This window comes from Abramis brama (genome assembly GCF_963993115.1).
Source record: "Abramis brama genome assembly, chromosome: 14".
NCBI lineage: Eukaryota > Metazoa > Chordata > Actinopteri > Cypriniformes > Leuciscidae > Abramis > Abramis brama.
This window is the reverse complement of record NC_139976.1, coordinates 26,002,815-26,074,903: the sequence shown is the minus strand read 5'-3', so window position 1 is coordinate 26,074,903 and position 72,089 is coordinate 26,002,815. Positions and strand designations below refer to the sequence as shown.

The 72,089-nt window shown below is 40.5% G+C and overlaps 1 protein-coding gene across 1 annotated transcript; it reads left to right on the top strand.

Moving 5' to 3' along the window:
• The first annotated feature begins 32,293 nt into the window (after positions 1-32,293).
• Positions 32,294-62,165, top strand: LOC311095955 (large ribosomal subunit protein eL19-like). The gene is made up of 6 exons (XM_084134853.1): positions 32,294-32,356; positions 35,762-35,868; positions 50,690-50,812; positions 50,927-51,047; positions 61,735-61,845; positions 61,985-62,165. Exons 1-6 carry the CDS (start codon positions 32,352-32,354, stop codon positions 62,106-62,108), a joined length of 591 nt encoding a protein of 196 aa, XP_083990979.1. The 5' UTR covers positions 32,294-32,351; the 3' UTR covers positions 62,109-62,165.
• Positions 62,166-72,089: the final 9,924 nt, after the last annotated feature.

Below are 72,089 nucleotides of genomic sequence, written 5' to 3'. Positions count from 1 at the left end.
TACTCCGTCGGTTTGTTCATACAGGACATCATTTAAACTGCACTGTGTTTACTTATATTTATGTACACTCGCAATAAAACACAACATTGTGCTTTTGTAAAAAAACATTCAAGCAATCCCACCCCCGAAATGGCGCTATTTTTTAAATGAAACTAAAATGCTCACGGCTGCATGGGCAATAACGCGTCTACAGCGAGGAACGAGCAGAACAGAGTGAATGTTTTTTAGTTCATTCCTACTGGACGACCGTATTTCACTTTCGCTTTTAAAGGGATACTCCACTTTAAAATGAAAATTCTGTCATCATATACTCACCCTCATGTTGTTTTAATCCTTTATGAATTTCTTTCTTCTGCTGAACAGAAAGGAAGATATTTAGGAGAATGTCAGTAACCAGACAGTTTCTGATCCCATTGACTTCCATAGTAGGAAAAAAATGTATACTATGGAAGTCAATGAGACCAGAAACTGTCTGGTTACTGACATTCTTCTAAATATCTTCCTCATTTAAAAGCCCCCGCCGCGGTGTCACACATCAATTAACCAGTGGGAAAAAATTCTCAGTCACATCGCTATTATATTTATATATAAATACAATATACAATGGGCCTACCTGATTTTGAACACAAGAGGGCAGTATAGCCCTATGTATGACTTTTTTTTTTTACTAAATAGCGCATTCTGGCTGATTTTAAACTTGTACATAATTCTTGAATTGAAAAAAACTGAATAAACCCAAAACTAGTTCTGTTTCGGTTTAGTTCTGATATTTGTATAATTTTATATAAAAATAAATGGTGTATAATTAAATTTTAAGAAGATATGAGATGTTTTCTGATTCCTTTTTTGACATTATTTTAATCCCTCGCCATGTCAAAACCGTTTGAAATATTTAATATCCGTTCACAATTTAGCATCTTTAATGTATTTTCATCGTGTTAAAAAAGTTTGGTGTGAATAAAAAAAAAACACTTAGCAGGAGTGGGTAAAAAGCAGAGGCTGAATTTGCAAATAAATCCACATTCAAACCAAAATATCTGACTTCCTATTGGTCGAAGCTAATAACTGTATATTAGAAAGTTGTCCGGCTCGATGAGACCAATGTACGTACTGATTTTTGTAACTGTGGGTAAAACTAACCCCCCCACTTTTGTCAAAAGCATTTTGAAAGTGACACACTTCCTGCTGCCAGTTGGTGGCGCTATAACTTTGACTCACAATAGTTACATCCATCTGATCGGCCTCTTACCACGAACACACTGGTGAAGTTTCATCAAGATCAGTTAATGTATGCAGAAGTTATACCACTTCGTGTTTCTCTTTTCTCGCCATAAATTCGTTTCCTCGCCACGGCCAAACCGTTCGAGATATCAAAAATCCGTCCGCAATTTAGAATCCTCAATGTCTTGACTTCATGCACACCGAGTTTGGTGGGGATTGGATGAATTCTCTAGGAGGAGTACTTCGCATTCCACAGCAAGCGTTTTCCAAACAACCCATAATAGCCGACTTCCTGTTGGGCTGGTGTAAAACTTAGAGCACGAAAGTTGTTCGGCCCGATGAGATCTATATGTGTACCGAGTTTCATATTATTACATGCAAGCGTGTTTGATTTATGGACACGTGTTCGGATCCCGTTCCAGGGGGCGCTGTCGAGCCCCTCTGACACGCCCGGGTACCAGCTTCAGCCCGGCCCTGATGGCCGCGGGTTCTGACCTGTGTGCAAAGTTTCAAGAGTTTTCGAGCATGTTAAGGGCCCCAAAAGTGCCCGAAAGGTTGACAAAATAATAATAATAATAATAATAATAATAATAATAATAATCCTACCGAAAACAATAGGGCCTTCGCCCTTTCAGGGCTTGGGCCCTAATAAATAATCCTACCGAAAACAATAGGGCCTTCGCCCTTTCAGGGCTTGGGCCCTAATAATAATAATAATAATAATAATAAACAGAGCAATTCCAAGAGGGTCCTCACACCATCGGTGCTCGGGCCCTAATAATAAACAGAGCAATTCCAAGAGGGTCCTCACACCATCGGTGCTCGGGCCCTAATAATCCTAACGAAAACAATAGGGCCTTCGCCCTTTCAGGGCTTGGGCCCTAATAATAATAAATATAGCTGCGAGCAGCGATTGCGGGCCCAAGCCGGTGGCACCGCCACCCTGGTGCCTTTAGTTACACTAAAGGCACCGGGGTGGCGGTGTCACTGGCTTGGGCCCTCCATCGCTGCTCGCAGCTATATTTATATATATATATATATATATATATATATATATATATATATATATATATATAAATAATGCAACAATATATATATATATATATATATATATATATATATATATATATATATATATATATATATATATATATATATATATCAGACAAGTAATATTCTCTGTCTTGTCCCTTAATTTTTTTTTTTATATATATATATATATATTTATTTTTTTTGAATGCTAAACTATTGTTTATTATAGGCTTTGTACTTCACTCACGTTCCAATATTGAATGGAAAACTTCACATGCTCTTCACATGCGCAAAAATGTGCTTGGAAACATCACAGTTGAGCAGTGATTTCTGTGAATAGTATGAATTGTACTACTGTCTATTTAAACAGAGCAGTGTAATTTTTATATGTTAGGTTGACTATTTTATTATTATATTTTATTAAGGCTATAATGAACAGGCTGCGATGTCAAGATTGCAATGCTGGAATGCACAATATGTTGTTGTTGTGTTTGTGTGTGTGTGTGTGTGTGTGTGTGTGTGTGTGTGTGTGTGTGGCGCGGGCGCGATCGAACAGTGGAAACATAAAAATATAGGCTACTCCGTAATTTTATTCATACAGGACATAATTTAAATTGCAATGTGTTTACTTATATTTATGTACTCACAATAAAACACAACATTGTGCTTTTGTAAAAAAACATTCAAGCAATCCCACCCCCGAAATGGCGCGATTTTTAAAATGAAACTAAAATGCTCACGGCTGCATGGGCAATAAGTGTCTACAGCGAGGAACGAGCAGAACAGAGTGAATGTTTTTTAGTTCATTCCTACTGGACGTCCATATTTCACTTTCGCTTTTAAGGTAGCGATTTAAAAGCCCCCACCGCGCTGTCACACATCGATTAACCAGTGGGAAAAAATTCTCAGTCACATCGCTAATATATTTATATATAAATACAATATACAATGGGCCTACCTGATTTTGAACACAAGAGGGCAGTATAGCCCTATGTATGACTTTTTTCTTTTTACTAAATAGCTCATTCTGGCTGTTTTTAAACTTGTACATAATTCTTGAATTAAAAAAAAACTGAATAAACCCAAAACTGGGTTTAGATCTGATATTTGTATAATTTTATATAAAAATAAAAAGTGTATAATTACATTTTTAGAAGATCTGAGACATTTTCTGATTCCTTTTTTGACATTACTTTAATCCCTCGCCATAGCAAAACCGTTTGAGATATTCAATATCCGTTCACAATTTAGCATCTTTAATGTATTTTCATCATGTTGAAAAAGTTTGGTGTGAATAAAATAAACCACTTAGCAGGAGTGGGTAAAAATGCAGAGGCTGAATTTGCAAATAAATCCACATTCAAACCAAAATATCTGACTTCCTCTTGGTCAGAGCTAATGATTGTAAATTAGAAAGTTGTCCGACACGATGAGACCAATATACTTACTGATTTTTATAATTGTGGGTAAACCTAACCCCCCCACTTTTGTCAAAAACATTTTGAAAGTGACACACTTCCTGCTACCAGTTGGTGGCGCTATAACTTTGACTCACAATAGTTACATCCATCTGATCGGCCTCTTACCACCAACACACTGCTGAAGTTTCATCAAGATCGGTTAATGTATGCAGAAGTTATACCACTTCGTGTTTCTCTTTTCTCGCCATAAATGCGTTTCCACGCCACGGCCAAACCGTTCGAGATATCAAAAATCCGTCCGCAATTTAGAATCCTCAATGTCTTGACTTCATGCACACAGAGTTTGGTGGCGATTTAATTAATTTTCTAGGAGGAGTGTTTCAAATTCCATAGCAAGCGTTCTCCAAACAACACATAATAGCTGACTTCCTGTTGGACGGAGCTAATAACTTAGAGTGCGGAAGTTGTTCGGCCCGATGAGATCTATATGTGTACCGAGTTTCATATTAATTCATGCAAGTGTGTTTGATATATGGACCAAGTTTTCAGACCGTGTTCAAGGGGGCGCTGTTGAGCCCCCCTGCCACGCCCGGTTACCAGCTTCAGCCCGGCACTGATGGCCGTGGGTTCTGAACTGTGTGCAAAGTTTCAAGAGTTTTTGAGCATGGTAAGGACCCCAAAAGCCCCTGAAACCTTGAAAAACTAAGATTAAATGGAATAGACAAATCCCCCACCCCCACCCCCCTACACACACACACACAGAGACGTAGGCTAGAGGCAGAGAGAGAGGGAGAAAATCCTCTTTCAAACCAAAATATCTGACTTTCTGTTGGTCGGAGCTAAGGAGTATAAATTAGAAAGTTGTCCGGCTTGATGAGTACAATATACGTACCAAGTTTTGTGATTCTAGGAAAAACTAAGCCCCCATTTTTGACTAAAGGTGGCGCTACTGAGCCATTCCACCACACCCGTTTCTGAAACTTTGCACATGTCTACTGGCTAATAAATGTGATGTGTCTGTCGAGTTTCATCCAATTTCAAGCATGCTAAGAGTCTCAAAAACATCAAAAAAGAATATTAAAGTTTGATGTGTTGCCATGGCAACAGTATCTAAGATATCAATAATCCTTTCACAGGTCTACATCTGCCGTGTGTCTACATTATACACATACATTTTGAAGCAAATCGGGTAAAAATAAGAGAGTGATTTCAAAGCATTTTGAAAGTGACACACTTCCTGCTGCCAGTTGGTGGCGCTATAACTTTGACTCACAATAGTCACATCAATGTGATCGGCCTCTTACAACGAACACACTGCTGAAGTTTAATCAAGATCAGTTAATGTATGCAGAAGTTATAACACACTTCCTGTGTCCCTTATTCGCCATAAATTCGTTTCCTCGCCACGGCCAAACCGTTTGAGATATCAAAAATCCCCTGGCAATTTTTCATCCTCAATGTCTTGACTTCATGCTGACCGAGTTTGGAGGCGATTGGACGAATTTTCTAGGAGGAGTATTTCAAATTCCAGAGGATGCGTTTTTCAAACAACCCATAATAGTTGACTTCCTGTTGGGCTTTTGTAAAACTTAGAGCACGAAAGTTGTTCGGCCCGATGAGATATATATGTCTACCGAGTTTCATATTATTATATGCAAGCGTGTTTGATTTATGGACCAAGTTTTCGGACACCATTCCAGGGGGCGCTGTCGAGCCCCCCTGCCACGCCCGGGTACCAGCTTCAGTCCGGCCCTGATGGCCGCGGGTTCTGACGTGTGTGCAAAATTTCAAGAGTTTTTGAGTATGTTAAGGGCCCCAAAAGTGGCAAAAAGGCAAAAAAAAAAAAATAATAAAAAAGAAAAAGAAAAATAATCCTACCGGAAACAATAGGGCCTTCGCCCTTTCAGGGCTTGGGCCCTAATAATCCTACCGAAAACAATAGGGCCTTCGCCCTTTCAGGGCTTGGGCCCTAAAAATAATCCTACCGAAAACAATAGGGCCTTCGCCCTTTCAGGGCTTGGGCCCTAATAATCCTACCGAAAACAATAGGGCCTTCGCCCTTTCAGGGCTTGGGCCCTAATAATCCTACCGAAAACAATAGGGCCTTCGCCCTTTCAGGGCTTGGGCCCTAATAATAATAATAATCCTACCGAAAACAATAGGGCCTTCGCCCTTTCAGGGCTTGGGCCCTAAAAATAATCCTTACGAAAACAATAGGGCCTTCGCCCTTTCAGGGCTTGGGCCCTAATAATCTTTCCGGAAACAATAGGGCTCTTCGCCCTTTCAGGGCTTGGGCCCTAATAATCCTACCGAAAACAATAGGGCCTTCGCCCTTTCAGGGCTTGGGCCCTAATAATAAATAATCCTACTGGAAACAATAGGGCCTTCGCCCTTTCAGGGCTTTGGCCCTAATAATCCTACCGAAAACAATAGGGCCTTCGCCCTTTCAGGGCTTGGGCCCTAATAATCCTACCGAAAACAATAGGGCCTTCGCCCTTTCAGGGCTTGGGCCCTAATAATAAAAATAATCCTAACGAAAACAATAGGGCCTTCGCCCTTTCAGGGCTTGGGCCCTAATAATAATAATAATAAACAGAGCAATTCCAAGAGGGTCCTCACACCATCGGTGCTCGGGCCCTAATAAAACACAAGGCCTACATCATAGAACTCAGAAGATTATGTATTTTAATATCTCTGATAGTCAGTCTGAATGACAGTTCATGCGTGAACGTTAGGCTTATATTATATACCCAATCAATGCATTATTCTTTCCTTTTTGTATTAGTGTGTGTTTAAATCATTTAATTTACTACTAATTATATTTATTTATAGGCTATCTTAATTTCTTTTCTTTTTTTAACTTACCGGGCGACTAGGCTATAACAGCCGTCATTTACCCTGCCATACCAGCTGATGCAAAGCGTAGGTTAATTTATATCTACACAGAGAGAAGATTGGTTAGTCTAGTTGTTTGATGAGAAAAATATTAAATGTAGCCTATACATTTTTACTACGTAGCCTAGGCTATTTGCAATGAGCGCGTTAAGAACCAGTGCAACTGCAGCAGCGGACTATTATTACTAGAATATTAGAAATCTAATACTCAAGCTGTTTTCTTATTTTTCTACTCTTAATAATAAATAAAAAAAACGACTGAACGAAAGATACACGGATTCTCTTGAACCACCACCGCGTTTGCGGCAGAAAACTACTGCAGTGCAGCCAAAATGCTCTGTTCGACTTTTCTGAGATCCTTTAGTCTTCCCTGTGGATGACTTGTGACCTACTTTCTGTGAGATCTGAATTTTCCACAGTTTGAATTTTAGAAAACTGAATTTGAAGTTCTGAATTTCTTCCTCATCTTGAAAGCTTGAATCTGGATTTTTTAAAAACTGAATATTTGCAGACTAAGAATTCAGAACAAAAAAATAGCTGTTTGAAAATACATGCCTAAAAAATTCAGCCATAAAAACATTTCAATTCGTTAAATTTCAAATGTTCAATATTCATTTAAAGAAATCAAATTCAGAACTATTTAAAATACCACATACAATTCAAATTTGTTAGATTACACTTGTAAATAACTCAAATTTACACAATTCAAATTCAAATCATATTGTCATATTATAATCTCCACAGTGTGTGAGGCGCGATTGAACCATATAGACTGTAAAAAAATATGGACGTAGTGTCTGTGACGTCACCCGTAGGTTTCTGAAGACCGTTTCTCTTACGAGAGTACTCTCGTGTTGCATAAGTTTAGCTTACGCTACGGGAAAACTCCTTTTCTCGAGAATACTGAAGCAAAAAATTATCCTTAATTTTTAGAATGTAAAACATTTGCTGCAGCAGGTAGACATAGGCGAGACAGCTCGCGCGCCTATTTGCTGCTCTGCGGCAACTGCTACAACCTATCAGTGCATCTTGGCATGACTCCAGCGCCAATGGGAAGCCTTCCCGCGCTGTCATCATGGCCCGCCAAAAGGGGTGTGGCTTCAGCCTATAAAAACCCCTCGCCCAGGTTGCACAAGTGATTTCGTCTCCTTTCAGCGAAGGACTTCGCTGGAGCTACGAGAGAGAAGCAACGCCGTGGAACAGCATCTCAGCGGGACGAGCTCGAGTCAAGGACACCGGCTGGATATTCACCGCCTTCGCTCGCCGTACCTGCTGCGCTATCCGGCACTCATATCCTTTCACTGCTCCGTGTGTGTTCGCCGCTGCGACACACACGTTCTCTCACTAAAAGAGCAAAGGTATTTTTCAATGCCCATCATGTCCTGCGGCTCGTGCCGAGCCGTTCTCAGCGACGGGGACTGCCACGAGTTGTGCGCTTCCTGCCTGGGAAAAGAACACGCGGACCACGCGCTCGCCGACGGCGGCTGCCGTGAATGCGAGTCATTGCCTCTCGACCCTGCGGGCTCGACAGGCTTTGTTCTCCACCGAGTCCGCCTCAAAAACGTGGCGTTGATTCAAATGCCTCGTTCCAAGTGCACCCCGCGTGCACCGTGAGCACCGTGAGCATTTATATGGCGGGGCTCGAGCATTATGAGCGTTTTAAATACATGAGCCCACGCCGGTGCCCCCCCGCGTGACTCACATGACGCTCTCTTATGCTCACGCTAACTGAAAGCTTATGTAATTTCCTCCTGTGGCTCAGTGGCGAAATCTAAGGCTTTCGCGCCAGAGACCTGTGTTCAATCCCGGCTCTGGCAGCAGACAAAAATTATGCTGTTCTTGCTGAGCTCGCGGCCAGCTTTCTTACATACAGAAAGCGAACCTGCCCCTCGCGCCCTCCCGTTCATATGGCGGGGCTCGAGTATTATGAGCGTTTTAAACATATGAGCCCACGCCGATACCCTCCGTGATTCACATGACGCTCCCTTATCTGCTCACACTAACTGAAAGTTTACGTCATTTCCCCCCGTGGCGAAATCTAGGCTTTCGCGCCAGAGACCCGTGTTCGATCCCGGCTCTGGCGGCAGATGTGAATTATACTACTTGAGCCTCCTAAGTCTTCTTAGCCCCCCTAGGAAAGTGCCGATGGCTAAGTCCCGCTGCGTCCGGACCGCCATCGAAATCGGCACAACCCGCTCTCCCAGAGGCGATTCGAAGAGTGTATTCAGCAGCCAACGAGTCAGTTCCTCAACTCGCGCGAATCGTCTGCACACAAAACCCGTTCTCACGGCGACCCACATAAATCTCAAAAGAGCATTATGTCTGGTCATATTCCGGCTCAGGCCGAAGGTGTTTTAAATGTAGGACAGGTGCCCACTGCCCAGTGCCCACCCTTGCACACAAACACTACCCTCTCTGTGTCACACTCATCCAGGGTCGAAAACAATAAACATATGTATGAGAGTATGTATGTATGTATATGTATGTAAGTGTAGGAGAAGTGGCCACTCCCCAGTGTTCACCCCTACACGCAAGCACTACCCACGCAGTGTCTCACACCACCACGGGGTCCATATCAGTCGAACCGGCTCATGCCGTTCATATTTTCAGTGTAGGAAATGTGCCCGCTGTACAGCGCCCACCCCTGCCTATGAAAATGACTGTATCTGCGCTACGCACACACACAACGCCTCAGTGTATAAACCCAGTTCGTGCTGGCAGTGTCTCGATTGCAGATCACGTGTCTGCCTCTCAGCGCACACACTTTGTGAAAAGCTCGCTGTGCTGCGAGCCCACAGAGCTGTGCCTGTAATAAAGCATCTCCCCGTTTATACGGCCAGGGTGCCAGTTACAGAGCCTCTGCACGAAGTGCCGTCTGCCCCATTTGAAATGAGCATGATGAACGAAGTATGTCATCATGACCGGGTCTCCGGGTCCCCGTATCCGAGCGACCGGAACCCAGATTTCATTCTACCCCTGGCCATTCACGCGAAAGCATGGGAAGGGATCCCAGGGGCTTCAAAATGGGTGCTAAAGATGTGAAACAGGGCTACTCGCTACAATTCACTCGCAGACCACCGCGCTTCATAGCCCGGGTCGATACTTCGGTGAAGTAGCACACCTACTTCGCACCGAAATAGCGAATTTGCTGAAGAAAGGGGCGGTGGAGACCGTCCCCTTGGCAGAGAGCGAGTCGGGGTTTTACAGCCGTTACTTCCTAGTACCAAAGAAGGATGGCGGGCTCCGCCCTATACTAGATCTCAGACATTTGAACAAAGCGCTGATGACGTGCTCGTTCAAAATGATCACAACCAGACAAATCCTCTCTCGTATTTGACCGGGGGACTGGTTTATATCAGTGGATCTGAAAGACACCTATTTTCAGATCCAAATAGCAGCCCGTCACAGGCCGTTCTTGAGATTCGCCTTCGAGGGCCAGGCTTATTAGTACACCGTCCTTCCTTTAGCACCTCGTACATTTACGAAATGCATGGACACGGCGCTCGTGCCCCTCAGACGAAGGGGCGTGAGAGTCCTGGACTATCTGGACGACTGGCTAATCATAGCACAGTCAAAAGAGGAACTGGTGCTACACAAAGCATTACTGCTGACCCATCTGGAACAGTTGGGTCTCAGAATCAACTGGGCCAAAAGTATTCTATCCCCCAGCCAGGAAATATCTTTTCTGGGGATAGAGTTGGACTTCAGATCTATGGTGGCGTGCCTGACGCGAGAACGCGCAGCAGCGACATTCACTGTAGGGAAGAATCTCCCCCTCAGAGTGTTTCAGAGGATGATGGGTCTCATGGCCTCAGCCTCGACGGTGCTGCGGCTGGGTCTGCTACACATGCGCCCTTTTCAGCTGTGGTTGAGACGGCGGGTGCCAGCGCGAGCGTGGACATCAGGTTTGCTTCGTCTCACGGTGAATCAGACACTGAAACCGTGGATGAGACCCGGCTGGTACCAGTCCGGCGTGAACCTGGGCATCGCTTCACGAATCAAAGTAGTCTCGACAGATGCTTCCAACACGGGTTGGGGCACCCTATACGAAGGGAGACCTTCAATGAGCCTGTGGTCAGACGCAGAGAAGCGTCTACACATAAACTGTCTAGAGGTGAAAGTGGTCGAAAACGCCTTTCAGTTCTTCCTCCCCACATTGAGGAACCACCACGTTCTAATCAGAACGGACAACATGTCGGTGGTGTCCTACATAAATCGCCAGGGCGGCCTCAGGTCCCGGAGCCTTCTTGCAATAGCAAAACGCCTCCTCATATGGGGCCAGCACAATCTGCGCTCGCTGAGAGCGGCGCATGTGTCGGGCGTCCTGAACGTGGGCCCAGATATGTTATCCAGGGCACAACTCTCCCCAGGGGAGTGGTCCCTGCACCCCCTGACGGTGCGAAACATCTGGGACATTTTCGGCAGAGCAGAGGTAGACCTGTTCGCGTCGCAAACCAACGCTCACTGCCCAATGTTCTTTTCAAAAGAAAGAGATGCGCTGGCCCTAAACTGGCCCAGGCACCCTCTCTATGTGTTTCCTCCGGTCGCCTTGTTACCACATGTAATCAAGCAAGTCAGGGAGAGCAAATGCTCGATACTCCTGATAGCTCCGCTATGGGAGAATCAAGTCTGGTTCCCAGAACTGATGGAACTGGGGAAAATAGCTCCATGGCTGATTCCGCTGAGGGAGGACCTGTTGTCCCAGGCCCAGGGCGCAATTTGGCACCCATACCCCGAGCTATGGGCCCTACATGTGTGGGCGATCAACTATGACCATTTCACCTCCCGGAGGGGGTGCTGAACACGATCACAGAGGCTAGAGATCCATCTACTAGACGGCTCTATGCGTCCAAATGGTCAGTGTTCGCTGAATGGTGCTCAGCTCATGACTTAAACCCGCTAGATGGTGAGGTAACGGTGGTACTTTCTTTCCTACAAGAGCTGTTGGACAGCGGGAGAACCCCATCCACGCTCAAAGTGTACGTGGCGGCCATAGCAGCATTTACGAAACCTGTAAATGGCCAGTCACTGGGAAAGAACGACCTCATAATCCGTTTTCTCAGGGGTGCTAGGAGGCTGAATCCTCCTCGGCCACCCTCGGTTCCAGTTTGGGACCTTTCCACGGTCCTAGAGGCCATGAAAGGTGGACCATTCTAACCATTACACCCGGTGGAGCTAAAGTACCTGTCATTCAAAACCGCTTTTCTGCTGGCACCAGCCTCAGTAAAACGGGTGGGCGACCTGCACGCGCTCTCGGTGAGCGCTACGTGCCTGGAATTTGGGCCTAATGACTCTAAGGTCATCCTCAAACCAAGGCATGGTTACGTCCCAGAAGTGCTTGCAACTCCTTTCAGAGCGCAAGTTATTTCCCTTTCGGCCCTCCCTGCGTCTGACAGTGAGGCTGGGGTTAACTTCTGCCCAGTAAGGGCTTTAAGGATTTAATTGGAGCACTCTGCTGCCTTTAGGCAAATGGAGCAGCTTTTTGTTTCGTTCGCTGGCCGCGTCAAAGGGCTAGCCATCTCGAAACAGACCCTGTCCAGATGGATAGTGGACGCTATTGAGTCAGCTTATCCGTCCAAGGGCCTGGATTGCCCTTTGGGGGTTAGGGCCCACTCGACCAGAGGTATGGCCTTGTCGTGGGCATGGACAAGTGGGGTCTCACTCCATGACATTTGTATGGCAGCAGGCTGGGCCTCGCTGTCTACATTTGTAAGGTTTTATAACCTGGAAGTACCTGCCTTACAGGCCAGACTGCTCTCAGTCTGATTATGCTATATTAACATTGTCTACCCAACTCAGTTTGATTAGACTGTTGATATGCTGCAACGTCCTATGGGCTTATGCAGTTTAAGGTGGTCATACTGCCTTAACTGTGTATATATATATATATATATATATATATATATATATATATGTGTATGCACCTATCTCATAACACCGGGTCGTCCCGCCCTGTTCTGCCGTTGCGATCACTTCACTTATACATGAGCCCCAGGCTACTGCCCTTGGGACATAAGTGTTGGAAACTCAGCACGCACGGCGCTTTACATAGGGTTCCCGTAGCGTAAGCTAAACTTACGCAACACGAGAGTACTCTCGTAAGAGAACGACACTCGGTTACTAATGTAACCTCGGTTCTCTCTAGAGAGGGAACGAGTGTTGCTTAGCCTGCCGTGCTTGTGCTGCACTTTGGTTTCGCTTCCAGTCGACTGAAATCACTTGTGCAACCTGGGCGAGGGTTTTTTATAGGCTGAAGCCACACCCCTTTTGGCAGGCCATGATGACAGCGCGGGAAGGCTTCCCATTGGCACTGGAGTCATGCCAAGACGCACTGATAGGTTGCAGCAGTTGCCGCAGAGCAGCCAATAGGCGCGTGAGCTGTCTCGCCTATGTCTGCCTGCTGCAGCAAATGCGTTTTACATTCTAAAAATTAAGGATCATTTTTTGCTTCAGTATTCTCGAGAAAAGGAGTTTTCCCGTAGCGTAAGCTGAACTTACGCAGCACTCGTTCCCTCTCTAGAGAGAACCGAGGTTACGTTACTAACCGAGTGTCGTTTTGAAGTCTAAAGTGGGCGTGGCCGACCGTCGCCATCTCGGTAGCGCGTCACTCCCGAATTTATTTATTTTTGCAGTCAGACAATGAACTGAGGTAATGTGACGGCTAACAAACAGCAGACAAATTGCTAATGATGACTAATGACCACTGCAGCGGGAATCCACCCCTCACTCAAAAGTGGACACCCTTAATTATGCAGAACTTTAAGGCTTAATATAATGTAAACGGATGAGTTATAAAAAAATTCACCCCCCTCACAGTTGTCATGAAGGGAAAAATAAGCTATATAGACCAAAGCCACTTTTTGCACCAGGCTAAACGTGTTTTTTTCTGCTGTAAAGTTGGGTATTTTAACATGGGGGAGATACAGATTTGACTCACTTCTGCACCCAGCCTCAAGCGGCCAGTCGATGAATTGCCGTTGAATTCACTTCCGTGTTGGTTTCAAGAGAGAGACAGGGAGGTTGCCGCTTGGATTGAACAATGGAGACATAAAAACATACTCCGTCATTTTGTTAATACAGGACATCATTCAAACTGCAAAGTGTTTACTTATATTTGTGTACACTCGCAGTAAAACACAACATTGTGCTTTCGTCAAACTATAAACTCTTGTCAAATTGTAACCTACAACTGTCACCCAACCAAAATCACACACACACACACACAGAGAGAGAGAGAGAGAGAGAGAGAGAGAGAGAGAGAGAGACTGGTGGAGTGAGGGGGAGGGGAAGGACAGACAGAGGGAGACAGAGACATAAAACATTTTAAACAAAAAAAATAAAATCCTAACTGTGACAGAAAGTAGACTTTGACCATGTTTAAATATAGATGGAAATGCAGTGTATAATAAATGGAAATGTTTGCCGTTTAAAACATTGTTTATCAGCGAAAAAAGATTTATCCAACCACATTTATACATAGTATTAAACACTAGATGGCACAATATTAGGTATATTAGGTATAATGTTCTTAATAGACACTTTCTGGAAAACGCACTACACTTTTGAATTTGATATACTCCTCCTAGAGAACTCCTCCATAACAAAACCGTTTAAGATATTAAATATCCGTTCACAATTTAGCATCTTTAATGTATTTTCACTGTGTTGAAAAAGTTTGGTGGGAATTAAATAAACCACTTAGGATGAGTAGCTAAAAATTCAGTCTGAAATATCCAAAAAGGGGCCCGATGAGATCTATATGTGTACCGAGTTTCATATTATTACAATGCAAGCGTGTACATGCAAGCACCCACACACACACAGAGAGACGCAGATACAGAGAGGGAGAAAATGGTCCAAAATATATATATATGAATATATATATATTCAATGTAAATTGTGATAATCCATCCATCCATCCATCTTCTACCGCTTATCCGGGGCCGGGTCGCGGGGGCAGCAGTCTAAGCAGGGATGCCCAGACGTCCCTCTCCCTAGACACTTCCTCCAGCTCTTCCGGGGGGACACCGAGGCGTTCCCAGGCCAGCCGGGAGACATAGTCTCTCCAGCGTGTCCTAGGTCTTCCCCGGGGTCTCCTCCCGGTGGGACATGCCCGGAACACCTTCCCGGGAAGGCGTCCAGGAGGCATCCGGAAAAGATGCCCGAGCCACCTCAACTGACCCCTCTCGATGTGGAGGAGCAGCGGCTCTACTCTGAGCTCCTCCCGAGTGACCGAGCTTCTCACCCTATCTCTAAGGGATCGCCCAGCCACCCTGCGGAGAAAGCTCATTTCGGCCGCTTGTATCCGGGATCTTGTCCTTTCGGTCATGACCCACAGCTCATGACCATAGGTGAGAGTAGGAACGTAGATTGACTGGTAAATCGAGAGCTTCGCCTTGCGGCTCAGCTCCTTCTTCACCACGACAGACCGGTACAGGGACCGCATTACTGCAGAAGCTGCACCGATCCGCCTGTCAATCTCCCGTTCCATCCTTCCCTCACTCGTGAACAAGACCCCAAGATACTTGAACTCCTCCACTTGAGGCAGGAGCTCTCCACCAACCTGAAGCGGGCAAACCACCCTTTTCCGACTGAGAACCATGGCCTCGGACTTGGAGGTGCTGATTTCCAAGTCCGAGGCCATGGTTCTCATGTGATAATCGTAATTAATAATCGCAATTTGGAATTAAAATAGCCCCACATCATCACATAGCATTCACCATACCTAGAGATTGGCATGGGGTACTTTCCATAAGATCATCTCTCAATGCAAATCAAACTAGCTTTTAGGCTAACTGAAATAAAACCATGCCAATCTCTAGGTATGGTGAATGCTATGTGATGATGTGGGGCTATTTTAATTCCAAAGGCCAAGGGAACTTTATCAGGATGCATAGTATCCTAAAAATTAATTTAAAAAAAATACTTAAAAATAAAAATCTGCCTGCCTCTATGGGAATTTAACATAGGGGTGTACACACTTATGCACCATGTATTTTAAGGAAGAACATTTATTTATTTACGATACATTATTCATTCACAAAGAAAATTGGTGTCCTAAAAGGTTGGATTTTTCCTAATTTTTTAAATTAAGGCATTAAGTTCAATTTCCAAAATATGATTTTTTATTCCTCTTTTTAGTCAACTTTAGCATGGGTGTATTAACTTATGCATTGCACTGTACATATATATATATATATATATATATATATATATATATATAAATTAAGGGACAAGACACAGAGAATATTACTTGCCTGACCTGATTAGAACAGTGAAAAAAATAAAATAAAAAAAATAATTAGGGAATCAATAAAACGAAAATTATTCTGATTTTATGATACAGTCAAAATATTCCACAACAAATCCTTTAAATTTAATGATATTCAGAGCAGAACAAGAATAAAAAAATAACTATAAACAAGCCAAAACGAAATAATTTAAAGCGAAAGTGAAAGCAAGCGGTGTTGGGCTCACGTAACTCTCTCATTAGAATCAAAATGTTTCAACATTTGCAATGTATTTGGATGCTAAACTATTCTTCATTATAGGCTTTGTACTTCACTCATGTTCCACTATCTATGGAAAAATTAATCCTCTTCACACGCGCAAAAATGTGCTTGGAAACATCACAGTTGAGCGGTGCTTACTGTGAATGGTACAAATTGTACTACTGACTATTTAAACAGAGCAGTGTAATTTTGATATGTTAGATTTTATTAAGGCTATAATGAACAGGCTGCAATGTCAAGATTGCAATGTTGGAATGTGTGTGTGTGTGTGTGTGTGTGTGTGGCGCGGGCACGATTGAATAGTGGACACATAAAAACATACATAACATTTTTTAGTTCATTCCTATTTCCATAGAAATTCATTGAAAGCGCTCGCTCTGCTCCGCACCATTATCAATGTCTGTGCGGACGTATTTTACTTTTGCTTTTAAGTTAGTGATTTAAAAGCCTCCAGAGGTGTCACACATCGATTAAACGGTGGGAAAATATTCCCACAGTCACATCCCTAATTAGCCTAGAAATCTAGACGCACCCTAGTGGCAGCATATTTATAGCAAATTTATTTTGCAGCCAGGGTAGTCTAGCAACTCTCCATTGACTTTCGGAGCTGTAAAAACCTAAATTGGGTCAGGCCAATCACATCGTGTATAGAGTAGGCGGGGCGGGCTTAACATAATGACGACAGAGTTGTGACTGTCCCCTGCTACTTGAAAACAAAGATTGGCAGCTGTTGCTGGAGAACAGTCTTTCGAATCAGCTTTGGCCGCGACTCTGGGGGACTTGGAGTTAAGTTTTTCTTTGAGAAAAGAGCAAAGAACGGCACTTAAGTCATTCTTAAAAAAGGAAGATGTGTTCGTAGTTTTGCCGGCCAGATCTAACATCTTGATGTAGGCCAGACCTAACATCTTGATGTAGGTCTGGCTTGCCAGGCTAATCCCTAATATATTTATATATAAATACAATAAGCCAACCTGATTTTGAACACAAGAGGGCAGTATAGCACTATGTATGACTTTATTTTTTGGACTAAACAACCATTCTGGCTGTTTTTAAACTTAAACATAATTCTTAAATTGAAAAAAAAAAAAAAAAAAAGAATAAAATGGGTTTAGTTCTGATATTTGTATAATTTTATATAGAAATAAATGGTGTATAATTAAAGTTTTAGAAGATATGAGACTTTGTGTTTCCTTTTTTGACATTAATTTAATCCCTCGCCGTAGCAAAACCGTTTGAGATATTTATTATCTATTCACAATTTAGCATCTTTAATGTATTTTCATCATGTTGAAAAAGTTTGGTGGGAATAAAATAAACCACTTAAAGTCGGCATGAAAAGGAAGTTGAGATTGTCATTTTTTCCTTGTTGTGACGTATATCCGAGTGAAACGGCTTCTGAAATTAGAAAAAAATGTAGGGCGGGGCTTGATTTCGTCCTTTGGGAATTGATTGGATCGTTGGAGGTTGGGCGTTGCAAACAAAATGGAGGCAGATTTGAATGCCAGTTTACATTCAGTTGTGGAGGATTTCTCTCCACCGGACTCCCCACCGTTACCCTCCCATGAAGGATTTTTAATTGAGGAGCCCGGCGACGAGAACGAGCAGGAGCAGCTAAATTTTCAGGCAGGAATCAGCCCATATTTATATGAGCCTCCCGCGAACCAAGATGAGCGGTGCAGAAATGAGACAGACACCGATAGCCGCACCCTCATTGGCTCTGGCCGCACCCTTTCGCCATGGCACGTGACCGAAAGAGAAGAGAGGTCGTTTCGAGGGCTGAGGGAAGGGTAATGTATTTGATTAAAGATTATAAGGGTACATGAATTTTAAAAAAATAATGAACTGCACAGATAAATCATTTATAATAAACACTACAATATTACATATAAAAAGAAGATTTGTCAAATTTGATTTCATGCCGACTTTAAGAGGAGTGGGTAAAAATTCAGAGGCTGATTTTGCAAAAAATTCACATTCAAACCAAAATATCTCACTTCCTGTTGGTCGGAGCTAATGACTGTAGATTAGAAAGTTGTCCGGCTCAATGAGAAAAATAAACTTACAGAGTTTTGTGACTATAGGTAAAACTAACCCCGCCACTTTTGTCAAAAGCATTTTGAAAGTGACACACTTCCTGCTGCCAGTTGGTGGCGCTATAACTTTGACTCACAATAGTTACATCCATCTGATCTGCCTCTTACAGCGAACACACTGCTGAAGTTTCATCAAGATCAGTTAATGTATGCAGAAGTTATAACACTTTGTGTTTCTCTTTTCTCGCCATAAATTAGTTTCCTTGCCCCGGCCAAACCGTTCGAGATATAAAAAATCTGTCCGCAATTTAGCATCTTCAATGTCTTGACTTCATGCACACCGAGTTTGAGGGCAAACGGATGAATTTTCTAGGAGGAGTATTTCAAATTCCAAAGCATGCGTTTTCCAAACAACCCATAATAGCTGACTTCCTGTTGGGCTGGCGTAAAGCTTAGAGCACAAAAGTTGTTCGGCCCGATGAGATCTATATGTGTACCGAGTTTCATATTATCATACATGCGTGTCTGAAATATGGACCAAGTTTTCGGACCCCATTCAAGGGGGCGCTGTTGAGCCCCCCTGCCACGCCCGGGTACCAAGTCAAGTCATCTTCATTTATATAGCGCTTTTAACAATGTAGATTGTTCCAAAGCAGCTTTACACTGATAATAGGAAATTAAAGTAACCGAGATTGTTTTTGGCTTTATAGCAGCTCTAGAATAAAGTTATTGTTCAGCTAAAGTTAGTTTGATTGATTCACTTCTGTCGCAACGATCATTAGTTATTAACTTAGGGGCTGCTAACACAACACCGTTTTAACAGAAAGTTCTTTCTGCACAAACTTCAAAACCGCGAACCAGTGAAAACGCCGATGGTGTGCACGTGTATTACGAGTTCAGTCTATAGGTATGCGCGTTTGAACATGTGTGCACAGGCGTGTAGTCCTTCCCTACAAATCAACCCTCAACATACTACTTGTCTGGCCTTAAAATTTATAATACAGAATTTTTATCACTTCCACATGGCCATCGCGAACCGGAATTATCCTGACAATAGCCGCTTTCCGACCGGAGGAACCTTTTCACAGTTCCTAGAACTATTGGCTATAGTACCCGGATGTCGGCGTGTTCGCACCGCAGGAACTAGGAACGATTTTAGTTCTAGGAACTCCATTTGTAGGAACTAATTTAGGTCCTACTTCAGAGTAGGGTCTAAACCAGCGCTATAGGAACTATCCGTGACGTTAGTGTACGCTGATTGACCGAACGCTCGCGGAACACCAGCACCCGCCATTTTTAAAACAGCTAGAATGTAAACACATTGTAGCCTATATATTTACTCCATAAACTAACTATACAAACATGGAAAACAGTGATAGATGGGTCTCTAAACCTTAAATGCTGAAGAGAAAATCCAACGCAACTTTGAGGGGACCAATCCAAACATGATTATGTAGGCTAATAACCTTTTTTCATATACTGTCTACTTTCTATAACAGTTCTATCTAATATGATATTAAACAGTACTGTTAGACAGATCGCTAACTAATAAACACAGAGAATGCGACCATTGTTTGCTCTGGCGTTTTCAGCGCCGCCAAAATAAAGGTCCGTCGCGCCTTCAAAATAAAAGTCACCGTGCTTGCGTCACTCCCTTACCCCTCCTACCAGTTCCTATGGCCACTTGGCCAGTGCGAACGCAAACAGCAAACCCGAGTTTGGGGGAGAGTAGTTCTTAGAACTGTTTAGAAGTGGACAGTTCCTAGAACTAAGTTCCTAGAACTACTTGGTCGGAAAGCGGCTAATGCTTTATCTGTAGAGAGGTAAAGGGGGGGAGGGAGGCCTTCACAGGGAAGAGCCTAGTTGACATTTCAGGACTGCGCTGTTGCGAGTCCAGGCACAGGTCCTTCATCAGATCTGGATATGGCCTGGATCTGGCGGACTGCAGTAAACCTCGGGATAAACAGAGAGACTAATATTAGTGTAGATGCCATTCTTCTTATGATGTAACGAGTACATCAGGATTTAGGGGAAGTGTTCCCGGTTCCGGCTTACCTAATCTATGCAGCCTAACATTGAATTATAAAAGTCTATAATGTGTTATGTGTATGCTAGGTCAAAGAGATGTGTTTTTAGTCTAGCTTTGAACTGACAGAGTGCGTCTGCTTCCCGGACAATGTTAGGAAGACTGTTCCAAAGTTTTGGTGCTAAATAGGAAAAGGATCTACCGCCAGCAGTCGATTTTGATATTCTAGGTATTATCAACTGGCTGGAATTTGCGGATATTATCAATCTGCCGCACGCAATAGACGTGAAGGACTATAATGCGTTAAGAGCTCGCTCAAGTACTGCGGAGCTAAACCATTTAGTGCTTTGCAAGTAATCAGCAATATTTTAAAATTTATATAATGTTTAATAGGGAGCCAATGCAGTGTTGACAGAACCGGGCTAATATGGTCATACTTCCTGGTTCTGGTAAGAACTCTAGCTGCTGCGTTTTGGACCAGCTGTAATTTGTTTATTAAGCCTGCAGGGCAACCACCCATAATAGCATTACAATAATCTAGCCTTGATGTCATGAACGCATGGACTAATTGTTCCGCATTTGTCAATGAGAGCATATGAAGTAATTTAGATATATTTTTAAGATGGAAAAATGCGGTTTTACAGATACTAGACACGTGACTTTCAAATGAAAGATTGGTATCAAAGAGCACACCCAGGTTCCTAACCGACAACAAAGACTTGACAGAGCAGCCATCAAGTGTTAGACAGTATTCTACATTATTACGTGAGGAAGTTTTTTGTCCAATAATTAGAATCTCTGTTTTTTCAGAATTAAGTAGTAGGAAATTACTAGTCATCCAGTTTTTTATATCTCCTATGCATTCCGTTAATTTTGTGCTGGTGCTTTGCAGAGCGAGAGCAGTGACGGACTTCAGCCACTGGGCTGGCCTGGGAGACTGGAGGTGCTGATTTACCTGCTGAGGAGGTGGCGCCTTCTTCTGGTGGCTCAAAGCAGAGCTGGAGCATTTCGGGAGAAAGTGACGCATATCTTGTGACGCTTTCTGAGCCTCAGTGTAGCGCTCCGCGAACCCTTTGACTGCTGGGCCGAACAGACCAGTGGTGGAGATAGGGGAGTCCAGAAAAGCTGCCCTATCTGCGTCCTTCATATCAGCCAAATTAAGCCATAGGTGCCGCTCAAGCACCATCAAGCTGGCCATTCTTCGTCCAATTGCCTGGGCTGTCGACTTTGTGGCTTGCAGAGCCAGGTCTGTGGCGCTGCGCAGATCCCTGAAAGCTTCTGGTTCAGGTCCAGACTCGTCCAAAGAGCGGAGAAGTTTGGCCTGAAAAACTTGGAGGACAGCCATGGTGTGAAGCGCCAAAGCAGCTTGGCCAGCAGCGGCGTATGCACGGCCAGCGAGAACTGAAGTGGCACGGCAAGGCTTGGATGGATGCGATGCTTTAGCTTTCCATCCAGTAGCAGTGGGCGGGCAAAGGTGTGCGGCCACAGCTTCCTCGAGGGGAAGAATCGCCTCATAGCCTTTCTCCAGAGCGCCGTCTACGGTAGAGAGCGTCGAGGAGAAGGAAGGGCTTTAGTGAGCTGAGTGTGGCGCCGTCCACGATTTTGTTAGCTCGTCGTGCACTTCTGGGAAGAAGGAGGCGGGTCTCTGCTGAGGGGCCTGCCGGCGCCCCTGCAGGAACCACTCATCAAGCCTGCTGCGCATGGGCTCATCGGGCGAAGACCACTCGAGCCCGAGGTTTTCCACGGCCTTGGTAAGCACGTCGAGAAGCCCTGCATCGATGCTCGTTCTCGCGCTGGCTTGTGTTGATGGAGCGGGGCCTGAAATGGAGCCTGCCGACTCATCGCATTTGGATGCAGCGATGGAAAGGCTGTCATCCTTCTTGTCCTCCTCATCCGATGCCCCGAAAGAGATGAGACCTGGCGCTCGCAGAGAGGGGCGCTGGTCCGCCTGTGTAAACAGGACTGGTGAGGGAGTTTCTCTGGGAGAGAGCGAGGCATGCGGGGACTGGGCCGGCATGTGTTCGCTCACATCCATCCGCTCTGGCATCCTTTGTGAATGGCGCTTCTTTTTGCGCGGCTCAAGCTAATGGAGAGAGGCGGGAAGCGCGGGGTCGTTGTCGGCGAAAACAGCCAGTTGAGCCCGCAGGTTAGGGAGATCCATCAAGTCGCACTCAGGGCACTGCACCTTGGCGACTGCAGCTTCCGCATGGCCGCGGCCCAGACAGGAAGCGCAGAGAATGTGACGGTCCCCACCGAAGAGAGGGCCTCAGCATGAGGCGCAAGTGGTGCAAGGCATTTGAAGCAACGCCTCGGAAATTTAGCTCTCTTAGAAAGTATGACGCAATGGCGAGCACACTAGCATTAAAGGATATGGCGTGCCGGATGGCACAGCAGAACAGCCGGCTGAAGGTGGCGTCCGGTGAACCCAGGAAGCCGGCGTCCTCAGGACTGAGTAGCAGAAGGCTTGTTCCGCTGAAAGCTTGTTGACTGCGGCAAAGGCTTCTATCCAGAGATCAGCGAAGTGGAGTGTTCGCTGAAGGAGATAAAATCTGAGTTCCTTGGCAAAGAATGGATGCTTATATAGCCATAAGCCACGCCCATTCTGGTGGGCTCTGAAGCGCTAGGGCGGGAAGCGGCCTGATTGGTTCGCACATCTGAGCTGCCTCGCCATAGGTTCGTGCAGTTGCTGCAGCACGCTGCACTGCGTTTTAAAAAAATTGGCTTCAATATTCTCGAGAAAAGGAGTTTTCCCATAGCGCAAGCTAGCATTACGCAATACAAGAGACCTCTCGAAAGGGAACAGTAGGTGCAGTAGCTTGATAATCTTTAAAAGATAGATTAAAACAAAACAAACATACATTAATATAAAGATATTTAAACTAACATTTAACATCTCATTCACCATTACCATATTAACTACAGTATAATCATCTAAATCAAATGCCTTGACAATAAATTATAAATGTTAACAAACTTAAAACACACCTTTCAAACTCAAATAATTGGTCAACACAAATCATACAAAGCTTAGATATTAGATAAAAAATTATTGATAAACACGTATTTGGAATGGAATTAAATAACAAGTACGTTGGGTGTCTTGTTCATTATATTTTTTTCATATAAAAGCAACAGAACTTAAATTACATCCAGTTTATTAACAACACTATGCAGGAGCGTGAATCCCGCGATATCCGCCTGATCTTAAAGGTTTCTGATCCACTGCGAGAAGAGAGATCTGTCCGGCTTGCCTACACTTTTTTCACTCCTCCCCTCACTGCAGCCGTCTACTCTCGACTACATTTCAAGCGAGGCAAGGCGCATCTCAAACAAGCCTAATGTCATAAAACTTTGAACTACGTGCACTGACGTCACTGCCATTACACGATAGGCTGAGGTGCGTCACGTGATCTAAGTTAGCCGTTATGCTTTCTCCAGTGGTAAGAGATACAGACCCTCTCATTTCTCTAAAATGGCCCTGTCCCAAATGGCACCCTAAGTACTCGCGGTCTTCCTCTGAGTCCGCACTTTTGTGACGTAATGCCGCTTTGACTGTCGGGAAGAAGTCTGCTGCAGAGCTCGCATCAGTGCGGGCTCAGTAAAAGCGTGCATCGAGGGCCCAAATCGACCGCATAGCACGACTCACTCTCAACGACTCACGACTCGACTCACGAGCACCCTTCTGAGACCTAAAATGACAAATGGGACACCCTACGGTCTCACGGACTTAACGGACACACGCACGCGGCAGCTATTTTAGTCCACAAGACCGAAAGTGCATATGAAGTGTGCCATTTGGGACAGGGCCTATAAGACCATCTCTGTTATTATGACCTATAGTTATGTTTTAAAGATAAGTGCCCACTAGCGGTCATATAAATAATAGCATATTTATACGCACCGCACAAATTACCGCACATCTCCATGTTTGTAGTTTTTTAACTTTTTTTTATTTGTGTTTGTAGTTCCAATCGAATCCTCGTCCAATGCGCAATGGGTTGTGGGCGCGGCTCTGCACTATGGATTCTAATTCTTTGGAATACACATTTCAGCATACGATTTGGGACACACTAATTCTAATTTCGAATACTATTGAGGACGAAACGGCTGTGTTCGAAACTGCATACTTCCCTATTATATCCTTCTGGGAAAAGCAGTAGGTGAGCGAAAAAGTATCGAATCCTTAGTATTCATAAAAGAGTAGGCGAGAATTACCTGGGTGATGTACTAATTCTCGCAAATTAATAATTCTTTATTATGTATAGCTATCAGGGGAGCTCCAGTAAGCACACGTTTACGTCTCCAAAGTGGATTTACATAAACCATATACACTCACCTAAAGGATTATTAGGAACACCTGTTCAATTTCTCATTAATGCAATTATCTAATCAACCAATCACATGGCAGTTGCTTCAATACATTTAGGGGTGTGGTCCTGGTCAAGACAATCTCCTGAACTCCAAACTGAATGTCAGAATGGGAAAGAAAGGTGATTTAAGCAATTTTGAGCGTGGCATGGTTGTTGGTGCCAGACGGGCCGGTCTGAGTATTTCACAATCTGCTCAGTTACTGGGATTTTCACGCACAACCATTTCTAGAGTTTACAAAGAATGGTGTGAAAAGGGAAAAACATCCAATATGCGGCAGTCCTGTGGGAGAAAATGCCTTGTTGATGCTAGAGGTCAGAGGAGAATGGGCCGACTGATTCAAGCTGATAGAAGAGCAACTTTGACTGAAATAACCACTCGTTACAACCGAGGTATGCAGCAAAGCATTTGTGAAGCCACAACACGCACAACCTTGAGGCGGATGGGCTACAACAGCAGAAGACCCCACCGGGTACCACTCATCTCCACTACAAATAGGAAAAAGAGGCTACAATTTGCACGAGCTCACCAAAATTGGACAGTTGAAGACTGGAAAAATGTTGCCTGGTCTGATGAGTCTCGATTTCTGTTGAGACATTCAGATGGTAGAGTCAGAATTTGGCGTAAACAGAATGAGAACATGGATCCATCATGCCTTGTTACCACTGTGCAGGCTGGTGGTGGTGGTGTAATGGTGTGGGGGATGTTTTCTTGGCACACTTTAGGCCCCTTAGTGCCAATTGGGCATCGTTTAAATGCCACGGCCTACCTGAGCATTGTTTCTGACCATGTCCATCCCTTTATGACCACCATGTACCCATCCTCTGATGGCTACTTCCAGCAGGATAATGCACCATGTCACAAAGCTCAAATCATTTCAAATTGGTTTCTTGAACATGACAATGAGTTCACTGTACTAAAATGGCCCCCACAGTCACCAGATCTCAACCCAATAGAGCATCTCTGGGATGTGGTGGAACGGGAGCTTCGTGCCCTGGATGTGCATCCCACAAATCTCCATCAACTGCAAGATGCTATCCTATCAATATGGGCCAACATTTCTAAAGAATGCTTTCAGCACCTTGTTGAATCAATGCCACGTAGAATTAAGGCAGTTCTGAAGGCGAAAGGGGGTCAAACACAGTATTAGTATGGTGTTCCTAATAATCCTTTAGGTGAGTGTACATCATAAAGATGCTCATTTTAAATGTCTATTTACATCTGACAGGAAAATCTTCTATAAATATTGCAGATGAGCACATCACAACATGAAATAGACATCTGAGTGATGTGCTATTATGTAAGATAATTCACTGTTGTCAACACTGCTTACATTAGATAAATGATCTGTAAGGAAGGTAAATAAACAAATCTATAAAGTAACTAAACATAAGTTATACATTTTATTTGTCCATTTATTGTTGATAAATTGAGGAACATTTATGTTGGATAAAAAGTGAGTTAACACATCAGCAACAACCTCAACATGTAAATGTAGTGTTGAGCACATAAATCACAGAGGTAACATGAATCTTGTCTGGATGTTACAGGGACAGATGAACAGATGTGTGTTTATCCGGTGGAGAGTGGCTGTAGAAGGCTTTGAGTGAGTATACTACAGAAATGAATAACAAAATCTATTTAAATATTAAGTTGTAGTTTATTTTAATTATTGTAATTTCAATTGTAATTGCTATTACAACACTTTTCTGATTCTTGATTTCTGTGCATTTGCTGCAGATCTTTTGTGGTGGAGCAGGACCTGCAAGGAAAGTTGATGGCTGCATTTGTGGAGGGAAAAAAATGGTATTTTAGGGATCTTACTAAAATATAAAGTAAGATCATTTTGTTACTTCTAGTACAATCAAATGACATTGTGCTGTTAAAATGACTGCTTTTGCATTATGTTTGTGTATTTTTGTAGGATCTGAAATGTCAGCAGACTGGTGTGAGCACTGAGGATGAGGAGCCCAGAGCTGAATCCTGGAAACGGTGCCATGGATGAGACTTTCCATGACTCCACTGGCCCTTATTGCCTCAGATTGTGAAGCACAGTGCAGCACGCAACAACCTCAGGCACAAAGGCACGGCTCACCTCTGGCGGTCAGCTGATTCATCAGAATAAAGCCACAGATTGGGGAACCACTGTGTTGAGATGGCAGTAGGATTTGGGGTTCAGTGTCTGTAAATACAGCTTGTAGTTTGAATAAAGTTTCATGTGTTGTTGACTTGTATATGCAATTGTTTATTTATGGTTACTTTTATTTGTTCTTTTACTAATTTATTCATGTTTCTTATTGTTGTCAGTAAATAAAATATAATTATTTAATTAATGCATTAATTAATTGCTTGACTAAAAATGTAAATGTTTTCACTGCATTTATCTAGAGTGTATTCATGCATAGCTATGTCATATGACAAAACAAATTACATTTTGCTTGTTTTATTAAATTATATAATTTTCAATAAAACAAAGGTAATATAATTAAGTATTGGCCAGTATTTATCATTATTATTGTGTGTAGGTTTTGGGGTGGGCTAGCAATACAATTTGTTCTGGGGTAATATAATTTTTTAAGGAGTGATACTTAAATTTTCAGAGTATAAAATCAACAGTTTTCTCCAAAGGCAAGATCTTCGAGCAGCTGCCCGTCTCCTTTGTGCAGACATTACAAATATTACAAACGCTTTGGAAAACCATTCTAGCTAGGGCTGTCGACTTACTGATGTTGTAAGGTGTTAGTGCACCTGTCTTTCATATCATTTTTTTTATTGCCAAACTTACAACATACAAGATCAGGGAAAGATACCATGGTTGTTTATTTAACAATGAACAATCATAATGACAAAAAAATAAAATAACAAATATAATGGATTTGCATAAATCATAATATGAGATTTTATGCAGGAAAAAAACAATGACAAGGTTAAATATCTTTAAATATTTCATAATAATACATAAAAAAAGATTTATTTATTTTTTGTTATTTGTTATTTATAAAGGGATGAAACGAGAGGTAAATTCAACAAGAAAAAGAGGGAAACATAAAGGAGATTTAAGCCATTTTGATTGTGGGTGAAAAAATTGTGGATAAAATTAAGAAATTAACAACATATTCAAGAGATGACGATTTTGGGTTTTCGTAACAAAAATAATATTGTTAAGGATAAAACTGGGTCACATTAGTAGGGCTTAAAATATAAGACCTTAAATCAACCCTAAATGTATTCACACAATAAATGGGCAGCTGTTTCTTCAACAAGACACAAAATGAGCAAATTTCGTCAATATCAAGATATTTACAGATAGATGAATTAAACCTTTCGCTCATATCTTTTAAGTTGTTGCGCTTGTGATAACGTCGTAGGTCACATGAAAACGTCAACATGGCAGATGTCGGATCGCATTCATACTTAACAAGATCTTGCTATAAAGCACCTACTCCAGGGATGGGCAACTTCGGTCCTGGAGGGCCACTGTCCTACAGAGTTTAGCTTCAACCCTAATCAAACACACCTGAACAAGCTAATCAAGGTCCACAGGATTACTAGAAAATTACAACCCAAGGCAGGTGATTTTTTCAGGATTGGAGCTAAACTCTGTAGGACAGTGGCCCTCCAGGACCGAAGTTGCCCATCCCTGACCTACTCATTTAGCGCTCGTTAAAGGGTAACTAAACCCTAAAACAACTTTTTTTAGTTAATGATCTGTAAGACTGGGGCTTTGTGCTGTTCATTGATTCGAGTACATTTTTTGACATTTGGGTATCAAGTGTTTTAATTCTACAATATATGGTGTAAAAACGTCTGAGTGCTGCCCTCTTCAGGTTGAACGTTGAATTTTCCTATTGGATGTTACGGTACCGCGTGACGTAAGCAGATACTGCGTAAGCAGGTTCCAGCTCACCACGCCCTTGGTATGAGCTCACCACGCCCTTGGCAGCCCCTGGTATAAAAACATCTTGTTTCTTCAAAACCACTGTAGTGAGTAATGAGTATTGGAAGTAGTTGGAATTGCGAGTATTGAAAATGATCAGGATAGCCTATTTTAGCATCTCTATTAAATCATTAGATTATTTCATGTAGCCTAGGTAGTTAATTCGCAGTTAGTGTAGTATTGTTAGAAGCATAGTTAGTTAGTAGCATAGTATTGCATCAGTTGGGAAAGCTTCAAGTTAGGGTAGATTTTTAGCATTAGCTTTATCTGTATTAAGTACAGTGGTTAGGATGGGACGTAGGTGTAGTGTTGCTGGTTGCAACAGCACTGTTCCCGCTTTAAAGCGATGCAGTGCCAAACGCTGCTCCTCCTGCAGCGGCATCTTGATGTGAGTGAGCATATATTTTTAGTCACAATTTATGTTCCTTCCTAGCCTGACGTCATCATACTTAGATTCTAGTCAGAATATGAGTCTGATACTAGGAAGCATATATTTATTCACTCTGTCAACTCACCTAACATTCCTTGACAGTTTTCAGCATCCCTCCACTCACTCGGCTTGTTCTTCCACAGCCTAGAATACAGGGGGAGTACTTTGGGTTCAGGCCATAGACTGTAAAAAATGGTTCGGGCCGAATACTGAGCCCGGAGCCCTCTCCTCGGACAGTACGCCAAATATGCATTTATTCTATCTTACTTATTTGTAAGTGTGAACTCGTGAAATCTCAATTCTCCAGCGGCAGTCATCTTTGTTGTAAACGAATTCAACCCAAGAGCTCTTTGGTAACGTGGATGATTACGTTACTGTTGATCATCTGTCCATCATCGCATAAAGCCCGCCCTGACAATTTGATTGGTCCGAACCAAGCGTGCCGCACAAGCCCTGAAAAGTGAAGCCAAAACGTCTCGATCGCCCCCCGGTGACTGGTCCTAGTATAGGTCATAAGCCCCGCCTCCCCGTGTTATTCAACGGGACGTGAGACCAACTAAACAATTAAATTACACTTCAAATATCTTTTTTCCAAAGGTGGTTTCTTTCATTTTTATCACGCTGATGTAAGTTCAAGTGTCTGTTTCAAAAATAAGTTGGTTTTTAGTTAGTTACGTGATGCGGTGGTGTAATGTCATGATTGGCAGCTGTGATTGACAGGTTCTCTGAGCGAAGTAGTCACTGAAGCACCAACGGACATTTTTTTCGGGCATATAGCTCCTCAACAGATCAAGTCCAGACCGAACTTCCCGACCTAAAAATGTTGTGGGCGGGGCTAAGTTCGGCTGGCATCCAGGCTAGTTCCTTCCGTCGACAAACGTGCCGGCGCGCTTTGCTGGATTTTTTCACATAGCAGCAAAATAGACTTAAAACACTCTGTCATTTATGGTCATACAGACTTAAGAAATATGAAAAAATAAACTGTTAAATATCTACTTTTTTCACTTACAATCGAAATAAAACATTGTGCTTTTGTAAAATAAAGAAAATAAACAGGGTGTGCTTTCTGCCTCTGCGTCTCCATGAACTTTTTTTCTGGAGTAACGTTACATCTCTAAACTTACACAAAAAATAGAGATGTCAGTCGTTCTCATGGCAACTCATCTGCGCCTACAGAGAGTGGGCGCTATTGAAACGAGTCTCAGGTGCACGACCAGGGAGTCAGGCTCTGACCAGGGGTTTAGTTACCCTTTAAGTACTTATTGAAATTAAGTACCTACTCAGTATGAGTATGCGGTTTCGAACGCAACCATAGTAGGCCTATGCGAATTGGGACGCAGCCTTACGCCGCCTTCACACTGGCAGTTGAAATCAGCTCCGATACGGCTACGAAACGACCGGAAGTCATTCATTTCCTATGGAGATTCGCAGACCGCATGCGAATGGGTCCGAAGCGGGTCCGAACGAGTGCGGTGCGAAAAAAATCGTGTCCGTTGGTCATCCGGATGCGTTCACAAAATTGAACTCTTGCGAAAGGCTACGGACGGTTCCTATCCGACAATTCCAGCGGAAGTTAGCGTTGCTATGGTACTGATAAACAAACCTGAATTCTTAACTTTTAATAAAATAAATAATGATTTTATAACGACAAGTTGTCATGTCATTTTTTTATTTTCTAACGTTATTCGGGCAGTTAATACAATTAAAAGCCCTATATACCACTATATCACATTTAGCCGACCTGACATGTCAACGTCCTGGGGAATTTTCTTCCACGAAGCAGCCTGTCTCTAACCCCCTCAACAGAGAGATCATACAGAATTGTACATTCTGACACTGACAAAATCAACCGTTAATTTCTCCGCCATTTTTGTTCTACTCGCTTCCGACGCTTTTCAACGGTGTAGTACGACGTCCGCTGGGGGCGTATTGCGTATTACGGAGCTGATTTCAACTGCCAGTGTGAAGGCGGCGTTACGGTTGATTTTGTCAGTGTCAGAATGTACAATTCTGTATGAACTCTCTGTTGAGGGGGTTAGAGACAGGCTGCTTCGTGGAGGAAAGTTCCCCAGGACGTTGACATGTCAGGTCGGCTAAATGTGATATAGTGGTATATAGGGCTTTTAATTGTATTAACTGCCTGAATAACGTTAGAAAATCATGAAAATAAAAAAATGACATGACAATTAACTTATCGTTTTAAAATCATTATTTATTTTATTAAAAGTTAAGAATTCAGGTTTGTTTATCAGTACCATAGCAACGCTAACTTCCGCTGGAATTGTCGGATAGGAACCGTCCGTAGCCTTTCGCAAGAGTTCAATTTTTTGAACGCATCCGGATGACCAACGGACACGATTTTTTTCGCACCGCACTCATTCGGACCCGCTTCGGACCCATTCGCATGCGCTCTGCGAATCGCCATAGGAAATGAATGACTTCCGGTCGTTTCGTAGTCGTATCGGAGCTGATTTCAACTGCCAGTGTGAAGGCCTTCACACTGGCAGTTGAAATCAGCTCCGTAATACGCAATACGCCCCCAGCGGACGTCGTACTACACCGTTGAAAAGCGTCGGAAGGTTCGGAAGCGAGTAGAACAAAAATGGCGGAGAGATTAACGGTTGATTATGTCAGTGTCAGAATGTACTGTACTGTTTGATCTCTCTGTTGAGGGGGTTATAGAGACAGGCTGCTGCGTGGAGGAAGTTCCCCAGGAGGTTGACATGTCAGGTCGGCTAAATGTGATATAGTGGTATATAGGGCTTTTAATTGTATTAACTGCCCTAATAACGTTAGAAAATCATGAAAATAAAAAAATTACATGACAACTTATCGTTATAAAATCATTATTTATTTTATTAAAAGTTAAGAATTCAGGTTTGTTTATCAGTACCATAGCAACGCTAACTTCTGCTGGAATTGTCGGATAGGAACCGCCCGTAGCTTTTCGCAAGAGTTCAATTTTTTGAACGCATCCGGATGACCAACGGACACGATTTTTTTCGGACCCGCTTCGGACCCATTCGCATGCGGCCTGCGAATCTCCATAGGAAATGAATGACTTCCGGTCGTTCCGTAGCCGTATCGGAGCTGATTTCAACTGCCAGTGTGAAGGCGGCGTTACAGTCTATGGACGCAGCACATCTCTGATCTCTATGCTCCTAACGCATGTGACGCAAAACGAGCTTACGTCACGACGTCCGCTGTACTTTTTTGGCACGTACCATTTTAATTGAAAAAGGGGTCTGTTATTCTTACTCACGTCTACCTTAATGAATAACAGTTTAGGCTTGCCCAATAATATCCAGATTAAATGTGAATGCACGCATTGTGAAACATAATTTATTATTCCTTTGCACAGCAATGTATCTTTAATGAAGTATGAACGCTTATGATTTGGGTGAAATACCCTTCCTTTATAATGGTGTACTACACCGCTCTCTGCGGTCGTTCTTTTCTCTCAGCTATCCACAGCAATGAGGTAAGATTTCTAGGCCTTCTGATGTAGACATAACCAAAGCCCCCGAAAATATGATGTTATTCGCTGATGTTTTGACAAAATGTTGAAATGAAGGCATTGTCTTATGGACTTCATCCCAAGTTCATGGGTTCTGGCTTTGTAATGAGCTTTAAAAGCTTTAGGCCGCTGTTCGCTTAGTGTTCCGCGTTGTCTCGTGCTCGGACCAAACAATCAGACTAAACTCATTTATCAACAAAGCTGGCCTTTTAAAGTTAATAAATACATTTCTAAAGAAATGTTTTGACTGCCTAAAATAGTAGGATTTGGTCCCGCTGTTTAAGCTAACGTTATATGGTGCAAAAAGAAAAAGATGTACTTAGTTAATAGTTATGTGAATATAGTTATAATTTTACATGCAGAAGTGACGTGTTATTACTGGTACTGTTATAATATACATACGCGGGTAATTAACTGATGTTCATGTCAGTTAGGCTATTTACTTAAAACCCAACTGTTTACGTTACCAGAATGTTCGTATATACACACAAAAACGTATTTTTAAGGCTTTATTTTGGTTAGCAAGAAAAGTTTTGGAAATACGGAAATGGAATGTTCTTTTTAGGTTTGCATAAAGTCCCCTTAAATTTCAGCAAATTTGTTCTGATGTTCCCAGAATGTTTGCCTAATCTCTTTACTCTAATATAATTTAACATGCTGTATGTCAGTAACGTTAATCATCCAGCACTCCGGCATCCATATATAAACTAAATACAGTCTGTGCTTGCAAAGTTAACATGGCTGTGTACGTTTATTTTTTGTTTAGTCATTTTGCTTCCACATTACTTGAAAGGTAAGATATATCATATAGACTGTCTTTTATTATAGACATACATTATAGCATATATATATATATATATATATATATATATATATATATATATATATAGCTATATTTTATAATAAAATTACCATTACCTTGTTTTAATAGTGCTTTATATATGGATATAACTATAATATATAATAATGTGCGCAATCTTGTCACCTTCACTGGAGCCTCATCAATTGGGCAAGCATGCGCTGAACAACTCTGAAGTAAACTAACCCTGGAACAGAACCTGCTCCAGAGTTGCTTGAGCGGAATGGATTCTGATTGGCTGTCAATGTTTTTATCATTCATTAGGTGTGGGGAAAAAAAATGTGTTTCTCTGTGCCGTTATAGTTGTGGTGTGGACTCTGCTCTTCTTTTTTATATTTAGAATGATTTTTTTTTTTTTAACTATGTCTTTATTATTATCATTATAGTTATCATACTTGGTAATGTGAATGGGCCTTTGGCAAGGAAAAGTGAAAGATATTCAGGATTGCGATTTGTCAGAAAAATAGCTTACTAATATTTCTGAACAGAGTTCCCCCTCACTACAGTATGTCACAAGTTCAAAAGAGACCATTGAGGGGAATCTCCTTGACAAACAAAAAGTATTCATAAATATAGCTGCAAGAAGTAAATTTTAGGGCAGAGCAAGTCAGAAACAAAGTGACAAGCTTAGCAAGCATGACAGGAAGCATCAGAACTGTAGAATAAAATGCTTATTTTTCAGCATATGCTTCTGCCGTCGTTTACTCAGGAATATTTTTAAAACTAGTCGAATGATGCAGACTAATACTAAAATCATTGCAATTATGGAAACTGGCAATATTATCTCCCTTTTTGTTAATATGCATTTTATATATATATTAGGGGTGTCCATGGTTAACCGGTTAACCGATTAACCGTTAAAAATTGCGTAACCGAGTGAAACATTTTGCTCGGTTAATTTAGGTGTAATACATTTTTGCACCACCAGAGACCGCTAGACCAGTTTTCTAATATGAAGCGGGCAAAGAAAGCGCGCGTCCGAGAGTGAAGGCTGTGCGCGAGCCAGAAACAAACATAGTATCCGCGCTACTGATCGCAGCACAATAATATCTGTCTGCAGAGCCGCAGAGCCACAGCTTTACCCCAGCAGTTACCCGCGCATGCGTTTACCGTTACATTAACCCATAGGTACATTTTGTATTATGCATTTCCTAAACATGTACTTGCTAATCAAACACTTTATATTAACAAACTACTAATCAATAAAACACAATCGGTCTTCCGACCTTTTACTATTGTGTTGATATGCGCGAGGGAGAGAGAGCAATACAGCGCTCGTGTTGTTTGAAGGCGGTGAGAGTGCGCGCGCGCGGCCGGGGCTCTCTCTCTGTTTGTTCTTATGCGCCCTGTCCGCTGATCTAAATAATTAGTTGTTACGACTTATTTGTTCCCTCGTTTTAATAAATCGTGGACACGTTGAACTAATTCCCTCCCTTGATTAAACGAATTACAACGTGGCCAAAAAACAGACTTTGATATTATTAATTACAATTAGTGAATGCTAAAGACCTATTTTTTGTGAATTGGTGAATATTCAGGTGAATTATTTCGTGGCCACGAATTAATAATTATTAAACTGTTTTTCTTACTAGTGAAAATAGCTCTTCAGTGAAGGCCGACTATTCTCGTACATCTTTTTATTCCTTTTTTTTTTTCGTGTATGTGTGAATTGGTGAATATTCAGGTGAATTGTTTCGTGGCCACGAATTAATATTACCTCAGCACGTTTTACAAGACCCTTCTCGATCGCAGCGGCAACGAGCACTTTGATCACTTAAACAGAACATTTCAGCGCTAGATCGCCTAAAAAAAAACGAACGAAATGAATGCTCTGCTAGTTAACTGGAGATGTGTTTTTTTATTTGTATTGGTAACGTTATTCATCCCGCGAGATGTTTCAAAAGTGGTGGGGACAATATCGACCTTAGAAAATAGTGGTGGGGACATGTCCCACCCGCAAATTACGCCTATCTCGTGGTTGCGGCGCGCACACTATGGTTAACCGAGTATTAACCGCTAAGGGCCTCGGTTAACGGTTAATGAAAAACTTGAAAACGTGCAGCCCTAATATATATATATATATATAGTCGTGCTCAGAATTAATCATACCCCTGGTAAATATGATCAAAAATGGCTGTAAAAAATAAATCTGCATCGTTTATCCTTTTGATCTTTGCATTATGCATATATGCATTATATATATATATATATATATATATATATATATATATATATATATATATATATATATATATATATATAAAATGCATATGCATTTTGCATATGGGGGGGGGGGAATTTAAACAATAAATACCGTTTTGTGGCTCTTTAATGTGTCATTAAACACAATTCTATACATCTGCTTAAATTGTTTTGATTTTTAATAATTTATGCTGTCATTCCTCTTTATTTGAGATGTTTAGAATTGTCATATGCACTTTCTGTGTTTATTTATCTCTCTAAATAAAAGAACAAGAGATGAGTTTGAATTTTAATATTTGATCTTTCAGCATGCTCAGACTGCAGAAGCGCTTGGCATCCAGTGTCTTGCGCTGTGGCAAGAAGAAGGTCTGGCTGGACCCAAATGAAACCAATGAGATTGCAAATGCCAATTCCCGTAAGATTTTTGTTTATTTATTTCTTGTCAATACATATTAAACAGCTTTACTTTAACAGTCTTTTCAACCACACAGTATTGATATTTCTGTGTTACACACATTCAAATGATCACAGAAGTACTGAGATAAAAGTTTATAGTGCTAGTATAAACACTGATGTCTATGGTAGTATGATTGACATATGTCTCGTCCAATCAGCGGTCAGTATTTCATTTGCCACACATACCTACCTTTTACGTTTTGTCTGACTTTTTTTTTCAGATTTGTCGTTGTGTTTTCTGATTTATTTTGTTTTCGGAATTGTTGTTGTGTTTCTAACTTGTTAATTTGTTTTTAGTCTTTCCATTGCCTTTATAGTTTGTTGTTTTGTTTTTGGATTTGTTATTTTGTTTTCGGAATTGTGATTTGTTTTGCACTTCTCGTTCTCGGTCACCGTACAAAACACACCTGATGCACGTTTAGGGCCCTATGAAATCCTTTTTTTTTTTTTTTACAGAATTCTGTTTTATTGTTTCTCAAATTTTAATTTTTCTTAGTTTTAGTTTTTCTTAGTTTTAATTTTTCTGGATTCTCTTTTTTTTTTTTTTTTACTTTAATTTTAAAGGTTGAATAAAATGTAGTAATCAAAAAGCATGTCTAATTAATTGAAATCATGAAACTTATACAATTATTAAACTTATCATAGGTGTGATTGGCAAAGGACACAAAAGCAGGAAAATATACGGCGCACCTACCATGACCCACCACCACACACACACTTTGACATCATTTATATACATTTATATACGCACTATATACGTCACCATCCGTTGCTCGTATGTGTGCAGTCTGGTACAAAACACTCAGGCATGACGGCGTAACGTTACGATTATAACGTAAGACTATAGAAAAAATGACAGACGTTAGCTTCAGTAAAGTTAGCTTCATTCATTCACTGAGAGAAAAGGTATGATGTCACGTGCGCCTTTTGGGTTTGTAGTCTTTGTAATTACGTACTTTCACAGTCTTATACCTCAACAGTTTTACATCAAACTGCGACTTTCTTGACTTTAAAATGTATCTTTTAAATTGACAAACATCATATGTGTAATTCAGGGCACAATTCAAACGAGATCAAAATATTTGTTGTCTCTCGCCATTGACTACCATACAATATTTTTCCGAATTAAGGTCCCATGGTGTTCCACCAGAAGGGGAGGGACTTAGGCTCTCTATAGGAAACACTCGATCTGCGCCAGTGGACGCGCACCGTTACGAATGCCTGTGCAGCAATGTGAAACAACGGCAAGCACACACGCAACTTCTACGGAAGACTATTCTCGTACTGTTTTGACTTTAATCTCGAAATGTTAGATTTTCTTTTTTTTCTTTTTTTACTGATTGTGTAGCTGGCTCTAGAGGCAGTATTTTCTAACCATGTCGGGGGAGTTTTACGCGTATGCGTTTTAGAATAATATCACTTGCCAGGTCATGTAAGGGGTAGACTACAGAATTTATTATACTTGTCAAAACGAAAATAGGAACTCCACTATGTCTCTCTTTACATTTATTTTGTCCCGTTGTCGGCTTCAGCTAAGAAAAGAAATAGTTCGCCCCACACGTCCAAAATTCCTTCCTTAACGAGTGCAGGCTCTTTGGTAGAACTCTGCTTTTAATGAAGTTCCATCGTGACAAATGAATGGACTACTTGCGGAGTGACATGAAGACATGAATCAGAGGCACAAAAAACGTTGACGGCAGTGAGTGGTCATTATGTTTACCAATACCCAAACAATGCTTTGCGCGCGACCCGCAAAAAAAAAAAAAATTGTGGATTTGCATGATTTACGAGAGCATCATTTTCAGGTCGGAAAAGACGGATTTATCTGGATTTATCTGGAAGAATCACACCACAAGAATTATTCACTCATGTTTATGCTATTAACTTTCGATTGCACCATATGACGTTATTTTCCATCATGATAATTTGTCCACCATTTTGCATTCTCCGAAAAACCTACTTTTTCGAACTCCTCCTAGGCTGATGCTCCGATTTTCATGAAAATTTAACCAGATCATCTCCAGACCATGGCGAAAAATTGGAAATATGGAATTCATGTTGATTCGTCAAACCGTTCTCGAATACCGTGCAAACTAATTTTACGTAGCGCTTGCAAAAACAGACATAAGGCTGTATCTCCGCAACGCTTTTATCGTATTCAGACCAAACTCGGTGTATGTCATCACAAGAGTGTCCTGAGGCTACATGCTGTGTTTCGGCACAGCGCCACCTACTGGTCCGGAGATACAAAAATGGCTATTTTTGCTTAAACCTTCTGAACGGTTTGTCCAAAAATCATAAAAGTGATCTTGTTAGATTCTGGACGTCATGCCAAGTCTGATATCCAATTTTCAGTTTTAACATAGTATTGCCATCATATCAGTGTAGATGTAGATGGACCAAAATAAAACCATTGAAATATCTTATCTTATAAGTAAATAAAGGAGCATTTCACCCATGGGAACATTGATCCTTATTGAAAGTGGGTCATATATGTAGTCGAAATGTAAAATAAATTTCGAATTTGGTGTCGTCTTGACCGAGGAAAGACAAAGTAACTTCAGGACGCATTTGTATGAAAGACAACAACTCCCACAATGCACCACATTGCACAGCTCCGCAAGCCACTCCCACTAAGCCAGAACAGCACATATGAGATATCCGCCTATCAGAGAAATCACACTTCTGTCTACAAGGCTAGCTACCACCAGAGCTTGAAATTAATTTCACACAAAATGTCTAGTTAGTTGGCGAACTCATTAGTGAATTACTCCTCGTTTGTATTTCTTTTCGAAATGGTGAATTATTGCATGGTACCGGGATGTTCAGTCAGAACATATGCGGTGCGAAACTAGGATGGTTCACAACACAAACGTCCGTGTCCTCGTCTGATTCAGAGATTTCGTCCAGGAGAAATTGGCATCGTTGAAATTCTTTGCAGCAGATGGACTCTATCTCTGTGTCCATAGGCGCACAGTGAGAGCACAAGCACCACCAGTCCGCCCCAGCTTGAGCCAGTCCGGGCTCCTTGTCCGCGACAGGCAGGTCTTCTGCAGGGCTCCAGACTAACTTTTTGCCTTGGTTGCTTTAACGAGGAGCAGTGGGTCCGACATTGTAGGATGAGCAAGCCAACCTTTGATATGTTGTCAACGTTTGTCCACATTCCTCTCCTACGATGTTTCGTCGGGCCATCCGTCCCTTTGCAGATGCGCGTTGGGGTTGCTCTCATCATTAAACCGTGGAGACGTAGCCTAATGCCTCAGAAAATCCGATCTGCCTGTTTACATGACAGTCGCATTGGCACATGTCTGATTTATTTCCACATATGAACGAGGCCTGAAACTAGGGATGGGCATTTTTCTAAATATTGCATTAGAATATTCGGGCTCATAAAAATCGAATATTCGTTTATTTAAATGACATATAACGAAAAAGATGTTATTTTTTAAGTTAATCTTTTTTTAAGTTTTTGTCACCATTTCTGAACAAGCTTACGATTAGGCAATATACACAACAAGCTTACAATATATGTTAAAGTTTTCTTTTAGTTGAAAACATTAAACAGTTGGCCTATGTGTAAACAAAATATAAAGAACAAAAGGATTTAAGCTAAAGCAGCGCGAACGGAAAATAACGCCTAATAAAGCAGACTGTGTACGTTTTGTACAATAACTGGCTCACTCGAGTCAGCATATGATTATCGTGTTTTTATTGTTTCACGTTTATGTTGAGAAAAACAATATCCACATGCAGGGGCGCCGCCAGCAATTTATGCTCAAATGAGAAAACGCGCTGCGCTGACACACGCTCAATGAAACTTAAGGGAAGTATATGTCTCAAAATCATTTTGCTATTAGATAAGTTATCATCTCGGATCACTTGCGCTACAGCTGTGCTTACCTGCAGTCGTGATGCAGTGATGGACAGCTGTCTTTCCTCAGTCGACTGCTGTTTGGATTTCATGTGATTTCTCATTGTGTTGATATTATAACTCAGATTAATTAATTAATTTGATCAAAAATAATTCCATTTTGTAAGATCATTTAGTAACATAATTTTCAACTAGTAATTCCAAACTTCTCCAGGCAGACAATGACATTATGTGATCAAATGCAAACAACTTGTTAAACACTCGCCACCCAGAGGATTTAATTATAACTGCGAGTTAGTGCTTGGGATTTATCAGGGATTCACTGCATTTACAGCCAGCAAAGCATTTACGGCTTCATACATTCAATAAAATTCTAATAGTATTTTATTTTTCGAACAATAATTACATATCGAATATTCTAATATTCGTGCACATCCCTACCTGAAACCGATCTCAAAATATCCGAATGCATTCGTTTTTTTCCTGTTTACATGGTCATAGAACATCTGATCTGTGACACATACGAGCAAAAAATCGGAATTGGGTCACATTTCACTGACAGTGTAAACGAGGGCTCAGGTCGCAATTTCAATCACACAGCACGGAGCAGTGTAGGCATACAGGAATATCTGGACCACAGCCAATCAGAGCCAAAAACCCGCCCCATCTCTGTCTCTGATTGGTTTAGACCACGATATGATCCAACCATGGGTGTGAGTTCCGTCAAAGTAAAACAAGTGCTTCGTTCGTGGAGATTCTCAGCGGATGCGAGGATGTTAGGTGCACCGGTGCAACCTAGGAAAAATTTTAGTCGCACTCTTACAAATTTTGGTCGCACTCTAGAGCCCTGTTCTGCCTCGGCTGCTCTTCGCTATAATGCGGCTCGTAAAGGTAGCCACAAACACCTGAATCAAGCATCAGACTTCCAAAATCCTCTTCTTCTATATCATATTGAGTACCCTCCGCTATTGTCGTAACTTCACATCTGGCTCCACAGCGCCTGTTAGCTTAGCTTCCAAACAAGATGGAGGATATTGCTTTTAGTTTCAGAAAGTGAAGTCCCACCCACTGATCTGTAATAGGTCTGTAAAGTGAGTGGGTCCCACCCCCTGGGAAAGATGAGGAACACGTGTTTGTAGTCTCAACCCCTCTACAAAGATATGGGACTTCCTGCTTAGAATGACGCAAAATGGCGATTTTTGCGTCATTGAAAGCAGGAAATGCAACACTGAAATCCTTATTTCTCCCGTCTCAGGGGAAAATGAGGGAATAATGCACGACCATTCAAAAATATGACTGGGTTTCTAACGATACAAGGCTTGATGCAAATGGGTGAAGTGTCCCTATAAGTATTGTGATACTTGATGCCACAGTGACACTCTTGTCCCAAAAAGTATTGCTATACCACGATACTCAATATGTTGTCCCAAGGTGAGTCATTTTTCCCTGTTGCACCTACATAAAATTTGAGGGTTCCCCCAACTGCCAAATCCCACTTCAACCACTGGTTATACACAAGTCTTTAGAGGGGTTCTTACTTTTAGACTAGACGGTTACAAAACTTCAGTTTAAATGACTCAAATTAGTCAATGCGCACATCCCTAAATTTTATATATTTTTCTTATTTGACATCCAATAATTCAGGAAGGTAATTAGGTAGGAGGATTTTTTTGGGGGGTGAAGTTCCTCTACGTGTGACCTGCATCTGGATCAAAGGGAGGGAGGGATTTGGGTTGGGTGAACCACCACCACCTGGCACGGCGCCAGGATTCCAGTTTTGGATGGGCTAGACCAATAGTGGGTGGGCCTTAAATTAAAAACGTTAAATTAAAAACGTTATCCAATCACTGTTTAACCTAATAAAAAAAATATTGACTAATAAAGCCTACTGTTATATTATCTGTGCGTATACATAATATAGATTTTAATAGCTTGATGCTCTTTAAAATTTTTGTTGCATTGTTAAAAGTTTCGGTGCATAGGACGACCTATATCCACGATCGCTCTCCATGGTTCTGACCAAAGAAGAGCGCTTTGGAATCTCCATTACGCATCATACCTGGCCTGCGTTTCCGATAACGTTGTCTCTTAGCGCACTACGAAGACTCTTAAGGTAGGTATAACTTAACTGAAGGTATACTACCACTAAAGGTATACCATTGCTAGGCGTCTTCAGGGCTATCATCCACTCGCGAGGCAGAGGCGCTGAAAGGCAGAGGCGCTGGCGCCCTCCTAGCAACGGCGCTGTTTTTGGTAAAACATGATTTTGACGACTTCATTAAGTTTTGTTTTGTAGAAAACTCTTTTCAAAAGATTTTCGTTTTGTATAAATTGTATCTTAATTTTGATCAATGTTTTATCAACAAATTGCCCGCATTTATTAAATAAGAAGCAAATATATAGCAGGCAATGTAATAAGGCGCCAAGCAGCACAACTTGCATTGCACGTGAACTGGAGGGTGCCGAAACTCAGCTTGTGCCTCACAGATTTGAGAAATATAGGCTATCTATTACAGAAAGCTTGAAATGTCTACTTTTAAATGAAAATATTCAAACCAAAATAAATAGGCTACTCTCTGATTATCCATATGAAATGTGCATTTCTCTCTGCAGCGACACAGAAAACACCAGTTTATTACTAAACAAATAAATGTCTCCTTGCTAATTTAGACACATTCATAACCATTACTTTAACCGGTTCTTTGTGGCAAGCTTTATGCGTGCGGTCGTAACGCTTATTATCCTGTACCAGCCTATTTAAGTAATTAAATTAATATAAAGGGGCGATTTGTCCACAAATGGCTTAAATTAACAACTAGTCGACTAGAAAAAAAAAATTAGTCGGAGGCAGCCCTCCACATATTTTCGATCCAGCTGGCCATTCTGGGTTGATCGAGCGACCCTGCGGAATGAGTGAGAGGAGCGGAATATTCAGAAATGCGCTCTCCGCTCACGAGCTCTGATCGAACCCGAGCCACTGTCTGCTGAACTTGCGCAGAAACATCAAAATAGACATATAGCCAGCTTTTTAAAAACTAAACATTTAGACTATTTTAGTACAAATTATGAGCTTATTGACGATTTTTTATAATTCTTGACAAAATTAGAATATATTAAGATTTTTTTTTTAGTTTAGTTTTTTTAGTTTTGGGTGCGCCGAAAACTAACGCCGTGCCTGGCCCCCACAGAAGAAAATTTTGAAAAATACCCCTGAAATGATGACTTCTGGTGAATATTGTGGAAACTAATTGATACATTTATATAAATATATTTCATACATTATAGCATATTATAATACAACTTATTAGGCCTATATATTTATAGAATAGCAAAGTAGGCCTAATCAATATACAAGACTGAACCACATAGATGTGAAATATAAAGGCTATCATTTTTACATTTCCCGCTGTTGTCACTTGTCGTCATCGTTGCTACGATACGTGACTCACCATGACTGAAACGACCAGTTAAAAGGGGATTCTCTGATGATGTTCCAAGATGTTAAAAACGCTACGGTGATCATAGACAAACGGGGAGAAATTAGTATATGTTACCGCACCGTAGGGTTTTTTTTTTCTTGGCATACAAATGTCTTCGTTCATATAGTCTGTCTGACATAGGCTATATTAGAAGCTATAATGTGTCTGTCATGGATTTGCACTGAATTTATTCTCAAAAATACGGAACAAAGTGCGTTCCGTATCAGTTCAATATGGAACAAGACTTTTATGTGTCAAATACGGAACGATTCCGTATTATACGGAACGGTTGGCAACCCTAAGCATAAAGTATTCAAAAGTTATAGCCTAGCAATTGGAGCCAAGGTGGCTTTTTTGTTTAGCCTTTGACACCTCCTAATGGGCATTTTTAAACTGTTCCTCCATGACCTTGTGATCAACACAATTGATTGTTGATTTTGGATTCATTTCAAACGGGAGCATCCACTGTAATGATGTGTCATTTTGTACTATTTATGCATATTTCATGAAGTTATAAGCGAAAACGCCACTTGAATGCTACATTTGATTTAACTTGGCTACATGTGCGCCTGTGGAGTTGTCATAACTCTGTGAGGAATGTCTCATGATCGACACAATGGAATGTATTTTAATCGTGAGAATCTGCTGTAAATAATGATGTGCCATTTTCCACAATTGGAGCATATTTCATGAAGTTACGAAAACGTGACAAATGCCATATCCATATTTTATTTACATGTGGGTCTTGCAGGGCTTCACGTACAAATACTCACTCAGGTTTAGTCAAAGCCCAAAACAATTATAATGTATTTTGCTCCGTGAGACCTTTCAAATGATATATGACACATGACTATCTGAGATGTTGATGTTTTTGACATATTTTGTACATGGTGAAATTATTTTTATTATTATTATCAGCAATTAACTCGGCACTACTTAGGAGTTAGTCGAATTGGCATTGTTTTTGGCTACATGCATTGTAAAGGTCAGACTCTTGTAGTTTTGAAAAATATTATTTATTTTTTCGTAAATAGGTGGCACCAGCGGGCGGTACACTCCGTTTTAGAGGGTCGACTCATTGGTTAAGAGATGATCAAAATGGTTTGATGCATTTAAAAGCTGAGTTTTTAAGCTTTAAAATGATACCTAAATGTTATTCAATTAAAGGTCCCATGACATGCTACTTTTTGTAGGCTTTAATATAGGCCTTAGTGGTCCCTAGTACTGTATCTGAAATCTCTTTCCAAAAATTCAGCCTCGGTGCAGAATTATAGCCACTACAAGCCAGTCCCAGAATGAGCTTTCTTCAGACAGGCCGTTTCGGTGTCTGTAGCCTTAAATGATAATGAGGAGGAGAAAGGCGGCGCAAGGTGGAGGGTGGGTGTGGCCTTGACCATCTTGCGCAACGGTACCGTGGTGCATGTTTACGTTGGATATATTGCAATGGCACGAAGACACGCAGTCTTTCAAGCATTTCAGTTTGACCCAGAATCTGATCCGGATGGAGAAGCAACGGATGAAGAAGTTGCAACTCAGCGGCTCCAGCAGGACGTTTCCGAATGGTTAGTTTAAAATATTATGTCTGGATACGGTACTTTATTCGGAAGGTTTACAGTTATTATCATGTAGCTAACGCTAACCTACTGTTGCCTTTTCATGAGAGATCTGTAACGTCTGTATTTATCTTATTACAATTACATCAAGCTCTGCGATCTTGAAATGCGGATATTGCGCGCGCGCCATATAAGTTAACCAACAGGAAAACGGTTATCCAAATAACAAAGAAGTGTACAATACTCGCATTACAGTGTGTGTATTCACACACATAAACCGCATAGCTGCATAGCTAATGTTACAGCCACATTGTACGTGTAACAATCTAGGTAACCATAAACAGTAAAGCAACACACTTATATATCATTAGTTGACTTACTTGTCCGAGGTGTGTAGCTGAGCCAAAGAGAGTGATCCAGACTTTAGTTTCAGACGTTCAGCAAGCCCAGCTCTGTATTGACCCTTCGGTGTTCATTTGTACATCCAATTATTGAGCAATTGTTATGCTTCGCTCGCTCAAAAGCCATGATATCTCTTGTGGACAAACTAAAATCGCGCGCGCGCGTTCCTACTTCCTAGCGCATTTTCTCATGGGTGGAAAATATTCTCTGGGCGGGCAAAGCAGAGACAGGGGAGGTAACATTTCCTCCTTATGACGTCATAAGGAGGAGATTCAAGATCAGCGCGTATGAGTCTCCATTTTCTCAAAGGCAGAGAAAGATAGCAAAAGCTCGATTTACACCGATTGAAATTTCTAGAAACTTGGGGACCATATACAGGCTAGGGGAACTCATATTAATGTTAAAAAACCTCAGAAAGTGAAAATTTCATGTCATGGGACCTTTAAGTGGTTGCTTAGTAATTTGGGGTGGGGGGGAAGGTGTACTGCCGGCGTTACACTTTGGGATTAAAGGCTATATATATATATATATATATATATATATATATATATATATATATATTATATTATATATATATATATATATATATATATATATATATATATATATATATATACACACACATACAGTGAGGAAAATAAGTATTTGAACACCCTGCTATTTTGCAAGTTCTCCCACTTGGAAATCATGGAGGGGTCTGAAATTGTCATCGTAGGTGCATGTCCACTGTGAGAGACATAATCTAAAAAAAAAAACCAGAAATCATAATATATGATTTTTTAACTATTTATTTGTATGATACAGCTGCAAATAAGTATTTGAACACCTGTCTATCAGCTAGAATTCTGACCCTCAAAGACCTGTTAGTCTGCCTTTAAAATGTCCACCTCCACTCCATTTATTATCCTAAATTAGATGCACCTGTTTGAGGTCGTTAGCTGCATAAAGACACCTGTCCACCCCATACAATCAGTAAGAATCCAACTACTAACATGGCCAAGACCAAAGAGCTGTCCAAAGACACTAGAGACAAAATTGTACACCTCCACAAGGCTGGAAAGGGCTACGGGGAAATTGCCAAGCAGCTTGGTGAAAAAAGGTCCACTGTTGGAGCAATCATTAGAAAATGGAAGAAGCTAAAGATGACTGTCAATCTCCCTCGGACTGGGGCTCCATGCAAGATCTCACCTCGTGGGGTCTCAATGATCCTAAGAAAGGTGAGAAATCAGCCCAGAACTACACGGGAGGAGCTGGTCAATGACCTGAAAAGAGCTGGGACCACCGTTTCCAAGGTTACTGTTGGTAATACACTAAGACGTCATGGTTTGAAATCATGCATGGCACGGAAGGTTCCCCTGCTTAAACCAGCACATGTCAAGGCCCGTCTTAAGTTTGCCAATGACCATTTGGATGATCCAGAGGAGTCATGGGAGAAAGTCATGTGGTCAGATGAGACCAAAATATAACTTTTTGGTCATAATTCCACTAAACGTGTTTGGAGGAAGAAGAATGATGAGTACCATCCCAAGAACACCATCCCTACTGTGAAGCATGGGGGTGGTAGCATCATGCTTTGGGGGTGTTTTTCTGCACATGGGACAGGGCGACTGCACTGTATTAAGGAGAGGATGACCGGGGCCATGTATTGCGAGATTTTGGGGAACAACCTCCTTCCCTCAGTTAGAGCATTGAAGATGGGTCGAGGCTGGGTCTTCCAACATGACAATGACCCGAAGCACACAGCCAGGATAACCAAGGAGTGGCTCTGTAAGAAGCATATCAAGGTTCTGGCGTGGCCTAGCCAGTCTCCAGACCTAAACCCAATAGAGAATCTTTGGAGGGAGCTTTAGAATCTTTAGATTATGTCTCTCACAGTGGACATGCACCTACGATGACAATTTCAGACCCCTCCATGATTTCTAATGGCGCTTTTCCATTACCAATACCAGCTCGACTCGACTCGCCTCGCCTCAGCTCGGCTCGGCTCGCTTTTCGCTCCGTTTTCCATTGCAGATAGTACCTCCACAATAGTACCTGGTCATCATAGCGACGCCGCAGGAAACTGCCGTGACTTAATCTTTTACGCGAGACGCGCCCGCTACCCACACACACAGGACAATGGAGGAAATCGAGTGTATGCTGTTTTTGGATGTTTTTGTTTTTGCTGTTTTTTATTCAGGATACTGCGTCTGGCGCGTGCAATGATGACGCAGTGAATAGTGACGATTCTCTCTGACCAATCAGCAGTCTGCCGTGATTTCACGTCACATTTTAGTATCGCCTCAGCTCGCCTCAGCCCGCTTAGAACCTCGCCGGAGGTGGTACGAAAAAAAGTACCTGGAAGCAGGTACAGGTACAACTTTTACACAGTGGAAAACCAAACAAAGCCGAGTCGAGTCGAGTCGAGCCGAGCCGAGCCGAGCCGAGCTGGTACTGTGTAGTGGAAAAGCGCCATAAGTGGGAGAACTTGCAAAATAGCAGGGTGTTCAAATACTTATTTTCCTCACTGTGTATATATATATATATATATATATATATATATATATATATATATATATATATATATATAGACACACACAGTGGTGGTCAGAATTAATGGCACCCCTCGTAAATATGATCAAAAATGGCTGTAAAAAAATGTATCTGCATTGTTTATCCTTTTGATCTTTCATTAAAAAAATTCGCAAAAATCAAACCTTTCATTGAAGTAAAAGAATTGAAAGTGGGGAGGAAATCACATTATGAAATAAATGTTTTTCTCCAAAACACGTCGGCCACAATTATTGGCACCCCTAGAATTTTTTACGAGTAAAGTATCTCTGAAGTATATTCCCATTAATATTTACCTTTATTTAGCACACCAGGGTGACTAGGAACATGAAATTGTCTAGCTATGACTTCTTGTTTCACAGGAGTTTTAAATGTGACGAATACACAAAGGCCACATTTCTTTAATCATCCATCACAATGAGTAAAACCAAAGAATATAGTTCTGATGTGCATCAAAAGATTGTTGAGCATCGCAAAATAGAAAGTGGCTGTAAGAAAATAGCTAAAGAATTGAAAATCCCCATTTTGACCTTCAGGGCAATAATTAAGTTCCAATCAACTAAAGATGTTACGAATCTGCCAGGAAGAGGACGTGTGTCTATATTGTCTTAATGCACGGTGAGGAGGAAAGTTAGAGTGGCCAAAGACTCTCCAAGGATCACAGATGGAGAATTGCAGAGATTACTTGAGTTTTGGGGGTCAGAAAGCCTTAAAAAAATGATCAAACAACCCTTACCCAACCACAAATCCTCCTCGCTCCTCCAAAAATAAACTCCAGCATATTCAGTTGTCAGACATGACTGAAACTTCAAAAGGGACCGGAAAAAAAGGGCTTTTTGGCAGCAAACCCACCAGATGTGTTTGTTGAAAACAGGGATAAAAAGTACCCCATGCCTACGGTTAAATATACTGCTGGATCTTATGTGTTGTGGGCCTATTTTTTTGCTGGAGGTCCTGGACTTCTTGTTCAGATACATGGTATTATGGATTCTAGCAAATACCAACAGATAAAAAATCAAAACCTGACTGCCTCTGCTAGAAATCTTATAATGGGCCGTGGTTGGATCTTCCATCAGGACAACGGTCCAAAACAAACATCAAAATCAACACAGAAATGGGTAACTGAGCACAAAATGAAGCTTCTGCCATGACCGTCCCAGTCCCCTAAACTGAACCCTATAGAAAATGAGTGGGGTGAACTGAACAGAAGAAGCACCAACATGAACTTGTGAATCTGAAGGATCTGGAGAGATTCTGTATGAACGAATGGTCTCTTATCTGTTGTCAGTTATTCTCTAAACTCATCAGGCATTATAGAAGAAAACTCAGATCTGTTATCTTGGCAAAAGGAGGTTGCAAAAAGTATTTAATAACAGGGAGCCAATAATTATGGCCAGCGTGTTTTGGAGAAAAGCATTTATTTTATAATGTGATTTACCCCCCACTTTCAATTCTTTTACTTCAATGAAAGGTTAAATTTTTAATAAGCATATATATAGATATATATATATATATGATATTAGTACAACGGGCCTAAAGGCACACCCTAAGAAAAATTAACATTTATGTATCAACATTTATGTATCAACAATTATGTATGAACAATTTTGTGTAAAAATAAATCATAAAAAAGGTTTGTTTAAAAATCTTATAAATATATGAGGTGGCAAGGTGGGCCTTTTACCCCACACATGGGGTCAAAGGCCAACCAGCATGGGGCAAAAGGCACAAAGTATTGATACAAATACTTAGGCTAAAAAAATTAATACGTGTTCAAAACAATCACTTTAACAAAGTTTGCACTCTTTTTGGGTTTTTTTGATAAATGAGACTTATTTTTTTCAATAAATGTACTGTCATTTAAAATGTTCATTTTAAAAATACAGAAATAAAATAATTTTTAAAAGTAATGATTCTGAAAGCATTGAATGAGATCCCATAATAATTTAATAAAGCTTTACAGTAGTAACAAAAAAATATATTTTATTATGATATTAGTTTTTTTAACTTGTTTACACTTTCTGAAACCGTCTTCATTTCTCGACACAATACACACAAAACATACACGCATGCAAAACGTCACGCATCTCTTGCAAAAGCAAACCCTTCATTCAAAACTATTTTATCTCTTCTAAAAATTGTTTCATTAAACACACAAACCATCAATTGATTAGCCATATAAATGTTACAATGTGGTGAGTAGGCAAGATGACAAAGAAGATTCAAAAACAAAACTTTATTAATAATCCAAAAACTCTGAATGAACATGCTGGAGAATAACACAAACCACATAATGCATAAACGAGAACTGACCAAGAACAACTGAAACACCACGATATATAAAGGGGTAGAACAAAGGAAAGTAAACTAGACGTGAAACTATTATGTAACTACAGAAACAAACAAGGTGAAGTGAACATAAACAGTTGGGAGAAAATAGAATGTGTATCAGTATATTGGATCTGTGCATTTGGTCTTAAAGTGACAGCACCCTAATACCTGCTGCCATCTGGCATTAATCATAATCTAACATGAGACAAAGAGAAAATCACTCACTGCTCTTGACTTGAATGACATTTGCTGCTTTAATAAAAATAAAAGCAAGTTTAATTCTTACAGTGAGGACTATGCTGTTTATTTAATTGTTAATTCTCTCGGTTTTTTACAGCACAATGCATTTAGGAAATTGTGACACAAGGATCAAGGGTTCAGCAACCAGTCAGTAATTACATTTTAAAAATTAAGAAATTAAATATATTTTTTTATTATTATTTAACACACATTCTGTTATTACTCTGGAGTACATTAAATGCGAGGTGTTTAGCATTCCAGACAAGCCTGGTGATGACAGCTTGATAGCTTGCTCAGTACATTAGCTGAAGAATCAGTGTGCATTATTTAACCATATTGATTCTTGTTTGTTAGGCCAGCAAATTCGTAAGTTGGTAAAGGATGGTCTGATCATAAAGAAGCCTGTAACTGTTCACTCTCGTGCCCGATGCCGCAAGAACACGCTGGCACGTCGTAAGGGCCGGCACATGGGTATTGGTAAGTGAAATGTTAATGTTTCTATGTAATTTTTTTCTTTGTTTTAAAATCAAACTGGTCGATGTCATTTTGATTTTCAGTGGTTGATTGGCTTGTTTCAATCTTAAATCTCAGGTAAGAGGAAGGGTACAGCTAATGCCCGAATGCCAGAGAAGCTTTGCTGGATGCGTCGCATGAGAATTCTACGTCGTCTCTTGCGTCGTTACAGGGAGTCCAAGAAGATTGACAGGCACATGTAAGTCATGTATTTGCTGTCTTTATTTATGCTTTAAGGTCCTTGCACACTGAGTCAGAAATTTTTGTATGCGTTTTTTTTTAATTCGTCATTCGGTGGCTCTGAATTGTCAAAGCACCTCTCAAAAGGCTATGGATGCGAAAAACGCAGAAAATCAAACCCGTATTTATTTAACGTGCGAAAATTTCGGATGAGAATTTCGGACTCAGTGTGCAAGGACTCTTAGTTAGTGATGCACCGATTGTGTTTGTGTACTCGTTAAACTGCTCCGATATCAACAACCGATATCACGCAGTGTGTACAGTGCTTGTGACAAAGAAATACCGACAACAGAGCAAGCAGAGAGCAGAGTGGATATATCAGAAAAGGATGTCTATGAAGTAAATGTATCGTAGTATTAAAATGTTAAACAAATTATATATTTATGCCTATAGCTGCTGTATAGCAGCACAGACGTGCAAGCTTGTCGAGCACACATCCCTTTTTCACAGACATTGCTGGAAAGCTTGCAGTTCGGTTGGATATGTAAATGGCAAAGAAGGTAAAACGAGGCACATATTACTAACATTAACTGACGGTAAAAAGAGAGCACGCACTTCTGTTGCATGCTCTTGATTGCTGATCGCTCACTCAGCACACATGCCTCATTTGGATTAAAACAATTGAATATGTAGGCCTAAGTAAAAACTTGAACTGTTACATGATTCATGTATAACGAGTGGTTCCCTACTTTAATTATAGGATGTTTACAGGACAAGAAGTTTACTGTGCTCAAGCATCCGAAGCGCGCGCCCAGAAAGCCATTGCTTGAATACTGCATCAAATGCTCTTTCACGTAATCTTGCGCTTGAACTGATGCATTCACACAAAATTATGTAAAAACGCCCATCTGTGCGAGTATCCTTTGTAAACATGGTTGTTTGTCTTAAGTGAACGTAAATTCAATGAAAAAATAAAACTCTGTGTAAAAGTATATTGGTCTTATCTCTCCTAAAGGGACCGGAGCTTGATGCACAACCTGCTGTGTTTTTAATGTTAATCAAACAACAAAGGACAAAGAAATCACTCACTGCTCTTGACTGAGTCTTGACTAACTTCAATAAAGATTTATCTATATTTAATTTGTACAGTGAAGACTATGCAGTGTTTACATTTGATTACTTTATTCAGATTCTATACCTGAAAACCTGAAAATCACTGTTTATCTTTGTTCTATTGTATTTATTTGTAATTTGATTTATTTGTTATAATTTTATTACTGACTGTTTACTTGTTTTAAATTTACATTTAGGTTAGTAGTTTTTGCTGTATCAAAATTGTAATAGAGAATTGTGATATTTCACTGGCATCCAAACATTTGAACCGCTGACCCAACCCGAAAGCAGCTCTAAATATGCACACTGCTATTAAAGTGCCCATATTATGCTATTTTAAAGGTTCCAAATTTAGTTTTGGAGGTTTCCTAAAACAGGTTTACGTGCATTGAAGTTAAAAAATAATACTCTCTGTGGTCATTAAAAACTCTCTGTGGTCATTAAAAATCCCAGGATGTCCTTCATAAAAGAGTAGGGGTGTAACCCCGGCATCCTGGCCAAATTTGCCCCTTGGCCTCTGTCCATCATGGCCTCCTAATCATCCCCATATACTGATTGGCTTCGTCACTGTCTCCTCTCTACCAATAAGCTGGTGTGTGGTGGGCGTTCTGGCGCAATATGGCTGCCGTCGCATCATCCAGGTGGATGCTGCACATTGGTGGTGGTTGAGGAGATTCCCCCCTTCTATGTAAAGTGCTTTGAGGTCTCAGAAAAAGCGCTATATAAATGTAACAAAAAAAACAAACAAAAAAAACTAATAATGACTATGATTGGGACAGTCAAATTACATAACATTATAAAGAGAACAATATTGTAATAAAACATTGTGAATTATTTGGGTTTAGTTGCCATGTTTCATTGCGTTGCTCCAGGAAGAGCGCGTCCACAACATGAGTCGCATTCTGACCCGCACGTAACTTAGTTCAAGTTCACTTGTACATTCGCATCATTTTGTGCAGATATAATTTGTAATATTATGTTTATTTTGTATATTATCTGATTTTTTAGTTAACACACTAGCAAAGGGCTTCAGTTTACCGATGTTCATTCAGCACTTGAGTGCACAGCTCAAACAGCAACGCACAACTTATAATAACTATGATTGGGACAGTCATATTACATGACATTGAGAACACTTTTAATAAATCGTTGTGAATTCTTTAGGTTTAGTTGCAGTTTTCAGCGTTTTGTTTCAGGAAGAGCACGTCCACAAGAGGAGTACACATTCTTACTAGCATGCATCTGAGGCGGTTTTATTAGGTGTTATATTTGATTATTACACAAGTAATTTAATAAATGATCAATCACATCGACTCATTTTACAATCCTACTAGCCCTTACTTTATTTAGATTAAAAACCCTTCTCATTCATTTGGCGAGGAACATGGCGTTTTGAGCAGCCTTTGCAGACCCTGTCACGCTGTTGCCATATGCCACTGCAGTAGACGCATATTGCAGTTTTAAGGCTAACGATTAGTCGATTAATTGATCGTTAATTTAAACGACAATCATGGGAATTTGTGTAAATTGACATCCCTACTCATAATTGTTGTGACATTGCACTTTTTTCAATGATTATCAAATAACTCATCGGATGAATCAGTCTCTAAATCCCTCCTTTCCGTGAGCCTACTCTGATTGGCCAGATGGCCCAGTCTGTTATGATTGGTCTACCGCTTACAGCGCTTGTCGGAAGCTAAACCCCCATTACCATAACTGAGTTTCAGTTCAGGAGGCTTCCCAAATCTCAGCATTTGTACACACTCTAAAAACAGTAATGATGGTGTTGATTCTTCAAGCGCAAGAAGACAAGATAAGACATGCAAACATGGCTGGGAGTGTCAGACCAACTGCAACAATGAGCAATTAAAGACATTTTTTTTAAGATGATTTTAGGCCAAATGGGTGAAAAAATCATACGGTCACTAATAATATGATTTCATGGTTTGTCACTTTTGACCAATAAGGTGGCACAGTTACGAAATTGATGTGGTGTGGTCAGAGTGAGGAGACAGTCACATACAAAGTTTACTGTCAATATGTCAAGGCATTGCAGAGATAAAGCCTGAATAGTCATTTTGGCATCATACTTCAACTTTGCTGCTGCGGTATATGAAAACAGTTTCGTCTACCAATACAAAATCCATAACTTTTTGTCGGCACGGTCAGGAGATGATACGATTCGATTTTGGTGAAAATCAGACAAATGGTCTAGGAGGAGTTAGAATAAGTAGGTTTTGAATGAAAACCAAGATGGTGGACAGGAAGTTCGGCCAAATATGGCAAACTTGGTATCTATGTTCTCTGCGTGACCTAAGGAATCTATTAAGATAAGTGTCATTACAAAAGACAAATTTATTCAAAAGTTATTAGCATTTTGGAAATTTTATTATAACTTTTTTACCACAAGGTGGAGCTGCCCCAGAACTGAGTACCTTCAAGGCATGGTGCCGATGACTCCTACCGAGTTTCGTAATGATATGCTAATGTGTTCATAAAGTATAGCATTTTATTTCACTATACTATATTGAAGTTAATGGCAATTTCATGTTTTGTTCTATTATAGCGCCAACTACAGGCTCAATCACACTATTTTTTTTGTCAGAGTGACATGTCAAATTTGGTGAAAATATCTCATTTCGTTTTGGAGTTTGCATTTTCTTGCCACTTTGTCATTTGGGCATTAGCATGTAGTCAACAACCTATGTTTCCAAACTTCTTACGGTGGTTTCGTCTCGATCGGTCTAACGGTTTCGAAGATATTGGCAAATGTTTAAGCGCTAAATTACAATGCTACACAAAGATTAAGGCAAAGCCTAACATGTTTGGTATCATTGGAATCTGAAAGGATTCAGGAAACGAACTGTGCGTTCACACCGCCGCCGACGAGAGCGTCAAAGTGGCCGGAAGTCATTCATTTTCAATGAGAGCCGGCGGCGCGTCTTGGACGGTGAGAGCGGCGAGGAGAGTTATGGTAATAAGCTATGACGCGGTTCGGCAGCAACCAATCAGAATGTAGAAGTCCTCTGCCTGAGAGGATTCCAGTCTGCCCAAATACTGATCAACATGCTTATTTTCTTTGCGGCCCTTTAAATAAAGTTTAAAAAAGATCACGCCTTCGATCTACGTCAGAGCGTCCCCGAATCTTTCTCCGGTGTCGTTGGCAGGGCGGCGAGAGCGAATTTTGCTGCTCTCGCCGGCGGTGGTGTGAACGTACAGTAAGAAGATGACTCCCGTGAAAATAAGTCAACCATACCCAGAGTTATAAGCATTTGAGAAAAAAAAATTGCCACTCGGTGGCGCTAGTTCGAAACTTCTCAGGCTCCTTCAGGGCATCGTATTGATGACCCATTCCGAGTTCCCAAACGATACGTTCATGTGATCGTTCAGAACATACGGACAAATCGTTCAGAAATTATAAGCAAAAATAGCCATTTTTCGTATCTCCAGACCAGTAGGTGGTGCTGCTCTGAAACATAGCATGTTGCCTCAAGTCATGCTTGTGATGATGTACCAAGTTTGGTCTGAATGCGATAAAGCGTTGCGGAGATAAAGCCTTAGTGCTGCGTTCACACCGAACGAGAATTGAGCGTCTGGAGCGAGTGATTTCCATGTTAAGTCAATGTAAAGATGTGTTGACGTGCACCTGGAGGTCCTGCGGCGCGATAATGCGTTTAGAGCAGCGCGATGGACGCTATTTCCATAGACAGTAAAAGAAATGAACACAGCGACCCCATTAGATTCAACGGAGACAAGTGAAGTCAATTAGAAGCACTCACTTCCTGATGGCTGACCGTACTGCGCAGACTCAAACTGAGCTTGACGACGTAGATGTCACGTGAGCAAACTGTCTGTCTTCTAGTAGCTGTGCCAAGAGAAATCTGAATCATTCCCTTCTGAAACTTGCAGAGACGGAGAGCGTGAGTAGGAGGTGTCCATGAGCTAGGAGCAGTGTCCATTTTGCTAAGTATTCTGATGAATTATTTTGTCATTTTGCCTCCACGTCCCCCCGATTGCGCGCGAGCTTCTCCTCCTGTCCATACGGTAATTTCTGTACTGTGTGACAGAGAGTCGCGTTTATGACGCAGTCGTTAGCCTATTTTTACAAAAACTGTTTCTACTGGGCCATAACGTAAGATACAAGGTAATGGAGCCTTTTATACATTTTCGTGTTTCTTTAGAAATAAACAATGGACAAATGGAGTCTTTAAACGCCTCAGATGTAAAGTTATTCGCTGTCAAAGTGACGCCAAAATGAATGGGAGTCAATGGAATGCTAACAGCAGGTGGGGGTCTGCTAATCAATGGCGGTGCCCGGGGAAGCTTCAATGTTTTCCGGAACACTGCCCCCCTGGCTATTTCGCCTCATTCGCGAATCCAGTTCACGCGAAAGAGGCGAATTGAGCGTATGGCGCGATATGCGCGAGTGATTTTATTTGGTGCTTTTTGTACATTCACGCGTTTGAAGCGAATTTACTTCACGTGGTGAAGTAAAAACAAAGCAAATCTTCTATCAAAGATCTTTAATCTTTTATCTAATATTCCATATCTAAATGTAGATTATGTGAAACATTATTATTCTAATGTAAAAACAACCAGCATACTTTAGTGAATAAGGACATAGTTCGTGTCTGGACAGTCTTGTGTGAGAAAAAAAAAAAAATCACAGGACAGGTTTTGGAGGCTGGCTCCATTTATCATCAAAACAAAAATAAATTACAGATTATTTTACAGTAATAACCTGAACAAAGAAATGGCACATCAGTTATGTGGCAGTTATTCAGGACATCAAAGAAGGAATGACATTGTTCAGCTATGTTAACTATGAATGTGACACTGAACACTTGCAGTCATACATTTCTGAATGAGATGAAGAAAAACTCCAAATATGGGATTGTTTACCATGTTATATTAATAATAGGACTACTAATAATGTATGATTTTATCATTTTTTTGACTCAAGGTCTAAACGTGGTCTAAATGTGCATGTTGTGGTGGACAAGCACTTGCCCCTCCCACAAGAAGCGAATTTCACCTCGAACGCGCGTGCGTCTATTTTGCTTCAAACGCTCGCTTTATACGCGCGAGTGGATTCAAAATGTTCAAGCGCCCAACTAGACACGATAGAAGAGAATTTGACGCTCAATTCGCATTCGGTGTGAACGCAGCATAAGTCTGTTTTCGCAAGCGCTACATAAAATTAGTTTGTGCTGTATTCAAGAACGGTTTGACGAATCAACTTGAATTCCATAACTTTTTGTCGGCATGGTCTGAAGATGATTTGGTTCAATTTACATGAAAATCGGAGCAACTGTCTAGGACGAGTTTGAAAAAGTAGGTTTTTCAAAAAATTCATGACGGAAAATTGCGTCATAGGATGCAATCGAATCGGCTTGAGCTAAGGAATCGGAGGAAAAAAGAATTTTGTTTCTAGCCGTTAAGGTTCAAAAGTTATTAGCATAAACAAGTGCAAATTTGGACAGTTGGTGGCGCTAGAGGGATTGAGTTAGAGACTCCAAATGTGCTATGGTGACTGTTCAGACTGTCCTCTATCAGTGTGCCAAATTTCATAACTTTCCTGCAAGCGGTTCTATGGGCTGCCATAGACTTCCATACAAAAGAAGAAGAAGAAACGGAAGAATAATAACGCCAATGATTTCAAGAGGTGCCAACCTCAGTGCTTGGCCCATAATTATAATTTAATAAATTGAAAATCTTCGACATGCTGACAAACTCATGAGAATGCAGATTATCACTGTTTTATGGCTGCCAATTGATTAAAACAGTGAATAATGATCTCTGTATTAATTATCTTGAGTCTGCTGAAATTCTTTCCAACTGTGCATTCTGAATAATAAATAGGCTAAATATATTTATCCACTAAGCTGCAGCAGTCTTATATGCTACAGTCTTCTCATTAAGTTTTTTTTTTCTTCTTTTTTTTCTGACATTTCATACCTGTTGGGTTTACATTTTTAAATGAAATTGACTATTAAAAGGATTGCTTGTGTGCACTGGTGTTTATTCCAGTCTTTTAAAATAGTTGGATGAATGAATGCTCGTGACGTGCCTGTAACGATGTTAAATAGGCTAGGCTATTTAATCAATAACGTACACAGCGTAGAGGAGAATGACAGTCAACTACTTTGAATATTATAGCATTTTGGGCATAAACATGTAAATAGTGAAAAGATTGACATTGAAAAATGACACAGAATGATTAAAATATTTAATCCAAATAAATAAATGTTCGTGGTCCATACTGATGTTATTCATCTGTTCTCATACACTTCAGCGTTGCGGTCACTAGTTTAGACGAACACTGACACCCTGTGGTGAAATAATGGTGTATTTTTGACACTCGCTGCTTTCTCAGATCGGATTGGGTTGGATTAAAACTTCCATGTTCTGATAAGTTTGGAAAATTCTGCACACAATAAACATAATATACCTTCTCCTGTCAATAAAAATTGGGAAATTTTTTTTATCTTATTGCGGACACTCATTTTAGGTGGCGTTTGTTCAACTCATTGACCACAGTACATTGAAAGTAAACATAACCGGAAATAAGTGAGAGGTACTATTTCCAAACGAAAGTGCGTCACGAAGCTCAGTGCAAGTGGTCCATAGATCAGAAAGTTACATTTTTGGTCAACTGTCCATTTAGCATAATTTTTTACTTTTCGCGTTATGCATGTTAATAAGACTTGCCTTGTTGCTACTGTGTTCTCCTTGTGTGTCAACATTACTCTGTAGTTTTTCATCACTGTGTCAAGAGCTCTCTCCATGTGTGGTAGCCACCTGGTTCCTCCTAAATTAGTGGGCTTCCATACTAGGGTTGTGACGAGACACTTGTCTTATCTCACGAGACGAGACAAGATTGGGTTCACGAGAACGAGACAAGATTTTTGCACAATATTTTATAGAAATCCTCAGACAAAATTCATGACTGGAAAAATGCATTTTGAAATGTTTTAACTAAATCATCTTGTAATGAATGTCATTTCAGTTCTACTTTATGAGTAGAGCGCAACGTTATACACATCTGTCTAACGCATTTACATAGAAAAACAATAGAAAAGTAGCATTGGAATGGAAAAATGCGTTCTGTGTGAACCGCCCCTAAGACATATCAGACGCTCTGTTGCGCAACGAATCCTCTGCCATCATCAAGTGATCAGTGAACTGTGATTCCTGCTGCACTGTCACAAGGTGCGTTTCCATTACAGATTTGCGCAAAACTTTTGTGAGCGGCACATATGAGGTGTTTCTGGGTGTTTCTCCCTCATATCTGCTTCGAGGTCTTGATTGTGGCATTTATTTGAGGTTTAGAATCCATTATTCCTGTAATTATTTTGTTTTATATGAATTTAATAAAGAACTGTCTCATATTCTGTCCAAACATACTGCGTCTACGTCAGGTGACCTGTAAATGCGCTAAAACTGTTTCCATTGCAGTTTTGCGAAATTATTTCTTTTTCGAATTGTCTGAAAAACCACCTCATGCGAGCGTAAAAACTTTTTTGCGATAAATGGGAGGGTTTTTTTCGATTGCAACTCGTGCTGGATGAGCAGAGCAGATGTTTACAATGGTTTTTATTTTTATAAACAGCAAAACGACAGTGGAAGCAATGTAATGTGAATGTTTTGGGGTGCTAATTTCACCCTCATGCACCGTCATGGCGATGTCGTGAGACAGCTTTTCACTCAACGAGAAATCTTGTCACATTTCGTCTCGTGAGATCTCGTGGCACCGCTATTCCATACCTTTTGTTGTAGCATATTCCCAACCTCCTTTAACTCTAAGCTTTTGGAGAATAATGATACTGCTTATATAGCCCATTCAGCATATGTCACCTGCAACATGTAATATTTGTTAGTCTGTGTCAATTGATATAAGAGAAAGATTAAACAAAATGAGATTAAGTATAAATACTTACTCTCCTCATTTTTTCATGGGCATTGATTGTATTAAGAGCAGCCAGCTCTAATCCATGTCCTAAACAGTGGATATTAATAAGGTGCGAAACATCCTGCCTCAGCAATTTTGCAACACCTCCATGCTTCCCCACCATTACAGCTGCACCATCTGAGCCAAATCCAACCAACCATTCTTTCCAGTCAAGAAGATCTGCTTTCTGAAGAGCTGAAGCAAGATGAGAGGTCAATTACATGGCATCATTACAACACTTTTCTTGCAAAATATGTTTACATATAACCATTTTTGATGGAGTCTTCCACTCCAATGAAGATGTTTTTGGGAATACCTTTGTGGAGGATTCGAACATGCACACCCTCCAACTCTCTTACACTTGAATCTGTAGAAGAATCTGCCAGCACACTAATGAGGTGGGCTGCCTTAATGTCATTCAGGACATCTTCCCTCAAAAATAACGTCTGAATCTAGAATTAAAATATTAAAAAAATGTTAAATGTATTATAGGTAGAATTTATAGTGTAATACAAACAAATAGCAATATGGAAAACGTGCAGATATTTTAATTCAGTTCTAAATGATTTAACAAAAGGTGGCTCGCTTAACGTTAGCTGACTTTGTAATTATTAGTAATTTCATTAAATGTTTTTAAATTATCCAAACTAGACTTGCAGCTGGTTGGAAGCTAGGTGGTGCTATGGGTAAAATTTTAGTACAATAGAACAAAAAAAATATGATTTCAAACTTTGAATTTTACTTAGTTTTTTTAAACCGACTATACATTATATATGGCTATTATATTGTTTCTTGTACTGTGGCAAGCCTTTATGTAAATGGTCTGAGGCTCTCTTCTTAACACTCAAACTGCAAAGGTCTGACAGAAATCGTATAAAAATGAATGAAGCTCTTTATGCTGGTGCCATGTGTTCCCCAGGTAAGCGACACACACGCACCCGGCCATCCACGTGATGTAAAAGAAAATGTGATTCATCAGACCAGGCCACCTTCTCCCATTGCTCCGTGGTCCAGTTCTGATGCTCACGTACCCACTGTTGCCACTTTCGGTGGTGGACGGGTCAGCATGGGCACCCTGACTGGTCTGCGGCTATGCAGCCCCATATGCAACAAAGTGATGCACTGTGTATTCTGACACCTTTCTATCAGAACCAGCATAACTTCTTGAGATATTTGAGCTATAGTAGGTCGTCTGTTGGTTTAGACCACACGGGCCAGCCTTTGCTCCCCACGTGCATCAATGAGCCTTGGCCGCTCTGACCCAGTCGTCTAGCCATCACAATTTGGCCCTTGTCAACCTCGCTCAAATCCTTACGCTTGCCCATTTTTCCTGCTTCCGATACATCAATTTTAAGGACAAAATGTTCACTTGCTGCCTAATATATCCCACCCACTAACAGGTGCCGTGATGAAGAGATAATCAGTTATTCACTTCACCTGTCAGTGGTCATAATGTTATGCCTGATGAATGAAAAACTTGAAAAATGATAAACATTAAATCAATGAATATTCATATTCTTTTGGTTTCTCTACCTTGTATATGTTAAAATTACAAATGCAGTGAAAATAGAGGTATTGGTGAGTACCAAAAATGAAAGTATATACTTATAATATTAAAATACTTAATCTTTTTCTTGTTCAGGTACCACAGCTTGTACCTCAGAGCTAAGGGAAATGTGTTCAAGAACAAGCGCATCCTCATGGAGCACATCCACAAACTGAAGGCTGATAAGGCTCGCAAGAAGCTGCTGTCGTAAGTAAAATTTAAAATTTTTTTTTTTTTTTTTCACTGCTCTAGAATAAAGTGAATAGTATTTGAATACTTCATTAAATTAAATAATGAAATATAAGTCAGTAATGTGAGGATGGGCTGTATTTTTGCTCTCTTATAGTGACCAGGCGGAGGCTCGTCGCTCTAGGACAAGGGAGGCCCGTAAGCGCCGTGAAGAGCGCCTGCAGGCCAAGAAAGAGGAGATCATTAAGACTCTGTCAAAAGAGGAGGAGACTAAAAAATGAACATTCATCTTATGTCAAACCCCGTTTCAGTTGTAATAAACAGCTACAAAACTCAAACCTGACTCTGTCCTATTTATGGATCCAAGCAGTGAAGGTTCTCACAAAATTGTGTATAATTATGCAAAATGTTTGAGGATAAAAAGACGTAATACCCTTCATACTAATTATTATTTAGAAATTATTAAACATTTGAAATGGCTGACCATTTTAAAATTGCAGAGAGATGAGGCAGTGTGTCAAATGTTTTGAGAATCAGCCACAGGGTGGTGCTATAATAAACATAATCAACCATCTTGCCTACACCAGTGCAAGTTTTGGCCTCTCACCACTACAGTCAGTCAATCAACATTTATTTGTATAGCGCTTTACAGCAACCGTCAGGTATCCAAAGTGCTTCACATCATAGAATAAAATAAAACATATCATACAATAAATACATATAACAGTCAAATCAAAAAAGAAAAGAAAAAGTTCAAAAGAAACCGGAAAAAGGAAATAGTCACACCACTACTGCGCATTAAAAGCCATTCTAAACAGGTGGGTTTTGAGTTTAGACCTAAAAAGAGTTTCATCTGCAATTGTACGAATATCAGGGGGTAACTTGTTCCAGAGTCTCGGGGCAGCAACTGCAAACACCTGATCACCCCATCGCTTATACTTTGACCTTGGGACTTCTAAAACCAGTTGATTTGAAGACCGTAACGACCGGCTGTGCTCACGCAGGGTTAAAATCTCAGTTAAGTACTCCGGGGCCAGGCCATTTAGGGCCTTAAAAACGAACAACAAAATCTTAAAATCTATTCTAAACTGCACTGGAAGCCAATGTAAAGTGAAGAGAACGGGAGTGATGTGTGCACGCCTAGATGTATTTGTTAAAGCTACACTGTGTAACTTTTTAAGTTGATTCTTAGCAAAAAAACACTTTGTTCTATCAAAAGTATATGTGCTCATTCATGTGTAATTACTTCCACCAACAAATAAAGTATTCTTGTAAGCGTAAAATCTGCCATTTATAATACATACGAGCGAGTCGCTCGAATGGCGGCAGCCATGTTGCGCCTCCATCTTGAAAATACATTCGCCAAAGAGGGACATACCTGGAAATTCTAGCTTCGCCTTTCGCATTTTACACTCAGTGACACCGTGACGAATGCGAGGGGGAGATTACTCGCGACTGCCAGCAGATTTGAAAGACAGCTGAAGATGGAGGATCACACCTATTTTCGAGGACATGTAGCAGAGTCGCCAAGGAAGCGAAAGAGAGAATTAAAACGTCAATGCGACAGGCAAATCAGCAAGACCAGAGTCAATACTGGAGTAACTTCCCAGATGGAAAGAGCTCATGAGGAGCAAAGATTTTAAAACGGACGCCGAAGTTGCCTGCTTTCTTCTCGACAGGTAATTCAGCCTATTTGTGTAAATTCAAAGTTTTATAGTTGCATGTCTAACCATAGCATGGTTGTTCATAACGCCAGATTGACCTCTAGTATAACTTGCGTTACTTTTCCTTGTGTCAATGGTGAAAAAGTATTGTTTACCTTGTAACATAAATCTGTGCTGCGACGGATCACAAGTGATGAATAGTTTTAAAGGCGCAATTTGGAAGCCATGTTAATCTTGGAATAATACGGCCACCGTAGGAGTTGAAACGCCCTCGGAATTGAAAGGAACAGAAACTAATATTCACTGGGTAGTCATATACAATTTCACCGCTAGATGGGGGAAAATATCACACAGTGTAGCTTTAAAAACCGAGCAGCAGCATTTTGCACAAGTTGAAGTTGTGAAATGGAGCTTTGATTTAAACCAACATAAAGAGCATTACAATAATCCAACCTCGAACTAATAAAAGCATGAATCACCTTTTCTAGATCATGCCTGTTAAGAAAAGGCTTAACTTTAGCTAGAAGACGAAGCTGGAAAAAACTCATTTTGACAACATTGCTGATTTGCTTGTCAAATTTCATGTTGCAATCAAAAGTAACCCCCAAATTTCTGACAGCAGGCTTAAGGTGATGATGATACACTCAGTTTTTGCTTTGTTTAAATTAAGAAAATTTTGTGACAACCACAACTTAATATCATTAATACAATTAAGTAGGGAGTCTAGTGCGACACTATCATTCGGTTTTAAAGGCAAATAAATCTGCAAATCATCAGCAGTGACAGTGAAAGGACAGGTTGTGCTTTCCTATAATACTCCCTAACGGCAACATATATAAAGAAAACAAGATTGGGCCAAGAATTGAACCCTGGGGTACCCCACAATAAAGAGCAGCTAACGAGGAGCATTCACCAATTATAACAGAGAAGCTCCTATTTGCTAAATAGGAGCTAAACCATTGAAGTGCCAAACCTCGAATGCCTACACAATGCTCAAGGCGAGAGAGGAGGACTGCATGGTCCACCGTATCAAACGCCGTTGTGAGGTCCAAAAGCACTAAAACAGCAGGATTCCCGGCATCCACAGACAATAAGACGGCAATATCATTATGTACTCTTAGCAGTGCAGACTCAGTACTGTGACGTGATCTAAAACCAGATTGAAATTTTTCAAGCAAAGAATTTTTCTGCATAAAGGCTTGTAACTGTATAAAAACATTTTTTTCCAAAACCTTTGACAGAAAAGGCAGATGAGAAACTGGTCTAAAATTAGAGAACACTGAAGGGTCAAGATTTGGCTTCTTAAGTAGGGGCCTGACCACAGCATGTTTAAATGCGGCTGGGACACATTTAATTAATTAAAGTGAGTAAACTCGACCCAATGGCGCTATTTAAAACTTCCTTCACTATCCTGGCTGGGACAATGTCTAACGGACAGTAGGTGGGTTTCATGTGTTGCACTACCTCAGAAAGCAGCGTAAGCGAAACTGGCTTAAAATCCTCAAAAACAGCAGAAAGCACAGGAGCAGCAGGTACAAACACGTTAAAATTAGCACTGCAGTTTTGCCTGACAGATGCTACTTTGTCAGTAAAATAACCGAGAAATTTCTCACATGTACTAATTAAATCCTCTGTCGGATTAGAGGTGCATGGATTCAACACAGAATTAATGGTATTAAATAAAACTCTAGGTTCATGGCAACTTCTAGTTATGACCGAAGAAAGATAATGCATCTTCGCCACCTTCACAGCCTTCTGGTATGCGGCTAGGCTGTCCCTTAAAGGTTGTATCAGCGATTTCAGGCCCAAACATAAATGATCACATTCATCTAATCTTTCCTAACGATCCGCTAGCTGCCCGCCCCATAAGCATGCCGTGGGTGACAGGGGTGGGTGTTGTGAGGTTTTCGCGTGCAGCCGTCCTAGGCAGCCGTGCACGAGCGCAAAACCTCACAACACCCACCCCTGTCGGTGATTGGTTGGAACACTATTTATTTTGGTTTTGAGTGTTGGTGAAACCAACTGTTTTTGTGTGCAGATTTCAGAGCCTAGGCTGCCTACAGAGATGCGTTTTTTTGACGGCATGCTTATGGGGCGGGCAGCTAGCGGATCGTTAGGAAGATTAGATGAATGTGATCATTTATGTTTGGGCCTGAAATCGCTGATACAACCTTTAATAAATCCAGTGATGTAAATAATTTGTCCTTCTTCCACCTTCGTTCGGCTTGTCTACAGTGTTGCCTAAGGGCTCTTGTGGTGTCATTTAGCCAGGGATCCACCTTAGGTTTAATAGATTTAGTCCGAAAAGGGGCAATAGAGTCTAGGATTTCAGTGCTTGTGGAATGAAACACAGAGAGAATATTATCTGGGGATGAAGGAGAGACCAGACCATTCATCGCAGTGCCTCTCACAACCACAGTGTGGTATCGAAAATGTCAACAAAGTAAATCAATCAGATAAAGATGGGAAGAGCTGGAAGCAAGAGATGAAGTGATGTTAAAAATGAGCAGAGCGTAGTTTATTACAGTACTCAACATTTGAAGTGGATCAAAAAGTTCATCGAAGTTGTCCTAAGACAAGACCTTAACCCTATCCCGTAATCAAATTATGTCCAGCTCCACCCTTTAGATTTAGAGGTGGAGCTGGACTAGGTCAAGCTCCACCCATTTGGCACTGAAGTTAGCGTCACTTGCTTGAAGCTGCACGCGCACATAGGTTGCTATTAGGAATCCTTAGGTCCTTCATCTGAAACCATACTATCCTTAAAGGAGTTATGACATGAGAAATCAAATTTTCCTTGTTCTTTTGATATATGTACCATTAAAACATCATGCAATTTTCAGAGCTTAAAACATTCTCAGTACAAAAAGCATTAAAAAAGGTGATTCAGGATTAGCAAATTTCTTAAATATTTTTTTTTTCAGTGTGGTAGTGTAAAACTGTACATTTATTGTCTATTACCACCCATTACTATTTATACCAATGACGGAAATGAGCTCAGAATTGCAAAATATGTGGCAGAGCATTGTTATAGTGCGACTATATTGTATTGCAGTAGGTTGCACTTTGATGTTAATACTAAATCAAAAGTAGTCAGCACAAAATTGATAATTGAAAAGGTTTAATTAAAGTATTTGGTTATGGTTACACTTGAATTGGTTTCATACAGTTAATTGAACCGAGCATGTATGTAGAATGTTACTTAGAAAGAGTTTATAAACGGGTGTGCATGCGTGGTCAAAATAAAGATGCGTACCAGAAAACGTGGAGGGAAGGGCTTTTGAGTACCAACATTTTTGGGGACAGGGACACGTTTACTTAATGGAATAGGTTTTTTCTCCATCTCTGGTAAGATAGCAATCATGATGACAAGTGTGTTCATTAATTTTAAGGGGTGCATGCAGAGAGAGGCGCGTTTCAGACAGCGCTTGAACACCAAATTGATCAACCTTGTTTTAAGAAAAACATGTTTTATCCGCGATTTTATGGGGGGAAAAAACTACACTACCCACAATCCTAAGCGTAGCAGCATCGTCTGCTGATTGGTCCAACTCGCTGTTACCATAGAAACGTTTACCTTACTGGCGAACGGCCCGCCGCTGTTGTTGTAGTCAGGGTGCGATTTGTGAAAAAAAAACAGAGGGGATGTTTTAAAACATTTTTATTCATAAAAATAAATCATGAGAACATGAACTTCATCACTGCATTTGCAGGAATTGTAAAATCTTTTTTCTTATTAACTCATGAAGTAGCCTGGCATTTATTTTAACGCAATATTTTTACTCTAATAGCTATCTTTCCCCACACATATGAACTCATGCACAACGAAAAAACATGCAAGAATTAAATCCCCCTCCCAGTATGAATAGTGCCACTCGGCTAGACATGTCAAAACACTTATTTATGAATGGCACATTACAGCGCTTTACTTAGTTTAATAGGCTAGGCTACTTCTATATATCAGCCTCTGCTGAACCACGGATTGATTGCAAAGTTAAACCATCACAGTAGAAACAGTTTTACTGCTGCTGTTAAAGTAATAACGTTAACTTTACATCGCGATGCTGAGCTACAGTGAAATTATAGAAAAGACAGATGCATTATCTGTGTTAGTCAATTCGCCTCATTCGCGCGAACTGGTCTACCGCGGTCTACTGGTTTACTGTACGTTCACACCGCCGCCGGCGAGAGCGGCAAAATTCGCTCTCGCCGCCCTGCCACCGACGCCGTAGAAAGATTCGGGGACGCTCTGACGTAGATTAGAATGCGTGATTTAGATAGATAGATTAGAATGCGTGCCGCGCTAAACGCCTCATATGCGCGAACTGGTCTACCACGCCGCGCTAAACGCCTCATTCGCGCCGCAGGACCTCTAGACGCGCGTAAACGCGTCTTTACATTGACTTAACACTGAAATATATATTTGAAATATACATTGAAATCCATTCCATTCTGAATAAAAAAACAACACAGTTTACATGCTTCGTCCTTGTTGCATTTTTCACTAAGATAATGATTAATAAATGCACGCACAATTATACGTGAACTTGATAAATGTTGCAGATATGTTTTACTATGCACAAAAAAAATGCCTTTCAACTTATGTGTGCAAAATTCAGAAGTAAATGAATGTGCAGCAATTAGTACAAATAAAAAGTCTGTAGGCCTACTATATGTGTTGTAGCCATTAAATAAGCTCATTTAGTTTCATATTTGTTAAAATAGTATAATGTTATTTTTTTTCCCCATCTATGTTGATTATGAAAAGTGAACAGCATGAATAAGATATGCGCAATATATCGAGAGACATGGAGTGGGTCAGACATGATTTTGACCACTTCATTAAGTTTTGTTTTGTAGAAAACCTTTCTTTAAAGTGAATTTCGTTTTGTATAAAGTGTATCTTAATTTTAATCAATTTTACATCAACGAATTGCCTGTATTTAATAAATAAGAAGCAAATATAGCAGACAATATAATCATAGAGGCGCCAGCACCGATCACTTGCATTGCATTGCACGTGAACTGGAGCACACCTCATCATAAATTAACCGAAACTCAGTTTATGCCTCACAGACATGAGAAATATAAAGAAAGCTTGAAATGTCTTTAAAGGAAACAATTCAAAACAAAAAGAAATAGGCAACTCTCAGATTATGTAATCCATGATGTGCATTTCTCTCTGCACGTTCACTACGGAGATGGCGATCGTCAGCTTCATCTTTGCAGTTGCAGCCGACACTGTTTATTGATAAAAATCAATGCACGCCTGTCACCTGATTTACAAATGCACATCTTGCTTGTTGCACGCACACATTATGTACATATTACGAAATAACGAAATATTATGTTGAAATAACATTATTAATAATAGCCTAATAAATCTTTAAGAATATTTGATTGAATGCTTAATGTTGTGCTTGTTCAATTACTGTTTAATTGTGATAATTAAAATAATTGAATATTAAATATTAAGTGGCCTGTTGCTCTTTTTTTTTTTTTTTTTACAATAACACAACACAGTGGTACCAGTATCTCATAACAGCACGTACAGCCATATAGGCTATATCATCTTACAATCTTTGGATATATATGTTCATACATAAGCATATAAAATGCAAAAATAATTATAATAAAAATAAAAATACAACAGGGCATATCAAAGTAAATACATAACAGGGACATTTTATAGACCAGTAATCAAAAGGATATATCAGTCACTAAGCATCTTCCAGAAAGTTCCACAGAGAGGACCAAGTGCGCCAGAAAACATCAGATCTTTGATGCAGATCGTGAGTAAGTTTTTCCAGAGGTAAAAGAGTAGCGACCTGACTCATCCACATATTAACTGAGGGTATTTGAGGAGTTGACCATAGTAATAATATAACATTTTTTGCTAAATATATACAGAAGTTCAACACCCTTTCTTTGTCACAGTCCAGGCACAGACCAGCTTTACAATTCAGAAGGTAAACATTTGGAGACATGGCAAAGGTCTTTCCAATAATCTTTTGAACAACCATGTGGATCTCTTTCCAGTAACCTTTGATTTTATCACAATCCCAAAACACATGCATCAGTGTGCCAATGTTCGACCTACATTTGAAAAATAATTGAGAAGAATTGGTGAATATTTTATGAAGCCGAACTGGAGTTAGATAGGTCCTGTGAATGAATTTATAATTTTGTTCCTGGGCCGAAATTGAGACGCCTTTGGGGAAAACACATGTACAAACAGATAACCACTCCTCATAACTAAAATTTGATCCTAAGTCATTTTCCCATATCATTCTCAAAGAATCAAAAGTTGAAGGACCAACATTAGACAGCAAAGAATATAACTCAGAGATCTTCTTCTTAAGAGTAATTGAAGAGAGAAGCTGTTTTTCCACTTCAGTAAGATCAAAACGTATATTACCTTCTTTTGAGTGTGACTCCAAAAAGTGCCGTAATTGAAGAAATTTATAAAAATCTTTACTGGGCAGGTTAAATTCCTGCTTTAATGACTGGAATGACCTCATTTGACCATTATCAAATAGATGACCAAACTCTGACAGTCCTCTCATCCTCCAGGTCAGAAGACCAATATTCTGTACGCTTGGGGAAAGATCAGGATTGAGTGCGATAGGAGACTTAAAAGATAACTTATTAGGAATAGCTAAATATTTCTTGACATCCTTCCACACCAAAAGAGTATTTGACACAGTGAAAATATTATTCAGAGACTCAATTTTTTGTATATTATGAACAAATGGCAGAGAGCATAACAGTCTAGGAAAGCATCTAGAATATTCAATCCCAGTCCAGCGTGAATCGGATCTGTTAAGAAACCAACTTAACGTGTTTAATTTGTGCAGACCAAAAATATAACTGAAAATTAGGGAGTGAAGCCCCACCCAGTTCCCTTGGTTTCATCAAAACAGAAAGTTAGAGTCTAGGTTTTTTATGATTCCAAATGTACTTTGAAATTGAAGAATTAATCCTTTAAAAAAAATCTGTACTTAAGTGACATGGCAAGTTTTGAAACAAAAAGTTAAATCTCGGAAGAATATTCATTCTTATAACATTAATCCTGCCAAAAAAAAATAATTTGGAAGAATCGACCAATCTGATAAGTTCTGATTAATTTTTGTAATTAACTGTGGGTAGTTGGCTTTATACAAATCAACCAAATTAGATGTTACATTGATTCCCAAATATTGAAATCTTGAAAGTGCTACATTAAAAGGAGATGTTGAAATGGCTACAGAGGGAACGTGCAAATACAAAGCTTGAGATTTGTCCAAATTAATCTTATATCCTGAGAAATTACTATATTTTTTTATTACGGCAAGAATTGCGTCAGTAGAGGTCTCAGGGTATTTAAGATAGAGCAGAACATCGTCTGCATAAAGGGATATACGATGTTCCTCTAGACCTATTTTAATACCATGTATATTAGTGTTGGTTCTCACAGCAACAGCCAGTGGTTCGATAACCAAAGAGAATAACAATGGCGAGAGTGGGCAGCCTTGACGACAGCCTCTGCTTATTGAAAATCTGTCAGACAACACTCTGTTCGAGTTGTCTTGAGCCATAGGGTTAGAGTATAAAAGTTTAACCAAACCAATAAAGTTAGACCCTAGTCCTACTTTCTCTAATACCGCAAAAAGAAAAGGCCATTCCACCCTATCAAATGCCTTTTCAGCGTCGAGAGATACGATGAAGGCAGGTTCCTTGATAACATTTAAATGATCTATAATATTCAACACTCTACGAATATTATCAGTGCCATATCTGGACTTCACGAAACCTGTCTGATCTGGGTTGATGATGTAAGGCAAAACAGTTTTGAGCCGCCGAGCTAAAGATTTTGCTATAATTTTATAATCCACATTGAGTAAACTAATTGGGCGATAAGAAGAACAATTCACTGGGTCTTTGCCTTTTTTTCAGAAGCAAGCTGATCACCGCCAATGACCAGGATTCAGGCATAGAATTTGAATCTAAAGTACTGTTTATAGCTTGCATTAAAATTGGACAAAACTCTGGCCAGAATTGCTTATAAAACTCTAACGGAAACCCGTCTGGGCCGGGAGCTTTACCAGTTGGCATAGATTGTATAGATTGCCAAATTTCTTCCTTACTAAAAGGGGCATTTAAGAAAGCCCTAGTATCTTCCGAAATGCTAGGAAGAGAAATCTCATTCAGGAAATTTAGCAAATCCTCACTGGAGCCACTCGACCCAGCTGTATATAGAGTTCTGTAAAAATCAGAGAAAGCAGTGTTAATATCCATGGGGTCAAACATCATTCTGCCTTCAGATGTCTTAATTGCTTTTATGGTTCTTTCATTCTGCTCTTTTTTTAAATGATACGCCAAAAGACGACTTGGCTTGTTTCCAAATTAATGCTGTTTACTGAAAAATAATATTTTTTTAACATGTTCTGTATGATCTAGATTAAGCTTGGCTCTGGCATTATTTAACAAAATCCAATTGTCTTGATTTGGGAATGTTTTGTGTTGTTTTTCCAGATATTTTACTTCAGCTTCTAATTCTTTCCGTTTTTGGTTCTAAGTTTCTTCATCAGAGAAGCATAAGCAATAAAGTGGCCTTGC

What these genes read in the sequence shown, in the direction of transcription:
- LOC311095955 (XM_084134853.1), top strand. An exon ending in GGGCCGGCACATGGGTATTG is followed by an intron (nt 50,813 to 50,926) that starts GTAAGTGAAATG and finishes CTTAAATCTCAG; the next exon opens with GTAAGAGGAAGGGTACAGCT. An exon ending in GCTCGCAAGAAGCTGCTGTC is followed by an intron (nt 61,846 to 61,984) that starts GTAAGTAAAATT and finishes GCTCTCTTATAG; the next exon opens with TGACCAGGCGGAGGCTCGTC.